A 72,089-nucleotide genomic window follows, 5' to 3' on the forward strand; every position below is an offset into this window, starting at 1 on the left:
TTAAAGGGTTTGAAAATGCTGCCTCCTAGTGGCCCAAAGCAAATAATGTCCAGAGTAGGGTTTTTGAGAAAAATGCAAGGTAACCTCAAGGAGTGCAGTGACTATGGACATCTGTTTTTGACAATAAACACTGCAGCCATTCTGTATTATTTGATGCCACCTAGTGGTCAATTTGGCATATATCAAATTATATCGGTGTTAGTGTGAGGATAATATGTACATAAAAGGGAATTTTAAAACACATGTGCTAGATGTATTTCTCTTTTCCTGAAAACTTGTTTCAAATCCACCATAGTATTTTTTATTTTTCTTTTGCCATTTCCAGAATTTGGAAATAGGACATTCTAAAGCAATTTTAAGAAAAAAGAAAACAAGAAAAAAATCTTATTATATAGTATGCACAGGTATGTGCTCCACACTACAGGAGGGCTGAGTTCACTCCAGTCTAAGGGTCAAATGTATGAACAAAGAGACCCAACTTTCCATATAAAAGTTGTGATTTAAAAAATAACAAAAACTTGAAGTTTAGTGATTGCAAAGGTGGACAAATAGTATGCACTTGTACTATTATGTCATGGTTAATGTGGGAATCAAAATCTCTCTGTGTCCATGTTGTTTTACTTCCAGGTACTTTTACTCCAAAGATGGGTAAGTTTCCTTTATTGGAGACTCTAAACTGATCTGCCATGGTTTTTGAGACTGGCACCCCATTCAAAATTGGCTCCTTCTTTCTGCTCAGTGTGACAATGTGGAATAACTAGAGTCTGAAAATAATGAATGAGTAAAATATTTCCCAACACAAGTCAGCATGTTGCATTTATGGCTTGCAAATTTTTATGGAGCAGACCTCTCTAATATTAACATTATTTTGTCTCACTCATAATGCCTGTCCCTGTTTTGCTAATGACTAACGAGAAGAGCACATTCACATGCTGTTCTTGACACAAAACATCAATCCAACAATAAGATATTGCTGCTTTGTCTGTCTCAGTTAACATGAGGTCATTGTGACACCCTCTGATATTGTCATCATCTGACAAAGTACAGTCATATAGATGTAAGCATTATTAAAAATCATCTCTTTAATAGGTAACCAGTGCGAGGAGAGGAGGAGACTTTCTCCAAAATGTCATTATGCAGACAGAGATCATCTGTAGTAACACTAATGAGAAAAATCAGGTAGAACAGTGGCAGCAACAGTGCCAGTCCTCCTACAAGGGTGCAAACCAATTCATAGTCAATGGGTAGAAACTGTATAATTTAAAAAATAAAAAGGGGATCACAAAAATAAGCTTTAGAAACAGGCACCATTACATGTCAGCATACTCCCAGAATTCCCCAATAGTACAGCTCTGGCATATGATGTCATTGCTTTCCTCAACAAGGCTCTTTTCTAATTAGTTTTTCCACCATTCACTCATTATTTGAAGTTGTTTAATAAGACGTGGAAAGGCAGAGACAAGCCATGGAAAGGTCTCTAAATGGGAGGCACACAATAGAGAGGCCAAATTTGACTAACCAGTCAACCTAATCTGCATGTCTCTGCCATATAGGAGGAAAACCTAGGGAGAATGTTGTATTATCATGATATTTCCCTCTACTTACCCTTTACCTATTTACTTCTGGGATAAGTGTACTAATCAGGTTCATTATCAGGTTGGTCTACTGTCACACCTTAAATATAACTCACACATACATAGATATACACACACACACAGAGCCCAACCACAAAAGTACTGTTTAAAAGACGTATACACATGCATGTTATTCCCTAGCACTTTAACCCACAAAAGTATTATATGAATAATACGTACACAGTCCGCTTTCTCTAGTACTCCAACAGACCTACTTATTATTGGCATGAACCACATACAATGTTTCGAATATATCTCAGCCCTAAATATTACTTTCATCTCTAGAATTATATTCAAACATACAAAGGCTAAACATCCTTGGCTATAGGCCATTTAACACACAACACCATCCAACCTCTGCTCCTTAGGGACAAGCTGACAGAGATGGGAGTAGATTCATACCTGGTGGCATGGATCGTGGACTATCTTAAAGACAGACCTCAGTATGTGCGTCTTGGGAACTGCAGATCTGACATTGTGGTCAGCAACACAGGAGCGCCGCAGGGGACTGTACTTTCTCCGGTCCTGTTCAGCCTATATACATCAGACTTCCAATACAACTCGGAGTCCTGCCACGTGCAAAAGTTCGCTGACGACACTGCTATCGTGGGCTGCATCAGGAGTGGGCTGGAGGAGGAGTATAGAAACCTCATCAAGGACTTTGTTAAATGGTGTGACTTAAACCACCCACAACTGAACACCAGTAAAAACCAAGGAACTGGTGGTGGATTTTAGGAGACCCAGGCCCCTCATGGACCCCGTGATCATCAGAGGTGACTGTGTGCAGAGGGTGCAGACCTATAAATACCTGGGAGTGCAGCTGGACGATAAATTGGACTGGACTGCCAATACTGATTCTCTGTGCAAGAAAGGACAGAGCCGCCTGTACTTCCTTAGAAGACTGCATCCTTCAACATCTGCAGTAAGATGCTGCAGATGTTCTATCAGATGGTTGTGGCGAGTGCCCTCTTCTACGCAGTGGTGTGCTGGGGAGGCAGCATTAAGAAGAAGGATGCCTCACGCCTGGACAAACTGGTGAGGAAGGCAGGCTCTATTGTTGGCATAGAGCTGGACGGTTTGACATCCGTAGCAGAGCAACGGGCACTCAGCAGGCTCCTATCAATTATGGAGAATCCACTACATCCATTAAACAGTGTCATCTCCAGACAGAGGAGCAGTTTCAGCGACAGACTGCTGTCACTGTCCTGCTCCACTGACAGACTGAGAAGATCATTCCTCCCCCAAACTATGCGACTCTTCAATTCCACCAGAGGGGATAAACGTTGAACATTATTCAAGTTATTGTCTGTTTTTTACCTGCATTTTTTATTACTCTTTAATTTAATATTTTTTTGCTGCTGGAGTATGTGGAATTTCCCCCTGGGATTAATAAAGTATCTATCTATCTATCTATCTATCTATCTATCTATCTATCTATCTATCTATCTATCTATCTATCTATCTATCTATCTATCTATCTATCTATCTATCTATCTATCTATCTATCTATCTATCTATCTATCTATCTATCTATCTATCAACCAAGAATGCCTTACTTTACGTACTGTCCCTACTATTGGGTAGAGCTCACATCCTCAGCACTTAATAAACTTTCAGTGTATGACAAACTTCTGACTACTCCAGGTGCTCTTAAAAATATCTACTTTATTACCTCAATCACTCTAGACATGAAAACAAAGTATAGAAAGTTAAAAGCAGCATGGCGTTTATTACATGAATACAGTAATTATACCAAATAGAACATCCATCCATCCATTTTCCAACCCGCTGTATCCGAACACAGGGTCACGGGGGTCTGCTGGAGCCAATCCCAGCCAACACAGGGCACAAGGCAGGAAACAATCCTGGGCAGGGTGCCAACCCACCGCAGCAAATAGAACAAAGAATAATGGAAAATAAGGTTGATAATAATGTCTGGATATAGTCTTTAGGAAAAGCTTTTGAAAAAGTAAAGATGTCAAGGATGAATGTCGCAGGCGGCTTGTGATCTAACACTCAAAGTGGTTCATGAGATGCTTTGCTGAAGATCAGATGAAAACGGCCGCACGTTGCTTGTGCCCTCTTCTGACGCCGCTGTTTCCTCTTCTTCTTTCTTGTCCACATTTTATGAGGCATGTTTATTACAAAATTCTACATGGGGGTTTCGCAACACATGATTGTTCGATACCCTGATTGTCTGGCTGTCAATATGATAGATGACTTAGCTCAAACACTTTAATCTATTTGAATGCATCCATTTTCCCAAGCAATAAAATTTTTAGGTGAGGGATGAGACAAAGAGCGGTTAAACAAACCTCCTATGATGAAAAACAATTTTGGACGGCGTTTTCCCTTGCCCGGACACGGGTCACCGGGGCCCCACTCTGGAGCCAGGCCTGGAGGTGGGGCTCGATGGAGAGCGCCTGGTGGCCGGGCCTGCACCCATGGGGCTCGGCCGGGCACAGCCCGAAGAGGCAACGTGGGTCCCCCTTCCCATGGGCTCACCACCTATGGGAGGGGCCAAGGAGGTCGGGTGCAGTGTGAGTTGGGTGGTGGCCGAAGGCGGGGACCTTGGCGGTCCGATCCTCGGCTACAGAAGCTGGCTCTTGGGACGTGGAATGTCACCTCTCTGAAGGGGAAGGAGCCTGAGCTAGTGCGCAAAGTTGAGAGGTTCTGGCTAGATATAGTCGGACTCACCTCGACGCACAGCTTGGACTCTGGAACCAATCTCCTTGAGAGGGGCTGGACTCTGTACCACTCTGGAGTTGCCCCCGGTGAGAGGCGCCGAGCGGGTGTGGGTATACTTATTGCCCCCCGACTTGGAGCCTGTACATTGGGGTTTACCCCGGTGGACGAGAGGGTAGCCTCCCTTCGCCTTCGGGTGGGGGGAAGGGTCCTAACTGTTGTTTGTACTTATGCACCAAACAGCAGTTTGGAGTACCCACCCTTTTTGGAGTCCCTGGAGGGGGTGCTGGGAGACTTCAATGCTCACGTGGGCAATGACAGTGAGACCTGGAAGGGCGTGATTGGGAGGAATGGCCCCCCCGATCTGAACCCGAGCGGTGTTTTGTTATTGGACTTCTGTGCTCGTCACGAATTGTCCATAACGAACACCATGTTCAAGCATAGGGGTGTACATATGTACACTTGGCACCAGGACATCCTAGGCCTCAGTTCGATGATCGACTTTGTGGTCGTGTCGTTGGACTTGCGGCCACATGTCTTGGACACTCGGGTGAAGAGAGGGGCGGAGCTGTCAACTGATCACCACCTGGTGGTGAGTTGGCTTCGATGGTGGGGGAGGATGCCACTCAGGCGTGGTAGGCCCAAACGTGTTGTGAGGGTCTGCTGGGAACATCTGGCAGAGCCCCCTGTCAGAAGTAGCTTCAACTCCCACCTCCGGCAGAACTTCGACCACATCCCGAGGGAGGTGGGGGACATTGAGTCCGAATGGGCCATGTTCCGTTCCTCTATTGTTGAGGCAGCTGACCGGAGCTGTGGCCGTAAGGTGGTCGGTGCCTGTCGTGGCGGCAATCCCCGAACCCGTTGGTGGACACCGGCGGTGAAGGATGCCGTCAAGCTGAAGAAGGAGTCCTACAGGATCCTTTTGTCCTGTGGGACCCTGGAGGCAGCTGATAGGTACCGGCAGGCCAAGCGGAATGCGGCTTTGGTGGTTGCTGAGGCAAAAACTCGGGCGTGGGAGGAGTTTGGGGAGGCCATGGAGAATGGCTTTCGGACGGCTTCGAGGAGATTCTGGTCCACCATCCGCCGTCTCAGGAAGGGGAAGCAGTGCAGTGTCAACACTGTATATGGTGGGGATGGTGCGCTGCTGACCTCGACTCGGGACGTTGTGGGTCGGTGGGGGGAGTACTTCGAAGATCTCCTCAATCCCATTAACATGCCTTCCAATGAGGAAGCAGAGCCTGGGGACTCAGAGGTGGGCTCCCCCATCTCTGGGACTGAGGTCACCGAGGTGGTCAGAAAACTCCTTGGTGACAGGGCCCCGGGGGTGGATGAGATACACCCGGAGTTCCTCAAGGCTCTGGATGTTGTAGGGCTGTCTTGGTTGACACGCCTCTGCAACATCGCATGGACATCAGGGACAGTGCCTCTGGATTGGCAGACCGGGGTGGTGGTCCCCCTCTTTAAGAAGGGGGATCGGAGGGTGTGTTCCAAATACAGAGGGATCACACTCCTCAGCCTTCCTGGAAAAGTCTATTCAGGGGTCCTGGAGAGGAGGGTCCGTCGGATTGTCAAACCTCGAATTCAGGAGGAACAGTGTGGTTTTCGTCCTGGTCGCGGAACAGTGGACCAGCTCTATACCCTTAGCAGGGTCCTGGAGGGTGCATGGGAGTTTGCCCAACCAGTCTACATGTATTTTGTGGACTTGGAAAAGGCATTCGACCGTGTCCCTCGGGGAATCCTGTGGGGGGTACTCCGAGAGTATTGGGTACCGGCCCCCTTGATAAGGGCTGTTCGGTCCCTGTACGATCGTCGCCAGAGCCTGGTCCGCATTGCCGGCAGTAAGTCGAACCCGTTTCCAGTGAGAGTTGGACTCCGCCAGGGCTGCCCTTTGTCACCGATTCTGTTCATAACTTTTATGGACAGAATTTCTAGGCGCAGCCAGGGCATTGAGGGGGTCCGATTTGGTGGGCTCAGGATTGGGTCACTGCTTTTTGCAGATGATGTTGTCCTGTTTGCTTCATCAGGTCGTGATCTTCAGCTCTCTCTGGATCAGTTCGCAGCCGAGTGTGAAGCGGCTGGGATGAGAATTAGCACCTCCAAATCCGAGACCATGGTCTCAGCCGGAAAAGGGTGGAGTGCCCTCTCAGGGTTGGTAGCGAGATCCTGCCCCAAGTGGAGGAGTTCAAGTATCTCGGGGTCTTGTTCACGAGTGAGGGAAGAATGGAGCGTGAGATCAACAGGCGGATCGGTGCAGCATCCGCAGTAATGCAGGTGCTGCATCGGTCTGTCGTGGTGAAAAAGGAACTGAGCCGCAAGGAGAAGCTCTCAATTTACCAGTCGATCTATGTTCCTACCCTCACCTATGGTCATGAGCTATGGGTAGTGACCGAAAGAACGAGATCGCGAATACAAGCTCAGTCATCCGGGAGGGGCTCAGAGTAGAGCCGCTGCTCCTCCGCATCGAGAGGAGTCAGATGAGGTGGCTCGGGCATCTGATCAGGATGCCTCCTGGACGCCTCCCTGGTGATGTGTTCCGGGCACGTCTAACCAGGAGGAGGCCCCGGGGAAGACCCAGGACACGCTGGAGGGACTATGTCTCTCGACTGGCCTGGGAACGCCTTGGGATTCTCCCGGAGGAGCTAGAAGAAGTGGCCAGGGAGAGGGAAGTCTGGGCATCTCTGCTCAAGCTGCTGCCCCCGCGACCCGACCTCGGATAAGCGGGAGACAATGGATGGATGGATGGATGGATAAAATTTTTGATGTTTAAAGAGCTTTCCTTTCCCAAGCTGTAAACCAATTTAGTCCTGGTGCCCTTTCCTTCACAGGTGATAAAATCATCAATAAAGCTTGAGGGTTTCCTGAATTCCTGCTCAATTCAATCAGATGGTACTAATATTGGTACAATTCAAGAAAACAGATTGCCGTTGAAGTTAACTGTCCGTGCAAGTGAACTATAATTAAGTTCATCTGTTGTTTTGTCTTGAGCAAAATGTAATGAAAATACAGAGCAAAATTTACAGATTTTGTACACCACAACAAATGTGAAATTTTTAGTCTGGAAAACACCAACAACTGCTCAAATTTTCTACAGCAAGAGCAGAATATTCATTGTTCTTCTTGGCCTTCTCAGGCTTATCTATTAAAAGGAGTCTCCATTCCAATATTCTGGCATAACCTTTTCCTGTTAGTCTGAGGAGTGTGGTATCTCTTTAATTAAAGCATACACTTTTATCCCAAAAATGGAAGCCACCACCTTAGAGCCTTAGAGATCTAACTTCACAATCTGCAATCCATTTTCACACACACACACATAAAAATCTAAATTAAATATTTTAATAAAGCATACACAAAACTATTACTTTTCACACCACTAACAACCTCCACCCCCTTTCCCCCCAGTCACCTGCTCTTACACCTTTCTCACCTTTCATTTTATTCAGAGCACTGTGCACTCCACCCATTCAAATTTCACGTCAGTCTCATCTGTCTAACTCCAAATGAAACTCTCCTCCACACTGCCACAGACTGGTGTTTGCCCATTCCAATGTGAGCATTGCAAATTATTTTGCCCACAACATCTACTCACTATCGTTACAACTGTCCTCTCCCAGGTTTTATGCTGGTCTCGCCTAGGGCCCCAAACACCCCTAGAGATGGCCCAATCCACCCCAGTCTAATACCCTTAAGACACCGTCCTCACCTTCTGTGAAATATTACACATGTGTGTTATCCAGAATAGCCCTACTATATCCAGTATTGTGAGAATTTCTAGTCTCAATATGTTTTCACTACTTTGCCACCAAAGAGATTTTTAATCAACTCAGCATCTTCTACCATACGGATGGACCAGACCCCAACCAATGCTTCTGGGACTGCCATCCATTGTGGATAGGATATTGACCAAGTTTAGACATTCTTTGAAGTGTCCTCTCTCATCTCTTGAAAATATCCACACCTTCTGTTACCATATAAAAATAAAAATCCTTATGTTCAAACATGGTGTTCTTCTAGACATTTTGCCAGGTAATTCCATGACTTTCCATATGAATGATGAAGTCTCTCAGTAGTTAGAAGACATGGAATTCAGTGTCACAAAAAAAGACTGACTTCTCTAAATAGTTGTTTGGTACATACATGCAAACAACAACAAAAGTGTTCCCCTTACTAATTCAGTCTTTGTTTGATATGACCCTCACATAAGTTTTAAAGCATTCAGCTTATGAGTATCCTAACACACACCCAGTGTCTGCATCTTGAGGCACCTCTGGATTAGGAGAGAGAAAGTCAATGCTTTATCAACATTTTTAGTTTTAGAGCGAATGTTATATCCCATGTACCATGACTCAATTTTCATTGCCAAAGTTATAATATTCCCAGAAACGTAATAAATGTTATTGCACCCAACCCTCTCCCTTTACCTTATTGGTGATGAGCTGATATGTTGTGCTCATACAGGTGTTTTAGGCTTAGATGGACCATACAATGTGGGTCACTAATCTACCAGCTGCTCAACAGTGAACACCACTTCAGGCCTTGTTATCATCATCATTTTGGCTGAGTTTCTTTTAAATTCAACTGGAACAGTCATGAGGGTCATTAATGATTTTTTTTGTTTTGTTTAGTGCCTCAAGTTAAACTATTCTGCCATGGATAATCCTCCTGGGGCAGAGGCATCATAGCCATGAAAATCATTAAAGCACACAAGCCTACCGGCACACAAGGTTCACAAGCCTAGGCATGATAACAGCCCATTCTCAGTTACCTTAGGCTGAATTAATTAAAATCAGAAGCAGTAATCTTGCTGCCCATTGTGTATGTTTTGCAGTGGGGCTCTTTGTTTTAACCATTTAAAAAAACTGTTGTTATAGTATTGCTACATTCTTGAATACTGTTGCTTTGTTTTGTGTATCAGCACATTAACTTATTTCTTTGAATCTGCAGTAAGCTGAGCAGGACAGGTTTTTGTACAGCTCTCTATCACTGTGTGAGGGAGCTCCTCTCTCTGCAGACAGTAATAATGTCCTGCGTCTTCAGGTTTAACTCCATGGATGGTCAGAGTGAAGTCAGTCTTTGATCCACTACCACTGAAACGATTTGGGATCCCAGATTGAAGAGTGCTTGCCTGGTAAATAAGGAGTTTAGGACTCTCATTGAGTCTCTGGTAGAACCAGTACAACCAATTTGTATTGGAACTATATACTGATTTACTTGTTCTACAGTTAATAGTAACATCTTCTCCTGGCCTGACTGATTTTGCTGCTGGTGTCTGGGTCACAGAAATCTCCCCACTGCATTCTGTGAAATAAAAGAACATCTTACAGTTATTACTTTTCATGTCTTTAAACCATATTTCCTATAATCAATAAATAATGCTGTAAAATGCATTAGAAGACTTAATTACCTTTAGAAACTTAAGGAATATTGTGTAAAGAAATAAATATATACATATAATACATAAAAATATATACTGTATATACATACTCATACCATCAGTGAAGAAGACAATGGTGCAGAGGAGCATCAAAAGAGGTGACATTGTTACTTTAGGTCCTTGTCAGTGTGTCTCAGTCAGGAAGCTTTAAACCCTGATAAAGCAGTCAGGTGGTGATTAAGGCACAAAGAGGCGTGTCTATGCAAATGACCTGTGCTGCTTCAGAGGAGAAAAGCAATCAAGCAGCACTACTCTGTTGATTGTGGCTTCTCCTTTTCTGTCACCCATATTCAACTTAATAATTAGCTTGGTTTTGTTTCCTTTTTCCCATTAGCAGAGAGTATTCTTCAAACAACATTTATTTTTCTACCACATTTTTAAAGAAAAATGTAGGTCAATATGATTTACAAATAGTTAAAAAAGGTACAATTGAAATCATATCATTTATTAGTTTTTTGCAGATAAATTAGTAAAAGTTAATTTTGGATCTGGTAACATTTGTAACATAGGCAGCCAGAGAGGAGAGGATGCTGGAGAAAATAATTCTCTAACACCAAGTCAAATCTGAGTATTTGAAAGTAATTAATGTAAGTTTGATAAAGTAGTTCAGTATCATATCTACATATGATTACAGGTCTTAGAAGATTCAGTGCTGCAGGTATCATCATAATGGTCCTCTCCTCATCGTCCTTAAAACCTTGCTGTTAACTTTAAATACTTAAATGACTGTTAATGCTTCTTGTGCAATATAAACATAGGCGATGTCTGGGAACTTCTGATGCTGGCCTTTTGTGCCATCCTTATTATTGTTTCATATTCAAAATTCTAGAAACGTCTAGCTCTCTCTGTTTGTCCATGGTGTACTGTAAGTCTTCATTAAGACACAATTTATAATTTTATGCAGTATTGCATATATTGTATTACAAGAATTATTATTTTCTAGTATTAGGATTCAAATTTCAGCTGAGTTTAGCTTAGGTTATTTTCTATGACATTTATATTAAGTTCATCAGAATAACTGTATATTTTATAAGAAACTGTAACCTGGTTTGATTATTATCATGACAGCCTTTACTATTCATGTACTTTATATGTCAGTTACACTCTCAAACAGTTAAAGATGTGGTAAAGAAAAGACACAGTTTAGATAAGTGACATAGAACTGCTTAGTTTTTATTTAAAAATATGTAAATATTTCTTTGTCTTCTCTCTGCTTCTGAGAATGTAAATGCACAGTGGTGTGTGAATGTGTTTTGAATATTAACAGTTTGCTGTATTTTCCATCCAAGCCTTTTCCATTGTGTTATAAATTAGTTATATATCATTGTGATGTATTTTGTTTTAAATTTATAATGAGCATTACTGCTTGTAAATGCCTCAGACAGTATAAAGGCTCAGACATACAAATGAACCCCTAACGTAGCACCATTATGTTAAACTTCATTCTTTTTTTCTGAATTTGATTTGCTCCCATTTTGAAAAACATGTTGCTCTGTGATGTTCAGGGCATAGGAGCTGTGAAAATAAATTATATTGCCTGTATTTATGTAAATCATTATCAGACTAGCATGGTATCTTTACATTTGAATTTTTTTTGTTGTTGTATATATACTGATTTATTTGTACATTCATTTCTAATTCCTTTTCTTTTTATTTAATGTTCTAAGACCCAATTTGCAAAGTTTATTATGCCTGGGTCCATTCCACTCTTGTTTCTTCAAAGTAAATGATGAGGTGTGATAAGAGGTCCGTGGCAAAGTGTGATCTTAATAAATAATGGAAAGTCCCACAGCTTGCAGACTCCAGGTGGGTGTAGGTTCAAGGCAGACGAGACAGACAGAGAGACACAAGCTTTAAAGCTTTCAAGTTTTATAATGAACTGGTGAGGCTTCATCTGCAGTACTGTGTGCAGTTTACATCTTCAGGCTACAAAAAGGACATAGAAGTACTAGAAAAGGTCCAGAGAAGAGCGACTAGGCTGATTCCAGGGCCACAGGGGATGAATTATGAGGAAAGATTAAAAGAGCTGAGCCTTTACAGTTTAAGCAAAAGAAGATTAAGAGGTGACATGATTGAAGTGTTTAAAATTATGAAGGGAATTAGTACAGTGGATCGAGACTGTTACTCTAAAATGAGTTCATCAAGAGCATGGGCTCACAGTTTGAAACTTATTAAGGGTGAATTTCACACAAAAAATGCAGTTTCTTTCACACAGAGAACCATAGAAATTTGGAATAAGATACCACGTAGTGTGGTGAACAGTAGGACTTTCAAAATCAAATGAATAGGACTGGCTGACTTTGTTGAGCTCAATGGCATTTTCTTGTCTAAATTGTTCTAATGTTCTAATAACACAGAAGAGGCAATCTTTTTACTGCTATTTAGCGTTGTACTTTATTTTGGCACAGATAAACTGTTTAATGATACAAGTTTTTAAGGATGGTGTTCAAAGTTGTGTGGAGTTGTTACTGTTGCTGCTCTGGGTTCAAGTCGAGGATTCTTCTTGCGTTGAAGTGCACTTTTTCTCTTTCTGATGTTTTCCTTTGTTCGTGGTGTGCCATACTTTACTCAGTTCGGCTATTTTCTGTGACCACTGCAATGTCATAGAGAAAAACATCACTCTTTCTGGGTTTAGATGAGTATAGATGTTAAAGTTCCCTTCTTGAAGTAATGGCTGCTGCTTTAACACAATGGAATTCAGCTTTCAGGTCCACAAAAAGAAGAGATTGTCAGTTTACATCCCCCCAAAAAGATAGCAGCTCAGCTTTTCAAAGAGTGTAAGCAGCCATTTCAGAGAGTGTCCATTAGAGATGAGTGCAGCTAGTCTTGGAAGGAAGGTGTAAACTTTGGTGACTGGATTAATGTCCCTTCCAGTTACAGATGTAGTGTCTGCTTATAGGCATGTTATTTTGAAACTTCACTGTTAACCCATCCTTGAGTTGTAGCTCTTTTATAAACTTGGGTGCCTTACTGCTACCTCCATGTCTCAAAGTTTCTGACATCAGATATGTCAGTTCCACTCTGATTTACATCTTTATTATCAGATGAAGTACGGGCTGATACTAATATGGCAAGAGCTGCAGTTTAGTTGTTTAATGTGAAATGTAGTTTGAAGAAGGTGAAGCTTGTTGTATGCAACCCTGTTAAATCTGCTAAACCAAGCAGAATGGACAGTTCCCACTTTATCCTGTGCCACATATCTTTTCTGACCCGTTGAATGGGTTTCAAGGACCTCTTCAAAGCCATCTAAAACTTTTTCTCCATGGCCTTACCACACTTGGCTCACACAGGTTTTCAATTTGGTCAGTGCTGCAGCTATTGTCAAGCTCTTTCTTTAGCTTGAGTGTTTCCTCATCATTGGTGTCCACCACCAAATAAAATTTTCATCACGGTGCTTGAAGCTGCTCCCTCAACTACAGGGCCCATTCAGACTCCACATCCCTGACCTTTTGTAAGATACACATGCTAGAGCTGACAAAGAAAAACTCCCAAGTGTTGTCTGTCACCTGAGGTTAGATTTAATTAATTTTAGGACCTGGTATGGACTACGGGATTATTAGTTATATTCTAATAAGTAAAATCATTAACAGAAAAAAAAAATCACGTTTGTTAACTTTTTTTGCGTAACTGGATTATAAACCTGGGAGTTGTGTTTCTCATTTTTGTTCTTCTGAGCAGCCAGTTGGACCACAATGTAAAAGTCAAGGGTCTTATTTTAGTCGTAGGTCTGCAGTACTTCTGTTAGCTCAATAGTATCTGTGAGATTCAACAAGCTGTTTTTAGGAAGTGTCAACTATATTGTCAGTTCTGTCAGAGAACCTGAAAGGAGGTTATTACATTTAAGTAAGATCTTTACTTTAATCAAGGAATGCCTCAAAGGTTGAAGTTCTGGTTTTTAAACATATTTATATATACCTTAGGTGTTGGAGTAAATTTTATTTCTGACTGTGAAATTTCATTACACCTTTTTATTTTTGTTAATTTGGATAACTGAAAAACTTCTAGGTGTTGATCTGTTTTATATCTCGGCCACTCCACCTCTTAACCACTATTAGGGTTAAAGAAGCAATATTTATTTTTATGCCAGTGTCTAGATCACAACAACACTCACAACACTCACAAAGTAGTAGTAGTAGAAAGTTTAATGGTTTCAAAAGTTTTTATGATTTGCATAGATCTTCTGGTACTAATTAATATTTGTTTAATGGTTACATATACATGAAGAACAGACAGGCAAAAACAAAGCCTATTTTTCTCTGTCACATCACTGCACACTCAGCCCAGCTTCTTTCTGCCTCGTCATGTATGCTTAACTCTCTTTTGGGAGTGCGTCCAGTTCTCAGCTCAAAGGAGTCAGTGATGCTGGAAAGGATAAGAGAGGAAGTGACATCAGTAAAAGGACACATTCATGTTAATGGTTTTTTGCAGGTGTAGGATGAAGATACATGTTCAAAATAGTTGACAGTCAAACTGTAAAATAAAGAAAAGTGAAAACACTGACAAAAATGTCAACATCCAAAAAATTTATACTGAAGTTAAATGTTAGTCAACAAACAATAATTAAAAAAAAAAAAAAACTGACAAGTTAAAAAAATGTGAGTAGTCTGAAGTTACTGTTTCCTCAGGGCTCTATTCAAAGTGACAAACAAATTAAGGACCTTGAACAATTGGGAAAAGCCTAATGAACTAATGTGTATAATATTTGTTAAAGGTATCTATTTCCAAATTAACAACAAATATAAAACCAGAATCAAAATTGCATAATCATAACATATACTTAGGTGGAATAATTTGGTTGCTGAATTCAGTCATGATATTCAATATGGCCTAGGAGGTCTGAAAATTAGTACTATGATTTTGTTTGATTCTGTGTTAAAATCTAATGTGACCACTTTAAAAGTTGTAAAATGAGTTATGTTTTAAAACCCACAAATAGTTTATCATGTTAAATCACTTTCTTTTCAATCAAAATTTTAAGATTTATAAAGGAAGACAAATTCATCCAGCACAGTCTCAACTAAAAGGAACAGCATCGATATCTCTAAGCCAAGTTTCTATAAGTATACTTGTAAAAAATCATCTGACTGTGCACTTTGTATTATTTTGTTAACCACAACATCTCATTTTAAAGCAAGTGAATGTTTAGTAAACATCCTTTAAACTGTATTTACATATACATCATGAAGTGGTTTTATATTCATCCATTATCCATCCCGCTATATCCTAACTACAGGGTCACGGGGGTCCGCTGGAGCCAATCCCAGCCAACACAGGGTGCAAGGCAGAAAACAAACCCTGGGTAGGGCGCCAGCCCACCACAGGTGGTTCTACATGTATTTTATTATGAATCAGGTTATTAATACCAGCATTCCTAGGGATAATCTCATTTTAATTCTAGGTTTAATCATGTGATTAATTGTTTGGAAGTGAGTTGATTTAGAATCTGTTACACAAATTAATTTATGAGGTGCTGGGTTTTTGGAAAACAGCTTCTGAAGAACCAAGGGTAGAATGAACTCACTGGAAACTGTGGCATTGTCTATGACGCCAATCGAGTTTAGAGGCAATTTACTTTCTATTTCCATTAATGTCTCAATGGTACATTATCATGTAAACTAGATAAAAACATTATGAGTACACAGTTTCAAATTGGCACACTGTTTAAAAACATGACTTTTTAGGTGAATTAAATTGGCCCTAGTGTGTGCTTGGTGTGTGGGTGTGTTTGTGTGTGTCCTGCGGTGGGTTGGCACCCTGCCCGGGATTGGTTCCCTGCCTTGTGCCCTGTGTTGGCTGGGATTGGCTCCAGCAGACCCCCGTGACCCTGTGTTTGGATTCAGCAGGGTGGAAAATGGATGGATGGATAGACAATATTTACATTTTTTTTAGCCTTAGTCTTTCAATTTGAAGCCAATCCCAACACATAAACATTCACACTTAACTTATATGGTGTAACCAGCACATGGTAAAAAGCGATTCACTTTTCCTTGTTGATTTTAACAGAAGACACATGGCACTCTAACTCTTTCTGAGGCTCCAAACAACTTGCATGGTCCCAGTCTCTAGCAGAACATGCAAGAGTGAAGTGAACAGGGGAATGTGTGAAGCTGAGGTTACGCTCATGATGAGGCGAATAAAACAAACATTTCATGACACATATACTGATTTTATAATGACTTTACGTAGCACACAGTGAAAGGCTACATTTTTATTTTATTATTGGATTTATTTATTCATGCATATCCTTTTTCTAGGTTGAGTTCAAAAGAAAATGAATGACTCTATTCCCCTAAGTGTTAAATAAACTCATCATGAGACAAATAATATTTTGATTTTGAGCTTATGCCGTACTGTGAAACACTACAATTGTTTTATGTTATTTTATATACAGTATTTATGTTTTGCACAAACTTTTCTCCTATACAGAGTTTAAATTTGGAAAAGTTGACATCTTTCTTCCTCTTTCTTCTTACAGACTCATTCTGTGCATGTTTCTTGCTCTGAAAACACCCATCTGTCTCTCTACTTTGTTTTCTTGATTAGCCTGAGTGGGTTTATTGCCTGATCTTAGTTTTGAAAAGACTATCCATAATACACATTCATCAGGTAGACAGCAAATCCTCATCCATTGTCCGCTTTTCTTTAAAAATATTAGTGTCAATAAAATATTTTTAGCAGTTTTCCTACCTTTCTTAGTGGATAATCTGACATAATTGGTAGGTTTATGTACTCAAGAACACACTTTAGTAATCAAAAACCTTTGCCACAATGGTCTAGTATGTGTTTTTACAAAATTAATGAAAATATTAAGAGCCACTGTTTACACTTTTTGTACTTTTGAAGCAATTTAGAAGCTGAAGTTGATCCTAACCCACTTATTGTTTACATATTGTTGTAGCTGAGTTTGTACTGAAAATAAAAATATGTAACACTGTGGTGTAATGATTTGAAAAGGTAACGAAATCTGCATATATACCAATGCATGGCTGAATCACCCAACTTCCTAATTTTAGCAAAGTCTCCAGAAGGTTAAAAAAGAAGACAGCCTGCTAATGAAGATCTCAAGCAGTGGTGTGTGAAAGAGGAAACTGTGGATTTGCATGCAGTTTCATGAAACTGACACAAAATATAGCTTGGGAGGTGACTTTGCAGTCAAACAGATACAAATACAAAACTCGATAAAAAGAGTTTTAGGGAGTGTTAAAATTTTTTGGGGATTGGAAACAAGGATTATTGCTTCTTTAAGCCATGTTCACACTTTCATGTTTACTTTTTTTCTGTTCTGCAGCTGTGTGACACGTACTGTATTCTGTTATACATGAGTAAAATCACCACAGGAGTGCAGAATTTTTAAAAATAGGATGTGTTGCATATTTTTGGTAAAATGACACACCAAAACCAACCACCCCACAAAATATTATGTTTTCTGAACAGTCACTTCCACAGAATACAGCTGCTGGACCTCGAGGCTCAGACACAGTTTCATCCCAAGAGCTATAAAGGCACTCAATCAGCGCATCAAAAGTCCTCCGGTAAACTTGTACTACAACCATAACATTACATAATCTGAGACACTTTATGAATGATTTGCAGTATATGTATAGGTACATTGTATTTATGTTTTAATATTGTAGTACTAGGGTGTTGTACCATGTTAGCCATTATGAATGTAGTGAGAAGTCAAGCAAAATGACACCTTTTGTTGGCTAACTAAAAAGATTACAATATGCAAGCTTTCGAGGCAACTCAGGCCTCTTCTTCAGGTAATCTTGAGTTACCTCGAAAACTTGAATATTGTAATCCTTTTAGTTAGTCAGTAAAAGGTGTCATTTTGCTTGACTTCTCACTGTTTTCATATTGAATATTCTTATTGTTTTATCATATTATTTTTATCATTTTATAGGGAATTTTGTTACGGAGGGGTAGCACATTGAATTTCATTGCACTGTGTACAATGACAAAAAAAGAAATTCAATTCAATTCTGTATTGCTGCCAGCTCAACAAAATATCTTCATGTGGCAGGAAATGAGTCCAGTGATTTTTGTTTTTCTTATTAAGAGATCTTTATTTAAACACTGAGTGATAGGCAAATACATGTAAAATTAATGTAGACATGAAATAAACCCTTTCTTGTTGTGTGAATAGCACAAATTTCTCTTTAAGCAAAGTGGAATATATTTATTTATTTTTGTGAGGGGAAACAATGAGTTCCAGTGCAAATTCAGTTTTAGATGAATTGTTTTGCTCATCACTAATAACAAAGCAGCAGCCTAAGTGGAAATCTGATAAATGATTTATGCTTTAGTTAGGGGCCATGCACAATTGAGTTCCAACATGTTCTTTTTGCATTGGTGCACATAGACATTACATTCCTCTTTTAATACCTTCAATTTGGTAAACCAGTATCATAACATCTAAAATGAAACTATATGCTAACAATATATTTTGTGTGCCAAAATATTATTTATCTTTACATTCATCCATTTTCCAACCCGCTGAATCCAAACACAGGGTCACGGGGGTCTGCTGGAGCCAATCCCAGCCAACACAGGGCAGGAACCAATCCTGGGCAGGGTGCCAACCCACCGCAGGACACACACAAACATCAAGCACACACTAGGGACAATGTAGAATCGCCAATCCACCTAACCTGCATGTCTTTGGAATGTGGGAGGAAACCGGAGCGCCTGGAGGAAACCCAGGCAGACACGGGGAGAACATGCAAACTCCACGCAGGGAGGACCCGGAAATCGAAACTAGATCCCCAGATCTCCCAACTGCGAGGCAGCAGCGCTACCCACTGTGCCACCGTGCCACCCTCTTTACATTCAATCAAGCTCTATTAAGATATCTATGGATTTAGGGAGTCATTGCTGTATAACTGGCATTATTAAAATGATAGTTTAATCTGTCCTTCACATGGTTAATGTTCAGATGCTCCATGTTCAGTGGTCCCTGCTGCCACAAATGCCCCTGCTAAAGTCGTCCTCCAGCATTGCAGCAGCTCACCAGAGAGGAGTAAGCCCAGGGATGAAGGGGTGCATGCAGCTGTCAGCAAGTGAGTTATTATCATGGGGTTAAAGAGGACTTGATCACCCAATCTCACAACAGAAATATTTCATTGAGAAACAAAGAACAAATATTTATTAATTTTGATTAACTTTGGGGCCCTGTAGCCCCTGTGCAAATAGCCTAGCTTAGCCTGTATATAAGTTCGGCCATTACGAAAACTGAAAATATTTTTTGCAGCTTATTATTTTATTTCACTTAGTGTTTTCAGCTACTTTAGTAGGTTTGTATAGTTTTTATCCAAGTTAATAATTGTATTTCATTTTATGTTTTTTTTTTTTGTTGTTGTTAATATTGTTTGTCTTCATTTAGTTTTCATTTACTAAAATAAGCCTCCTCCCAAGAAAGCCTTTCTTCTCCTTCTGGTCCTAACTACAGTAAATCAATAGAGAAGCAAAACCAGTCTAGATTTGTATTTCAAGATCACATTCTCGAATGTCACACATCCACTCTATAACTTTGCAACATCTGATAAACCCTGGAAGCAATGAGAGATTCTAGGAAAGTAAACAGTGGAAAAATACAAAAAACGCACTGTAAAAGGAGCTCACCCATCTGCTACATTTGACACCCACTAAGAAAGAAAACCTTGTGTTCATCTTATGAAGTTAAATAAAGAAACATTCTCTTAGCCCAAAGGTTACTAGAGCTTCTGATTGTGAGGATTAATGATGCCACTTAAAAGCATATTCATTCTCAGTACTAATTTTTTGATTCCTACTGAAATTCTCCATCTACTCATCTCTAGTGGGAAAATTCTGTTGATTAAGGAAATCTAGCTTTGTGAAGGCCTATCTCATGTGTGGTTCAAACATGAAACACCACACAACTGTCCTTTTTGTTGGGCAAGAAATAAAAAAGTAACTTCTAGTATTTTCCTCTAACAAGTATGAGGACCTAAAGCTGCAGATGAGGTGCCAAACAACATCATTAGGTCCTGTGCAAACCAGTCAGAGGGGAACTCTTCATGTCAGTGTGGGACAGCAGAAACAACTCAAAGGGCACTTCCTGGGGGATTCTCTTAACTTCTCTCATCAACATTCTACGAAAAAGATGTACTAACAGGAATGGTGGTCATGGTAGCTGCCAATGCTTTGTTAGCATATTACGTGTATGGCACAATACAAATGTTTTGAGCCTTTCCTTTAGTTTAAAATGATACATTTTACTTAGAAGCCTTTATTTATTCATATGTAGCCCTTACTTTATTTTTCAAATTATTGTACTTATATTCATAATATTTTTTAAATGATTTTACAAATATTTATAAATTATGTATATTACTCAGTTTAATTAATGCATTAAATAAAAATAGGCAAATAAGAATTATCTCACGTGCAAAAATAATAGAGACCATATATATTATTAACAATGACTAACCTTTGGCTAATTTTTTACCAGGTAAAATAGAAAACAATTATTTCCTGCAGTTTTCTATCACTTTATCATATCACTTTTGAATATCTTCAGCTATTCATCCTTACAACTGTCTTACCTTCTTCAGATTTGTTGTCAGTCTCTGCTTCATTCCTTCCCAATACATTCTTGCTTCAATGAGATTTGGACTTTACCTTTGGCACTGTAAAGCACATAAATATTTAAGGTCATTGACATACTGTGGGGTCCATATTTGTGCATAGAAAAGGGATCTTGCCTTCCTAGCCAGAACATTTTAGTTCATAATTGCCTTAAACATGAATAGTTATCCTGGCATTTTTCCAAAAATCAACAAAGTCATGCAATTGATCTTAAACAAATTTAAAAAGAGCATCAATGGTTATATCTTTTTTTTCTTCTCTTGGGTAGATTCTAAAGAAAGTCTTTGATATTTGTTTTATGTTCTGTTATTGAAGAATGTGAATGAACATCATCTGCTAAGAGATATGGAGATCCCTGAGTGCAGTTAATGGATATTTAAGGACAATGGTTCTCAAAATATTTTGGATTGAGGATCTCTTTGTCAATGTCAAAGATATGGAGGCCCACCTAATGTCAACAGCCACTTATTACCATAAATTCTGCATTGAATTTATTTTTACAGGTAATTGTGTGAAAAATACTGTAACAATCTACAGTACAAAGAAGAGTTGCCACACAGATTCAAACAGTGACTTAGTTCGTCTGAACAGGAATGTGTACTGGGAAGCAACTTCTTAATCTGAGTACCCAAACTATTCCTCTTGTGTCCTAAGAAAGTCTTGAAAAAAAAAAAAACCAGCAATGAACAGAACTCTTAATCTTGCACTTCTTCTCAGTCTTGTTCTGTGTTGCAAGCTAATTCTGGCACAGCTACTCTATGAGTTACCATGCTGGTTTACCTACAGGTCTCCGCTTCTCATCTGGTTTCTTTTCTCAGGTCTGAGTGGTACATATTGTCCCTATTTGAATCTCTTGCCTACAAGGTGCTTGACCCAGGTCACCGGTAAAGAAAATCTGCATTACAACATTCAAACCTTAATGGGTTTACATTTTAAAGCACTGGATTTCAGCCAATTAACCATAATACAGCTTTGAAGATGGTGTTAAGGCACATAAACTTAAAAACTTAATACACAGAAGCATTGTGCATTAGTGTCCACATAGAATTAAGGGATTGTTGTTGCCAGATGTTGGTTCTTGAAGTGGACATAAGGGCCAAAACTGGAACTGCACCACCTTACATATCAGCATTGGTTAAGCAGCGTGTCACTTCTCGCTCTCTCAGAACATCAAGCACTGCTCGTCTCGAACCACCCTTACTTAAAAGAAGAGGACGACATTCATCAAGACTCTTTGCAGTGCTGGCTCCTCAGTGGTGGAACGAACTTCCTCTTGCTGTACGAACAGCGGAGACCCTCACTGTCTTCAAACGTCGTCTGAAGACACACTTCTTTAAACAGCACTTGGGGGACTAAAGTCCCCATACTTTTTTTCTACCCTTTTCTCAAAAAAAAAAAAAAAAATTTGTACTAACAACTTACTATTTTCTTCTAGCAGGGTTTTGTGTACAACTTGGTCAGCGGTAACTTGTTTAATGACAGTAGATTTAATCCTGGCCTTAAAGACTGAAGAACAGTCGTAGACTACAAAGCACTGTTGTAAGTCGCTCTGGATAAGAGCGTCTGCTAAATGTTGTAAATGTAAATGTAAATGTAAATGAAAAAGAGTTCCATGTATTGAAAAAGTTCAGTGTGACATGAAAGACACTACAAGTGTGAAGAAATGTTCAAAGAGATGGACCAATCACTACAACCATACATGATTGCAGCAGAAAGTAGCTCTTATCAACTGCAAAATAGTCAGACTTGGCACTTGATGATTGGTGTCATAGAGCCATTTCACATGGGCTTATCATCAAGAAATTTCTTCTAAGAAAGATGACTTGGTCATACCACAGACCAATTGGCAACAACTACAACAGCAATTTACTTCTTGAATAGCCCAAAATCACACAAAGAGTGCCTCAATGGGCTTTAACAGACCCTGTTTTAAAAAAAGTGTTTTTCTGACAGCCCCCCCAGTGACTCCTTAAGAAAAGAAGGGGAAAAAATGGATGTTACATGCAGTGCCACTGCCAAAAACATGACAAAAGATATTGATATAAATAAAATAACAGTAAAATTAAAACCATTCTAAAATGGCACCCTAGTGATGTCATCAACAAAACGGTAAACATTTATAGTAATAAGAATTATTCATTCAAAACACACTAACACCAGGAAAAAAAACATAAAGGCAATAAAGTGAGACTTACAGCCAAACAGTTTTAAAGCTAAATTACCATGACTACATAGGGATTATGAATATTAATATATATTGGAAATATCTAATACATACTGTAGTTCTGCTAGTTTAACATAAAACATTATAATTATGAGCTTATTAGAAAGTTCAGTGACTAGATATACCTCTGAATGTCTAGTTTGCATATTTAATGAACAGTTCTGTCTTATTTTCTCTTCACTCTTTATACCTCAGACTATAAATATAACACTAGGTCACATCACTTCTCAGGTGATTGAGACTAATGGGATGTACCAATAAGGGGGATGAGACAGAGTATCAATATTCATAGAGTGGATAAAGGGGTGGTGCATTGCTACAAGTTCTTGGGGGTCCACAACAATGACAGGCTATACTGGTCTTGTAAGAGAGCAGAACTATATATGAAAGGGCAGAGAAGACTATTTATTGCTTGGAGACTGTGTTCCTTCAGTGTGGGTAGTGATAACCCTTCTAACATGTTCTACAACTCTGTTACAGGCAGGCTTCTTAGATTTAGATTAGATTAGATATACTTTATTTTTTCCCTTCTGACATGGAACGTCTGGCGTGGATAATAAAGAACTGCTACTTTCAGCAACAGGTATGTAGGTGGCATTAAGATGGTCAGATCTGTCCAGATGTTCCACAGGTATACATTTAAAGGCTTTAATATATGAATAGAGCAGGTTCAGCTTGCTGTGTCTGCAGAAGGACTAAGCTAATGCTATACAATTGAAGATGCCAGAATTCAGAATGACTCATCTTTAGTTTATAATGAAGTGACCAATTTCTGTTGCTGAGTTTAAAAATTCCTAACTGGTAACATGAACAAATTCAGGCTGCATTTCAAAGTCTGGCTCATATATTTCAGCATTATTTATAATGTGCTTACTTTTTGTATATCTTATCGACATAAATTTCAAGGCCCCCTCCTGATTTTTCCACTAAATCTGATCTTATAAGATGTAACTCGTGTAACATTAGATCGCTTCTTAAAAAGGTTTAAGCCAATTTTCTACAATACCCAAAATGCAACAATACCAGATCTTGCCATAATTCACCATTAGATGTGATATTTATTTCAATTTAAAAAGAGATCAAGGAGTTCTTTCATTTTAAAAAGTAACTGAGTCTGGCAGTTTTGAATCGTTTTTATCTTACATTTTCCATCATTCTGGATCATCACCCTTCCCATCCTCAGATGAGTTGTTCATCCGTTATGTTGTATAGTAACTTTTACATAAATTCTAGGCTATGGTGTTCTGGGCCAGTAACATCACTTCAGAAGAGATCCCCCAAATCACATGGGATGGGATGCACTTTGGATCCGCTGGAGGTAGTAGTGGAGGAGAGAATGAAGAGAAAACTGAATGCCATTATAAACAATTCTGCACACCTTCTCTTTAACACTCTAACACTCTGAAAATGCATTATGTTTGTTGTTATTATATTGCATTGTTATTATTGTATGGCAAATGTACAAACAAAAGGTCACCTTACCACCATATATCTTTTATATTAAAGCGAGAGTGCTGTTTTGTTCCTGATGAAGACAAATACAGTAGATACAGAAAATGGATCTGATGCTCATCCAAAGAAATCTAACCCTGCATTTTTGTACTGTGTTGTAACTGAAAACTATTTTTCAGATAAATAAAGAAGAAACTTATTTGCTGCACTGGAATGCCAAATCTTACCTGCGGCTTCGTCGTTCATTAACGTTATTTTCTAATAGGGAGTCTGTATCCCTAGGAGAATAGATGACAAAGAAGTAGAATTTGAGTCTTTAATATGCATTTATTTGTAAACAGTATTCTTTGCAATAGAAAGGAATCATAACAATATGTATGTAGTCCACCTCTCTAGATAGGCTTTTTAAGTCCAGTAAATACACAGTTATGTCCTGAAATTCCCTGTTAACACCAGTTCACTTAACTGTCCTCTTCTTTCCTTTTTAACTTTGTCTCTCCCACGCTAGATGAACAGTGGAAAGTGGAAATTGAGCACTTAAACTTCTCTGATTCATTTTTACCCCAATTTTATCATTTTTCTTTAGCATGAGGATGTCAGTAATGATTATTATAAGCACTATGATAAGCTGTCAAATTTTGTCTGTAATCAAATGTAGCATGAAATTTAATTGGTCTCAAAATACCCATGAGTGCAAGCAGCTTATAAATGTCTTGTACTTAAAATTTATCCCATATACTGTAAATACTCACGTATAAGTTGGGTCTTCAAACCCAAAAAATTGATCATAAAATCGGACCCTGACTTATACGCCTGTTCAAAAATGTGACACTTCATTTTTTTTTTTACATCTTCTTGCCTCCTCCAATCTCGCATCAGTTTCTCAGACGCAAAAAATTCAGTTGCAGCAACGCAGTTACCAATTTCTTTTGCTTCTTCAACGACATTTAATTTAAAACCAGCTTCATATTTTCTTCTGTTCGAATCCTTCATCGTAGATAAGGGATGCTCTTATGGTAAAGGTGTATGAGAGTGTGAAATACAAAAAACACAAATCAGTGCAAATGTTGCTTCAGAATAGTTTGGGTAGTAGCATGTGGTCACATAAGCAAAATTCATAGGAAAAAAAAAGGCAGTGTGCTTCGTGGGTGCTCCCTCAGGTGGGTGTTAGCATATCATAATCTCTTGAACCAATAGCATGAGTTTTCCACATTCGACTTATACAACCAACATTATAAAATACCAGAAATTATATGGTAAAATCAAGTCCCGACTTATCCATGGGAGAACTTATCCGTGAGTATATACAGTAACTGACTTGCAGAACGGAACCATTCTTCAGTGTTACAGTTATTGTCTGCCTAAGTAACTTTTAGAAAAAAAAAGCAAAGAAAAGGAAATGATCATTTAGGAAAACAATCCATATTTAAAAGTAAACTATTTATTACTGTTACCAAATTTGTAGCATACCTGTGATGTACTACTGTTTCATATCAAAAACTATTTATCATCCACCCCTTATATTTTAGAAATAACTAATATACTGAGTATCATTCTATGTCTTCTTACAGATTATTCATCTCCTCATAGCTGATGTCATCAAAATAATTATCTGCAAACCGCAACATCTGAATTATGGCGCTGAGCAGCAGAATATTTACGTTGTCATCCAGTTCCAGCTCTCTAGAATAATTTTGTATTGGAACAATGCAAGACACTGGAATTCCAAACCTAGCTCCCACCTCTTGAATCTGGAGATAAAAAATAGTTTTAATTGAATTAACTAATACATGAAAAAACATAAGATCAGGCAATTTGACATTTTGTTTACCTTATTTTTTTAAATATTGGACAAGACCTGAAAAATTCCCTGAGTGTAGCCCTCATCAACATTACTATGTAATACATCTTATTTACCTACAACTCTCTGAGTGAAAAAACTACAGTATTTAACCAACCATACTGCCTTACCTGGTCCCATTTTGCATGTTCTTATTGAACAACACACAGTTTAGAGTAACAACTGGAATCTACAGTATCACTAATTTCTCAATTAATTTTAATTACTTAATGTGTTTGCTTAAAATGGAAAGTTTCAGCTTTTCTGACTTTTCCTCACACTCATACCGTACAGTCCTGTAATCAGTCTAAAGACTTCTATCTGAACTTTCTGTTGTGGGCATGTGAAGATCACCTTCCAGGCTTAGACAAGGTATGCAGTACCTCATCAAGGTATTTGTTCTCTGTAGCTTTGAGAAGGCACTCAGTGAAGACACCTAAGCCACACCCACAACACATCAAGCCACGCCTCTTCTGGTTAGGGCGATATACATTTAAGGACTCTCAGAAGATGGTGCCTCAGTCTGAAGAACACAGTCTCACAGGACAGAGCTCTTTGACCAAGCCCAGCTCAAGAAAGCTGATCTATTTCAGTAGCCACAGAGGGTAAGAAGGCAGTTGTTGTGCCTTATTTCTGTTGCACCACTCCATCATCATTTTTGTTCAATGACTTTGCATCCTACGAACAATTACACTCCAAATGTAACTTTCCAGCAACACATTTCTTTCACTACCTCCAAGTCAGAAACTTTGTTAAACAAAACCTACCCAATTTCCATCACCACTCACCTATTTCTATTCTGAAAAATATATTGATCAGTTTTGAGGACTCAGACAGCATTTCTGTAATATATAAAACCATTTTACAGACCCTCCCTTTCAAAGATCCAAGAGTACAGTGGGAAAAGGATCTCTTACTCAACATATCAGAAAAGGAGTGGAAGGCAGTGATGCAGAGAATTCACTCGAGCTCCACAAAGCATGCAATCATTTAACTTAAAATCATCTATCAAGCACATCTGTCTCATTTAAAATTGCCCAAAATGTTTCCAGGGCAAGATCCAACTTGCGAATGTTGCACTCAAGCTCCAGTCTCATTGGGTCACATGTTTTGGGGGTGCACCAAATTAACATAATTTTGGACCAAAATTTTTAAATGCCTTTCAGACAGCCTTGGTGTCACAATCCCTCCTAACCCATTAACAGCTGTGTTTGGTGGACTCCCAGATGGTCTTAAAGTGGAGTAGGACAAAGAAACTCTGATGGCCTTTATTACACTATTGGCATGCAGACATATCTCACTCAACTGGAAGAATCCCAGCTCAACTCTTTTAAGTCAGTGGGTAACTGATTTATATACTATTTGAAATTGGAAAAAATCTTATTCCCACTTAGGGGATCTGTGCAAAACTTTTTAAAACCAGTCAGGATCTAATTGATAACATTTTAGAATAAGCATTTAAATTGAGGAAGTTGATTCTCTTCCCTTATTTATTGTAATTATTTTTATTTATTTATTTATGTATTTATCTACTTATTTTTCCTAGCTCTCTTTCTCATGAGTTAGAGTTAATGTGATGTGAACTTAGTTTTGTAAAATCTGATTTACTTGTATGGAATGTTATTTGCTTTTAATAAATTCGATAAAATGCTTAAAAATACATTTTGGTACTTGCCATGCAGTGCTCTATGGCACCTCCACCTCCCTCAGCTAAATTACCTTTCTTTCAGTAAATCTGCTGCGATACACATTTCTTATATCCTCAGCCACCAAAGGACAGGCCTCATCCACTTTGGTCAGCAGTACCAGCTGTGGCACACCTTGAACAACAAAAATACTTTCGTGAGTTAGATAGATAGATAGATAGATAGATAGATAGATAGATAGATAGATAGATAGATAGATAGATAGATAGATAGATAGATAGATAGATAGATAGATAGATAGATAGATAGATAGATAGATAGATAGATAGATAGATAGATAGATAGATAGATAGATAGATAGATAGATTACAGTTCACCAAAGGAAAGAATACTGTGAAAAGTTCAGAACTTACCTAGCAAGTTTAACTTTTCACGGATAGCAAGCAGTTTATCTTCCAGTTTCGATGGCATGATCTTGATCTTGCAGGCATCAATCACAAAGGCAACACAGTGGATTTTATCCTTTATGGTTTTAGATTTTACGCATCCAGGTGTCTTGGAATGTATTGGAGCAGATGGATTGAACTTAAAAAAAAAAAAAATTGCGTTCTGTAGTAAGTCCCCAGAATGTGATATGATGGAAGGGCGCCAATAAGAGAGTCTAGCTGCAGGCAAGACAGTCTTAAGCCTCAGATCAATTCAGCGACCTGAGACATGCTGAGGGCTGTAAGATGACGCCCCTGTCAGCGGCATCTCTTTGACTCCGACCACTTTCCAGGAGCCTCACCCCATGTTTCGCCTATATTGCATGCCCATCATATCAATTTCAGTTCCTTTTAGTTCCTGCTATCAAACCTGTGGAATCGGTAGTTGAGAGGCCTGTGTATTCAGTATTTATTAAACTTCTAAACTATCAAGGTCTCTTAATTCTGCATTCAAAGCAAAACCACAGAATGGATGTGTCTTTTGTTACTGGTTTTAAATATTTTTTGTATAAGTCAACGTAACTTTTAAATGAATCTTTTTAAAAGAATCAATTTTCTAGGTAAAGCAACACATCGCATTAGAAATGTCTACTGAATCCAGTTAGCAAATTATTTAACTATACAGTTTAGTTATATAAGAGGTAAAAATAAATGTTGTGTTTGTCACATGAATACAAACAGATTGCGGGCCTCATAGTGTCTGAAGTGCTCGGATCTGTCGGAGACCTAAAACTGTCCTGAATGCAGCTTCATACTTCTTGCCGCCAATGTTGCCTATTAAGACTGGGCTGGCATGACAAAGTTATTTCACTCTGTGACCACTACTTACTATTTTGCAATATATTTATTTATTCATATCTGAAATTTGCATGCATTACAGAATGCACCAGAAAATTAATTCATTAAGATGACATGATTATTAAAACTATACAGGCACATGCTTTTTCTTTATAATTTTAGTCTTGAAAGTAAACAGATATATTGTGTATTGCTCATGACCAGAAGTTAAAAAAAAACTTCACCATGTACTTTTAAAATAGCAAATTATCCATCCATCCATTATCCAACCTGCTATATCCTAACTACAGGGTTACAGGGGTCTGCTGGACACAATCCCAGCCAACACAGGGCGCAAGGCAGGAACAAACCCTGGGCAGGGCACTAGCCCACTGCAGGGCACACACACAATAGGAACAATTTAGAATCGCCAATGCGCCTAACCTGCATGTCTTTGGACTGTGGGAGGAAACCGGAGCACCCGGAGGAAACCCACGCAGACACAAGGAGAACATGCAAACTCCGCACAGGGAGGACCCGGGAAGTGAACCCAGGTCTCCTAACTGTGAGGCAGCAGCGCTACCCACGGCGCCACCCAAATAGCAAATTATGTACTATATAATTGGATTATTAAAATTAATTTAAAGTTGATTTAAAATTGCTTCAAAGCACAATTCTGTATTGGCATCAGTGTCTAAAAGCAAAGTTTCCTGCCTCCCCATAGGAAAATTTTAACTGCTCAAAGGTTAATCTATGATGGCTTATGTGACTTCACAGATATTTTCATTTATGATTCATTTAAAAATCAACTTTATAAGTAAGTAAAGAAGTAAGTAAAGTTTATTTATGAAGAGCACTTCACAGACAAGAAGTCACAAAGCATTGTACAATAAAATAAAAATAAAAAAATGATGAAGTTAGGCAAGACATAGACACATTAAGATACACAACAGAGTAAAATCTAAGAAATACATTATGTTAAAATTAAATTAATAAAAATAAAATTAATAACAATAAGTATCTACCTACACAAAAACCTGGCTAAACTAGAAAACTTTTTAACTGGTAATTAAAAGTTTTCTCATGCGATGAACAACTAACAAATTTTGAGCCTGAGATCTAGGCAAGTGTGTGAGAGGCACTAATTCTGAGAAGATTGGATAAAAAGACTGGATATCTCTCCTAAAATCCCTTTGAAAAAAAGCTCTAGACAAAAAGGAGACATGAGATACAACTGAAGTTAAAGGAGTCAAAACTGAGAATTTGGTTTGAAAAATTGTGTTATATTTTGTGAGATCTCTTTCTAATTTTGTTTTAATCTCTTTCAAGACTTTGTTGTTTTTACTTATTTTTGGATTAATCCCTTTATCCAAGGTGTCTTACAACATTTGAGACACGATCAGTTACATTTTTTTTATTTTTCCAATTGAAGCACAGGCAGATAAAGTGACTTGTTCACGATTACACACAGGTGTCAGTAGTGGGATTTAAACCCACAACATTACGATTTGAAGTCCACAAACAACTGTCCATACATTTCGTCATATTCAGTATTAATGAGCATATAATGAAATACTTAGAAATTGAAAAAATAAAAAAAAATGTCAAGATAGTGATTGAAAACTGTGTATGACTTTGCTCAGATTTCTGCTGAAACTCAAGAGAAGATATTTGTGAGACTAGTGGGGTAAAGTATTCAGGAGATAATCTGAAAAGCAAATGTCTCCATTTTATTTCGTTTTGATCTAATTGTTGTCTGGAAGAATCCAAAAAAATATTACGGAGATCTCGGTTTTGACTTTTCATTCCTATGGGTCATCTCATTATGGCCTTGAAAAAATTATTGGCAAATATTTCCATCCATCCATCCATCCATTCATGATTGAATCTATTGGTGCTGACTGTAGAGGTTTAGGTTTGAAAAGGAATCAGCAGATGAATTGTAACTCAAGAGACAAGTAGAGAGTTGCAACCAGGAAGACAAAAACAAGTAAATAAGGCTCAATATGGTTAATAAAAATTGTAGTCAAGAAAGAGTGCAAAACAGACACAAATGTAACCAGAGCTAAAATGTGAATTACGTGAGATTGTTACTTATTTTACATATTGTTAACAGAGTATCAGGCACAAAACTAAATGTGACCACAAGATTCCTTGACATCAAAACCCCCTAGAACATGCACATTTTCAGTTTTTAAGCAGGACTGATCCTTTGCACCATAACCAATGGATCAGATATTGTATGAGTTCCAAGGTGTCCAGAATCCAGAATTATTTGTGCTTCATACTGCTCTTCAAATTCCACTTGAACTTGAAGATGACCAGGTTCAGATCTGTAATAAGGACTTTTATTAAGAGGATTTGACTGTGATACATAAACTGATTTGTGAATTTTAAGATGCGCTGGAAGAGCCAACCGATACGACACTGGGCCCACTCTTTTCCTGATCACATAATGACCCCAATATTTGTGTGCTAGCTTACTGAATGGAACTCTCCAGCGGAAGTCTCTCGTTGAAAGCCACACCTTCTATCCAACATTAAATTATGGAACTGCATTACATTTTCAGTCCACATAACATATAGCAGTGGCTTCTCTCATCTTCATATTCAGTAGAGCTACCTCCCATACTGACTTAAGTCTCTGAAAATATTCAGCTACACCCAGAACTCTTGAAGCAAGGGAAGAAAACTCAAAGAGATGTGGTTGGTAACCACAGAGGCATTCAAATTGAGACAATTTGATAGCAGAGTCATAAAGCACATTGCGGGCAAATTCATTGATAGGCAGAATGTCTGTACAGTTAAAATGGTATGAATCTATAGTACAATATGGAACTTCTGAAGGTCTTTATTGACTTACTCAATTTGGTCTTTGGCCTTTATCGTGATGTCAGATTTAGCTCACAACCCATCTGCTTGCGAAACAAAATTGGGAACAAAATGGGGGACCGCGATGTAATATTATTGAGGACGGCAACCGATATAAGTGTACATCCTCTCTACTTAAATATATATCTGTAAGATCTCTGAGTTAATGGTGCTTCCTCAATGAAAAGAAATGTGCGCACTCAGGGAAATGATCCACTAAGACCAAAATGGCAGTATTACCCTGAGAATTGACTAGATCTGTTACAAAATGCATTGAAAAGGCCTCCCAGGAATGACTTGGATAAGCAATTAGCTGCAAATGCCGAGATGTAATCCTTGGGAAGACTTTTTAGCAAACTGTAAACTGATCATGACACAAACTAACCCACCAGCACATAAAACAAAGCAAAAGACACAATACAGAAATAAAACAGACACAAAAGGTTGTTGTTTTTTTATGACAAAAATAATACAAGAAAATGAGGCCAAAAAAGAAAAGAAAACACTACAGTACACATCAAGCCTCCTTCAAAATAGCTACCTACCAGGATACGATGAGAGAGAGATCAGTGTTAAAGTCTACATTGACCTCCATATCATAATCCAGCAAATCCTTCAGTATGCCTGCATACATTTGTGTGTGCTAAATGCAACTGATAACAACCCTCCTTCTATTCTGTTTTTAAATCACTTAAAACTCATATTCCATTGTAAATTAAAAGAACAAAGTTTTTCAAAATATTTTAGTTATTACAAATTATGTCAACTTGATGGTGGACCTTGTTCATCCTAAACTGTTGTATCTGTGGCTAGAGCTCAGGTCATATATTAGAACTTTCTTCTTTAAGTCAGGTTTATATATTGAAATGTCTAAATGTTCACCATAGTTCACAAACCAAAGTTACTTCAAAGTGAATAGCTGCCAAGCAGTGCATTAATTTTTGAGAAAGTTTGTGAGAGGTAGAAAAAAGACAAAGTAATTGGGTCACTTTAATGTCAATAGTCAAAGGATTCACCTATGGACTTTCCAGACCTTCCATATTTTAATAACTGCTTTCTCTGAGGAATGCCATATATGCTTGTAAAGTTTTAATAAATGGGGAGGGAGGACTGGATTTTTTCAGAAGCTGCTGGAAAATGGTATGTACTCAGACTTAAATTACTGCTACTCATCCACACATGCATGCATATCAGAGGGAACATTGAGGTACATGTTCTATTTGTTGTCACTTCTCATAATACAAAGTCACAGTCTGCTCCACCATTAAAAGTCTTCTTTTAACTACAGTCATGGAGTTTTGTATTAAACTTTCATTCACTGTTGTGACAATTTACAATAAATAAGTAACAACTGTATTCTTCACATGCTATCATTAACTTCTTATCTGCACAACTAAACACCCATTCTAATATTCTCAGTTTCATTACTGAAGATTCTTGCATATGCCTCAAAATCCTGTTGGATTTTCGGCCAAAAGTGTTCTATGTGCTCATGTCTTGGGCCTTTTGCTACCATGAAAGAGTTTGAGTTCAAAGTGGCAACAATTGCTGTTTATTAGATTCAAAACATTATTACATGTAATTCAACTTATATAATGATAAATAAAACAATACCAGTTAGGAAAAGGGTTTAGCAAGCAGCAGGAAGAAGACAGACAATGTTTCCTTGAATGTACAGGTGAATTGTTATATTATAAAGTATTGGACTTTACCTGATATCTGTCAGGAATGTTCCCCATAGCGATGTTGGCGATGTCCTCCACACATACCCCGGCACCACTGGATTCCTCCAAGCCCATTGTGTCACACAAAACAATAGGCAACTGCTTGCCTTCTCGGCCGGCCTTGATTGAATAAGTCCGAAACTGTGAAGATATTTAAGTTTTGGAGATGTTATGCAGTTTCTTGCTTCATGGAATAATATTGCTTTTTTGCTTTGTCCTGTCAATGTCTTTCTTTTTATAAAGAAAATGGACTGTGTATATTTTAGACAAAAGTTGCATCATACCACAGATTACCTCATTTCCTCATCTCTTTATCTGTGTGGCTTGTTTCATATTTTGGCAAATAATCTTCATTACTGATTACTGAATTTGGTGGACATTCTTATCTAAATTAATTTACAACAGAAAAATGCGTTCTAATTTTTCTTTTTTTTTAATAGTTGAACAGACAGATTAGGGAAAACACCATATATTTACCCTATACAGTATGTCCAAAAGGTTGAGGACACCTGCCTATCACACCTATATGACCACGTTAGTCATCCCATTCCAAAACCATTGGAATTAATCAAGAGATGGACTTCTCTTTGTGGCCATAAATGCCTCCACTCTTCTGGGAAGGGTTTCTGTGAGATGTTGGAGCATGTCTGTAGGAATTTGTGTCCTTTCAGCCAAACGAGCACATATGGGGTCAGGTCTTGATGTTGGATGAGAAGACCTGACTCGCATTTGGTATTCTAATTCATTGCAAAGGTGATCAGTAGGATTTAGAACAGGATTCTTAAGTTCCTCCACTCTAAAATTGGCAAACTTTTTTTTTATGGACTTTGCTTTGTGCCCAGGCCACAGTCATACTGGAAGAGAAAAGGGCCTTCATCAAACTGTTGCCACAAAGTTGGAAGCACACAATTGTTTAAAATGTCTTTGCATGCTGTGGCATTAACAGTAACCTTAACTGTATCCAGCAGGTCAAGCCCAAATCCTGATAAACAGCCCCAGACCACATTCCCAACTCCAGCAAACTTTACAGTAGGAACTACACAATCCAGAAGGTAGCGTTCCACCAAACCCACATTACTCCATCAGATGGCTAGATAGTGAAGTGTGATTCATTCCTCCAGAGAACACGTCTCCAATGGCGATATGATTTGCTCAACTTCAGATGATGCTTACCTTTGCACATAGTGATCTTAGGCTTGTATGCAGCAGCCCTGGAAACCCATTTCATGAAGCTCCAAACTGTCAGTTCTTGTGCTGATGTTGTTTGCAGAAGCAGTTCAGAGCTCTGTTGTGAGTGATGCCAACTTAATAAAAGGCGAATTTCAACTACTATGTACATTGGCACTCAATGGCCCCACTCTGTGAGATTGCGTGGTCTATCAATTCATAGCTGAGCTGTTGCAGCTCCTCGACAGCAACACTTACAATTGACCAAGGCAGTTCTGGCAGAGCAGAAATTCTACATGCTGTCTTGAGGTGGCACAGGTGACATCTTATGACAGTGCCACATTTAAAGTCACTGAGCTCTTCAGTACGATCCATTCTACTGCCAGTGTTTGTTAATGAAGATTGTATGGTTATGTGTTTGACTTTATACACCTGTTAACAGCTGGGTGTGCCCTGAACACCTGAACTCAATCATTTGGGGGTCATCCACATATTTTTGGCCATATAGTGTATATAGCACATTTTCATATGTAAGTGTAATTCAAACCACTTTAAAAACAGTTAAAATTATTACAGTTTTTAAAAAGATCAAACTGGAAGAATACTTAGTTTGTAAGTCTTGGTTTAAACAGTGAAAGACAATATCTGATTTGACGAGATATAGCATGGGCAGGTGGTTTAAGAGGAGAGGAAAGGGAAACAAAAACAAAATCTCAAGTGACTTCAGGATTCACTCAGTGGGCTGTAGGTGAGAACTGAAGATACAACCTACTGATTTAAAATCCAAAACCACTATGCTAGTCTATATGATTAGCTAATATACTGCATGTGTTATTTTGGATAATGATGGATTGTGGTACTATCTCGCAGGTACTAGGACTTGTTTTGATTGCTAGCCCAGATGCTGTTTGAATAATGTCTCCCTCTGTGTTTGGGTTTGTAAAATGTAGGTTATGTCCAGTTGATGACTATAATGTGACTGTATGTTTGAATGTGCCTAACTTTGAACTGGTATCCTGTTCAGTGCTGTTTTATACCATACCATTCAAGGAAAATGTAAAAATAATATTTAGTGCAAAGCAGAAGAAAAGACAATATAAATCTCAAATAATTTAGATTGTGATAGGTAGGGGATTCTCTTGAGCATCACCTGACCCAAAGAACCTGCAACCAGTCACACATATGTAGAAGATTAATGGAAGGACTGAGAAATCAAACTTGGTCAACATAAAATATGGGTCAAAATAAAATTATTTAAGCTGATGTTTTGTCTTACAGTGTCAAAAAAGTGAATTAAAAAATCAAAAGTCAAAGAACAGAATTGAAGGTTGTTAGCCAAAAAAGAGACTCATTTGCAAAGACTAGTCATAATATCCACAAACTTGGACAAAACAGGAAATGTCCAGTGCTAACATTAATACTTATGTCTCCATGATGTCACACATCGAACAGTTAATTTTGATCTTATTTACAAGTAGCAACAGCCTATAAACCAAAACAAAGAGCACAAAATGGCACCTGAGTAAAATTAACTTTAAATATAAGTATAATGATTATGTTCCTTGACCGCAAACTAGAAGAAGTGGGAGTTCAGGGTGTTGTTTGTAGATGGGTACAAATCTCAGACACAGGAAGCAGAAGGATATGGTGCAAGGAACCTTCTCAGAATTGGCTAATTTTAAGAATGATGTTCCATAGGGGTCACTGCTAGGGCCATTGCTATTTTTAATATATGTAAATGATTTGGATAGGAATATAAGTAAACAAGATGGTTAAGTTTGCAGATGATATCAATGTAGGTGGATTAGCAGACAATCTAGAATCCACTGAATCATTACATAGGGATATGGAGAGCCTACAGGCTTGGGCAGATTTGTGGCGGATGAAATTTAATGTCAGGAAATTTTATGTACAAAAAAACCTGTTGAGTTGAATACACAATGGAAAAAATGAAAATGAAAAGTACACCTTATGAGAAAGATTTGGGAGATGTAGTGGACTCAACACTCAACTAGAAGACACTGTTCAGAAGCCATTAAGATGACTAACAGAAGTTAGGTTATATAGCGTCCTGATGTGTAAAGTACAAATCCATGAAGGTTATGTTCAATCTTTATAATGCACTGGTTAGGCCCCCCGTGGAGTACTGGGAACAGTTTTTGTGTCTAGACTACAAAAAGGACATAGCAGCACTTGAAAGAGTCCAAAGAAGAGTGACTAGGCTGATTCCAGGGCTACTGGGCTTGAGTTATGAGGAAAGATTAAAAGAGCTGAGCCTTTTCAATTTAACTAAGGAAGATAAAGAGGAGACATGATTAAAGTGTTTCAAATTATGAAGGTAATTAGTACAGTGGATCGAGACTGTTATTTTAAAATGAGTTCTTCAAGAACATGGGGACAAAGTTAGAAACTTTTTAAAGGTAAATTTTGCCCAAACATTAAGAAGTTTTTTCTTCACACAGAGAACCATAGACACATGGAATAAATTACCATTTAGTGTAGTAGACAGTAGGACTTTGCAGACTTTTAAAACTAGATTTGATGTTATTTTTGAAGAGTTAAGTGGATAGGACTCGCAAGCTTAATTGGGCTGAATGGCCTGTTCTCATCTAGATTGTTCTTATGTTCTGTAAAGCTTACGTTTACACTAAAGTAAATAAACTGAAAAATATATAAAGCATAGAAAAAATTCAAATTTTAATGAAAACACAACACAGTCTTGATCAGATGCCAGTTATCTGAAGTATTTCTTGTATTGATCTTCTGAAAGACACAGGAGACAGCAAAGTATTAAATGAGCTATTTATGCATAAGGGAATATACCAAATAGGACAGCACAGTGGCACAGTGGTAGACCAGGGTTCACATCCTGTTTCCTCCCTGTGTTCAGTCTGCATGTAGTCCCCATTTTTGTGTGGGTTTCCTCTGGGTCCTCCCACTGTCCAAAGGAATATGCAGGTGTATGTATGCCCTACACATTGGACTGGCACCCTGCGGGAATAGGCTCCAGCATAACCCCAAACACACCACCAAGCAAGCAACCCTGCTCTGCACATAACAAATACCTAGGGTGCTTGCAAGCCTGGCTATTCAGCAGTAGATCCCACAAATGCTAGACTTGTCCTGTCACAAATTATATTCTTTTACCCATTTCCTTCAACGTTCAACTGTCTTCCCCTCTATAACTGAGTTTCTGAGGCTGTTTTTAGGCATTGCACAGGAGTACTTCTAATGCCATGTTGAAGTACCCAGGAAACATGCCACACTTAGCCAGACACTCATAAAGGTGCTGAGGCGAAATCCAGAGAATTAGTCCCAACAGTTAAAGAGTTTCTTGTCAACAGTCTTGCCTGTTTGATGTAAGATTGCAGCCCTCTAATATAGGAATTTATTAATCTGAGACTGAGCCTTCGAATGCTCTGTCATTAATTTGGTATGACGTACTTGATGACATACTTTTGGTACTGTTATGTAGATTGATATTTAGTATTGATCAATTGTTTGTAAACTCCTGAAAATATACCATTTTAATTTCTTTCCCCCAAAGTATAAGGAATGCCAGTTTTATGACTTTATGTGACAGAAATGTCTAGTTTTTAATGAGCCAAAAGTTTGTTTGAAGTTGTATTTGCTCATTCTTTTTCAATTTGAGAAAATGCAAAACTCAACAAAGAACAGGGGAGTGTTTTGTACCTGAGTGCTTTCAGTTGTAAATGAGCTAGGAAGGGAATGAAATTGGACTGTGGCTGAAATTGGATTGGATGAACCAAGGAAGTTGCCTAAACCCATTGCTTCATTGGGTTACTCAACCCCTCAGGCTCTCTCTCTCTGTCTCTCGTCATTCCTCCATAAAGAGAAGACCACCTCTCTTTCTTGGCCTTTCTCCATGAGATGAAGACAACTAATTTCCCAGCCACCATATTGAGACAGACAGGCTATCTGGGCCTGTACAGATGATGAGCTGATCAGTAGCTGTAACTACAAGTTATTGTGCCATCTGAGACTACACATCTAGGATTGTCAAGGTTGTATTGGTTTTTAACTAACACTCATGGTGCTCTGTTTATTTATAATTTTTCTATATTATCAATACTACCTAATTAATTAAAATGATAGCTTTCTCACTTGTTTGTTCTATTGCTGGAGGGCATCAGTATAAAAGGTAGCATAACGTACGAAGTCTAAAGGCTGGGATTTGAGCCATTTTTTGTTAAGGTCTACACAATAAAGAGTATTTAAAGGGAAAATAGGGTCACCTATGACTGTACGTGACAAATCAGGTACCCTCCACAAGAATCATTAATTTTTCAAGTTAAACAACTAAAATGCCATTCTTACCTGTTTGGTCACACTGGTCACTGCACAGCCAGCAATGGCTTGGCTAGTTACATGGCCACGAAAAACAGAATTTACTGAATTGAAGAAACTGGACTTCCCAGCTCCAATGGGACCAACAAGAAGAACTCTGACTTGGGAAACTGAGGATACAGTCGGCTTGTATGTCATGATGAGGTTCATCAACTCTTTTTTTCTCCTGTTTAGGAACAGATTAACAATTTGACAAAGTGAATTTCATACATTCTCAGTTAACATCATACAGAATGTTCACTATCAGTTGTAGTCAGAACTTCCCAATGAGGAAGGAAAAACTGCACTTGAAGTGGTTGAGCACCTCTGTATGTTTTTGTGGTGAAACAGAAGAAGACAGCAGCCATTGTAGAGTCCACCTGAGAAGGGAATTCATGAACAATATTTTCAAGAGTGAAATGTTTTAGTGCCTTCAGAGGAAGTTAGAAAAGGTGGTTATCACGTTTGCCAAAGATGCTTTTTCCTCAGTTTACAAACACAGTATTCTCAAGAGGCTAGATGATCTATTAGACAGATGAACAGTTCTATCCAGGAAACGTGTAAACATGCTCCTTTAAGGATAAAGTAAGCATTTTTTATTTCACTTACTTCTAAACATACCTTATACATACATTTAATTTATATCAAATTGGCAGCATACTTTGACTACTACTACAGATTTACAAGAAGATAAGAAGATTAACAAACAGAGAACATTCAATCCATTACGCTCATCTGGTTAGCTAATAGCTACGTTCTTTTAATATCTGGTCCGGATCTTTTTGAAAAGTCATTAAGGTTTTCTTTTTGGCTACACAACTCTGTACGTGTTCCAGATTTTCACAACTCTTTCCAACTTCAATCTTGTAAGCAGTTCCCTTTAATCTGTCCTTTTGTAAATGATTTACTGCCAAGGTGCTGTTATCTAACAAGAATTAGTGTTTAGTGATGTTTCTGGTGACTATTGTGTTACATTGGCTGGTCTTTCTTGGTGCATGTTCTTCATCAGTACAAGACTGTACCCAGATCTTCTCCATTACTAGCTTCTATAGTTCTGAATGATATTGATAATATTTAATTCACAAACTTTCTAAATGCAAGGGCCAAATGACAGATGGGAGAAATTAGGTTGGTTGACCACCTGATACTTCTGATGTTCCAGTATGAATCCATTTTTTTTAAATTAATCAGGGATAGAAAGGCACAAAGTTATTCTGTAAGTACAAAGCTCAACGCAAACTGTTGTTCTCTGCTTGCTCACTTTTCTTATTAAATTAGCAATGGTGACATAAAGTGAAAGTCACACACTGCGCCAAGTTGCTGTTGCATAGCTACTACTTCAACAAGAAAGATGGGTGAAAGCCAAGATTAGCTCAAACTAGGTATTACTGTAGTTCCTTTTAACTTATGTTTAACTAAAAAAATAGGTTAAGCAGTCAAAATCTAAATTGTACAAAGCAATACAATTCAGTGGAAGACCTGTCAGACTTTTGCAAGCTTGATTTGACAAGGCTGGCCTCCAGAAGACCTACATATGAGGGAGGTTCCAGCTAATCCACCCCCTCAGATTCTGAGTCCTGAACCTAAAGAGGATGTAGTGGAACATTCGCAGATTTTGCCCAAGTGTCTTTTAAGGAGATACTATGCACCTCCAAAGTGCCACTGGACAAGGTTTTAGAATGGGGTGGTAAACATAGGTGGGTCATCATCAGACACAAGCACAAAGTTCACACTGTCCTGGAGTATCAACCATGCAGTATGAGGAATCCAACTGTTTATCATCTGGTCATATGTAAAATCAGCCAAATCATTACAATGGAACCTAGAGAAAATACAGGCTTGGGCAGATGAAATTTAACATACATGATTATGAAGTATTACATTTAGGACATAAAAATCTTAAATTTGGGAAGCATGGTGATGCAGTGATACCGCTAATGCCTTGCAGTTAGGAGACCCAGGTTCGCTTCCCAGGTCCTTCCTGCGTGGAGCTTGCATGCTCTCCCCATGTCTACGTGGGTTTCCTCCGGGTGCTCCAGTTTCCTCCCACAGTCCAAAGACATGCAGGTTAGGTGCATTGGCGATTCTAAATTGTCCCTAGTGTGTGCTTGGTGTGTGTGTCTGCCTTGCGGTGGGCTGGCGCCCTGCCCAAGTTTTGTTCTTGCCTTGCGCCTTGTATTGGCTGGGATTGGCTCCAGCAGACCCCCATGACCCTGTATTAGGATATAGAGGGTTGGATAAAGGATGGAAATCTTAAATTTGAACATAGAACGGAAGATGTGAAGCTTGAAAGCACTCCTTATGAGAAGAACCTACAGGTATAAGTCATAGTGGACTTATCACTGTCAACATCAAACCAGTGTACTAAAGCAATCAAAATATATATATATCATGATGTGTGGAGTACAATTCAAGAGAGGGTAGACTTAAACTATTAACACACCAATTAAGGACAATGACTTCATACCACATCTCTTGAATGCTAAATTTTTTTAGTCATTAAGCTTTATTACAAGTACATTCTGGCTCTTTCCAGCTCCATTATTTCTTGATTTATTCTGCATTGGTTGATGTGTTATAAGTTAATGCAGGACTAATGTTATTGTACTTTCTTCAACATTATTATTATTAATGTGTTAGGGTCAGCACCGACCAGTTTTACTTTTTAAATGCATAAAACTACTACCTAATTTTGTTTATTGCATCAAGGCTTTTTGACTTTGTCAGGAATCTGTATTTAATTAAAATAAAACAAAAAAAAAAAACAATTGTACTAAATTATAAAATGCTCTGGTGAAAATTATTACCTTTGTGTTGGTAGGGTCAGTTTTGACCCAGTTATAATTTAAGGTTATAAAACAATAGTTAGGGTCAAAACCAAAATCCTAAACACACTTTGAGGGGCTTCTCTCTTTGCCTGTGTGTCTCCTTACCTGAACAAACAAAACAAACAAACAAAGACAGACCTGTTCAGACATGTAAGGCTTGCATAAGACAAATTTAGTTTAGCGTTGGTGACTTGCAGAGTACACATCTCCTGTTTGCAGCAGTCACAAATGAGAAGAAGATTTACAGTAAGCCAAGCTCTGGATCATATCTTTTCTGAAAATGAGGCAGAGGACACAGAACAGCATAGTGATACAGATGAGCAGGTTTCCGAGGAGGAAGACATTGTAGAGTATCTACCAGAAGGCACAGACACATCTGATGAGTCTGATGAGGAGGGCACCGATGCTGAAGCTGCACTCACTCCTGCTGAAACGTTCAAATCCAAAAGTGGTAACATCTGTTGGAGCTCAGTACCTCCTGACTTACATGGCAGGGCAGCTGCTGCAAATGTCATCAAAATGACCCCTGGAATCACAAGGTTTGCTGTGATGAGAGTAAGTGACATCAAGACATGTTTTGATCTGTTTATGCCATTGTCACTAAAGAAAGCCATGATTGCTATGACAAACCTTGAAGGAAAAAAGGTTCATGGCGACATGTGGAATGACATTGATGAGGAATACCTGGATGCTTATATTGGTGTTCTTCTTCTTGCTGGTGTTTACAAATCCAGCAATGAGGCCACTGATAGTCTCTGGGATGCGTCGACAGGCAGAAATATTTTCCGGGCAACAATGTCACTTCAGTCATTTCGAATGATATCAAGAGTCCTTAGATTTAACAACAGAGAAACTAACTAGAGAAAAATCTGACAAGCTTGCTCCCATCAGGGATGTCTGGGAAAGGTGGGTGCAGCTCCTTCCACTGATGTTCAACCCAGGGCCAGAGGTAACAGTAGATGAACGTTTTGTCCCTTTCCATGGAAAATGCCCTTTCCAGCAGTACATGCCTAGTAAGCCAGGGAAATACGGCATAAAAATTTGGGCAGCCTGTGATGCAAAAACCAGCTATGCATGGAATCTACAGATTTACACAGGCAAACATGCAAGTGGCATTCCTGAGAAACATCAAGGAAAACGTGTAGTCCTCGATATGACTACTGGACTGCGGGGTCACAATATCACATGTGACAATTTCTTTACCAGCTATGACCTTGGACAAGAACTTCTCAGGTGGAAACTTACCATGGTGGGCACAGTAAAAAAAAATAAACCTGAGCTGCCTGCCGAAATTTTTCAGGTGAAGGACAGGGCTCCACTTTCTTCAAAATTTGCTTTTACAGACACCACCACGGTTGTCATATTGTCCAAAAAAAAACACCGGAGTGTGATACTTATGTCCACTTTTCACAAAGACGCAGCTGTGTCATCAGCAAGTGACAAAAAAGCCCATAATTATCTTGGACTATAATAAAAACAAAGGTGGAGTGGACAACCTGGACAAGCTGACTGCCACCTACACTTGCCAGAGAATGACCAGGAGATGGCCAATGGTTGTGTTTTATAACATTCTAGATGTGTCTGCATACAATGCATTTGTGTTGTGGACCCACATTCACCTAGGGTGGAACTCAACCAGAAAAAACAAGCGGAGAATGTTTCTTGAGGAGTTAGGAAGTTCCCTTGTCAAGGCACACATTGAGCAAAGGGAACGGGTGCCCCGGGACCCAGCCGCTGCAGCCTTGGTCAGACAGCTGCAGAGCTCACACCATCAGCAACACAAAGAGCATCAGTGCCAGCATCCTCTTTGGCCAGCACTGCCTCAACATCAACCTACACAGCCACAGCCACAACCCCACTGAGGCCACCTGATTCTAAAAGAAAGAGGTGTCAGGTCTGCCCTAGCAATAAAGACAGAAAGACAAACGTACTCTGCTTCTACTGCAAAAAATATATTTGCAAAGAACACACTAAAAGTGTCACTTTTTGCCACACATGCATCTAAATGCACATGCGTGTTCTTCCACACAAAGACGTTTTTTTGGAACTAGTGCCTCATTTCTATTGGTTTGATTTGCTTGATTGTTCGTTGTTTGTTTGACCTTGCAAATCCACATTTTGAGATTTACTTGTTTAGCTTTCCATTTATATTAAAGTTATTTTTGAAAATACGTTTTTGCCTTTTTCTTTGAAATAAATATATATGGATCACATTTGACCCGTAACACCATAGATGTTACTATAGTAATTAATATTATAATAAAATATATACCTGCGTGGAGTTTGCATGTTCTCCCTGTGTCTGCGTGGGTTTCCTCCGGGCGCTCCGGTTTCCTCCCACAGTCCAAAGACATGCAGGTTAGGTGGATTGGCGATTCTAAATTGGCCCTAGTGTGTGCTTGGTGTGTGGGTGTGTTTGTGTGTGTCCTGCGGTGGGTTGGCACCCTGCCCAAGATTGGTTCCCTGCCTTGTGCCCTGTGTTGGCTGGGATTGGCTCCAGCAGACCCCCGTGACCCTGTGTTCGGATTCAGCGGGTTGGAAAATGGATGGATGGATAAAATATATATATAACAAATTTATTTAAGAGATGTGTTCTAATACCCCTCAGTAATAGTCAGGTAACATAACAACCTTTTATTTATTTAAATAATTCTCTTGAGGTTCATTTAATCATTTTTTAAAATTGAAAACGAGAGGTATGCTGTTAAAGTAAAAGCTCATGAGGTCACAGCAAAAATATTAAAAACATTCTTTTAAAGGACAAGGAAGCGTAACAAAGTAACCAAGAGGTAAGGAAAAAAATTGGATGATAAATAATTGTTTTGAGGGTAATATGGCTGATTAAAGACACGGGTCAAAACCGACCCGTTAACATAAGAGATAATAACAGAAAGCTAACATAAGAGGAAGGTTAAATAAATATGAACTATGTACTTACTTGTTTAACTAAACATTTCATTAGATAATATGTGAAGCACATTTATAAGTTTAATCAATTGAATGACTTGAGCACCCAAATATGTACACCAAGAATGGCACTTACTCAGCCTTCCACTGAATGCTCCTCCATGGCTTCTCCAATAAATCTTCAGCTACTGTATAGGCAAAAGAAAAGCAGTTCAAATAAACTTGTCCAATTTAGGTATGTCAGTTTGAGTAAGAAAAATCACACAAACGTGATTTAATCACATTGGGCTGAATTTAGACAAGACGTCTGCCTGCAGTCTGTGACCTAAATAATGTTTTCTCCATCTTTATTTAATTGCTTTATTTCTGCTTATTTAGTTTATTGTACCTCTTTGCCCTTATTATCTTTTCTATGATATAGTTTAGGTGTAAACTGATTGCTATTCCCATTTAAATTCTGAATAAAATTCTCTGACTGACCACATCAAATAATTAGTCCTGGAGGATGTGGGAGGATACTCTACCAGCCAATGAAGGCCTATGGAATTGTGATTGTATATGTATGAAGTTAATTAGCATGGTCCATATATGGTTGTTTCGAAGTGACAACTGGGCAGGATCTGAGGCACATTCATTAATTCACATTTACAAGATGATTGTCATGTATAAAGGGAATGGTAATGTGGAAATGTGCGTATGCCAGGTTTTATAAACCTGATTTTTTTGATTGCCGTACACATTTTCCTATTTTTTGCTGTATGTGTATTTTCAGGCTCAGAATAACACAAAGTTTTATAAGTGAGGCCCCATGTGAGCTTCATCCTTTTATAGCCCCTTTTAGCAAACTCGGGAGTACTTCCAACACGTCTTCGTTGTACCCAAGAAACAATTCCAGGTCAGGCAGAACTCTTGGTGGCACCTGTGGACCACAACAGGGCTGCTCTCAAGGATTTCAACTCCAATGTCACCCTGCATATGTCCAAACAAGAACTATGCTAGAAGAATGCTGCCACCTAGTGTACTGGGGGAACACACAGACCTGATGTAACATAAGTTTAATATGTCACTGTCCTCTGTACAATATAATTTTATAAACATACTTTTCTTTCTACTCATGTGCACAGTGGACACAGATTTAGCACAGAGGCTCATCATTTAGAATTGCAAGGCAAGCATTTTAAGACAAGTCAAGTTAGGGGCAACTGCGAAATGGGCAGTCAGACTAATGACCATTTTATACTATTTCTGTGTGTCAAACTCAGCATGAAACTGTATCCTCTTTGCCTTGTTTGGAATGGCATGATTCACCTAAGTGGGGGCCTGCACATGAAGAAAGAGTTTAAACCCTTGGCACATTGCCCGGCACACCTTTGAAGCCGACGGACGGAAGGGAGATAACGTCACCCGATCCGAAAAATCCTTCCAACACAGCGATGAAAATGGCAGGCTTTATACATTGGGCCCCCACTCCTGAACTGGGTTGTTGTTATGGCTTCCTTCGTCTGTTATGCAGCGTAAACCGTCATTAAAGAAAGCTGTTATTTCTCTTATGTGATTTCTTACTGCCGTATCACTAAGGGAGGGGTATCGCCTTTTAATACCTTATCTATATAGGTTCAGGTTATGTAACATGCCGCAATTGCAAAAGAACTCAATCCAGCTAGGGTGCTAATGCCCCCTGCTGGATAAACCTGGGAGGCAGACTTCCTCTGTCATTCCATCAGGTGGTAATCCATATCATGAAAGGATAAATTAACTAATCCATTTGGGATACCCATCCATACACATTGTCCATTCATTACTGGGGCCTTTTGGCCTGGTAAGAGACTAGTATCCATCCCAGCAAGGTTGCTCTCCAATTTCCTCCTTTACAATATACAGGAACAGGAGCACAAGGAGATTAAATGACTTCATAGTCACACAGTTGAATAGAAGTGGGCACTGAACTGGCAAGCTTATGCTTCAAATTCCAATGTCTAAGTAACTAGGCCACACTTACCTACATTATTATTTTTTTAAAGAAAAATGACCACTACTTGATTGCTTATTCAGGGTTTTAATATTTTTTAAGTTACTTCAATTATTGACTGCATTGTGCTGCTAATCAATTATTATTGGCAATTTGTAAATTTACTTATAATTATTACTATACGTTTGGCTTGCTATTTACTGTTCTGGATGGGATATTGCCTCTAACATGTCCTGGAGGGGAAGCCAGACAGGTACAAAAATAATAAGATTATTCTGTACACAATTTCATAATGGAAAGGAATAAGGAGACTACAGATAAAGGAAAGTGAGTCCTCCAGGGCAGTAGTGGAGAGTAAGGAGTCCTAACATTTGCATGGATTGTCATGTGTTATGCCAATGAAGGTTTGGGTGAACCTTTTGTGGCAGAGTGGGGTTCAGGACTGAAGGGACACTTGGGGCTAACAGGCCAATGTCAAAGAGGAAGAAAAGAGGAAGACCTCAAGAGTCCTACAGAGTATTTGTGACTATGAATATGGTTTAGTGTGGTGACCTAAAGGTAGTTGCTAAAAGAAGCTTAAAATTCAAAACTGTGAGCAGCAAGGGCTCTCTGGCGACAGGAAGAAATGCCAGTGTGGACTGAGTGAAATGAAATGGAGGAAGGAAAGTGTATTATTTGGTTCTTAGCTTTGGAAAGTGGAGCAGCCTCCCGACAGGTTAGTCAGGGACACATCATTGTTGTATCAGACACTCTTATGCTTCCTTTATTTTGTTATGAACGTGCAGTTGTGTTACCAATTTAGTGTTTTTTACCCTTGAGTGCTTATCTTAATAATATAACCCTCTTTTAACTGGGCTTCCACTGTGTTACTCCAGGCTTTGGTTGCCTTACACACTCCCCCTTCATATCACAATTTAATTTTGATATGATGCTGCAACCATCAGAGTAGAATATACATCCCTGTGACTTGACTTTTAATTGGATCATGTCATGTATCACACCTTTTTGTCTTGTTCTTTTTTATCTAGTGTGCTTCATAAAGTGCTGTGTGAGTTTACCATGAGAAAACTACTATATAAAACACAGTTTAATTAATTAACTATCCTTCAGTTCTTGTGTATGAAAAACAATCTGCTTATACTTACATTCCACTCGATACACTTCGCATTCTCTGAGTTTAAAATCATTTCCGCAAAACTCCAAAGGTTCAAACATGTAGGAGTTTCCTGGATTACTGTAGATTGCTGCGCTGTTGTTATAGAGGAACTGCAAAGCTGTTCCAAAGTCAGGACCCCGGTTATTAACATCATAGATGGCATTTTCAGCTTTTGTAACAGGAATTCTCACAGGTTCACTTTTTTTGTCTTCATTTTTAAGGTAGAAAAGGAAGGCTGAATTATCAGCTTTGTAACCACCAGACTGGCTGTAGCTCATACAGGTGTAGCCCCCAAATATGTATCCAGAGTAGTTGTAGCCTATCGTGAGGGTGGGACCTTGATTGTCACATTTGGAATGGAAATTTGCAGCACTGTATCCATGGACACTGGCTTTGTACAGTAGAGTGAAACTTACTGAATCAAAGAGAGAAAGAAGCAGCTGGTGTTCTTTCCTAGAGAGATTTGATTTAACTTGTGCCATTCTTCAGTTAATAGGTCTGGGAAAAAAAAAACAAAAAGGGCAGGCCTTGTTATTATTATCTATATGTGGAAAGAAGTAGCTCCTTAACAACTTGTAATAAACAAAACAAAAAATAAAAGAACCCTACCTATTCACCAAATTAATTTTCCTTTAAAGCAGTAATATTTCATACGTACAAACCAGGGGTTGGCGCTGTGTGCTAATGCCTTCTCTCTTCCTCCCTTTGTAGAAAAGAAGATTGACAGCTGTTCCGCCACTGAAGTCACTTCCATTATCTGCCCTCGTGGACCTGCCCCTTCCTGCCTGGAACCCGTATGACTGGAAGATTTTGAGGCAGTTCAATTCTGGGCTCTCGTCTGAAAACATACTATCCTCAACGTGTTTTCTTCACTGTCATTTTCTTTCAATTTTACAGTGTCACCAACGTGGTGCCCCAAACTTTTGACATTGTTTTGTCTCCTCTTTACAGGCATTATAAACAAGCATCACATAGTAGGAAATTACTTTATTTATTTATTTTTTTTACAACAGAGTGTTTTCCAGCCAGCCTTTTTTAATGTTAACGCTCTGTGCTAAATAAACCTCTGACTATAGACAATGAATTAGAACTAAACAGTCTAGATTACCATATCATTATTAATAAAGCCCTTTCATATAAGGTCCAAATTCCAGTTGTAGCTCCCACCAAACTCCAGTCCTTATCTTTTGACACTGTATATTTGTTATTTTAAACTTGCAGTACTGGCCAGCTGTTTACCTCCAACACAAGGCAACAAGGCCTGCAGCACACCCTTTTATCTAAAACGTGTTTAACCTACCTAGTCACCAGCTGAAAAGACCTGGGGCCTCATGTACAAACAGTACGTACGCACAAAGATCGCAATATATAAAAAGTAAACTTGGCATAAAGTCATGCACATTTTTACGCTAGCTCAATCCTTGGCGAACGTAAGTTCTCCGCTCGGTTTTGCAAACTAGTGGCACCCAGCATCAAAGCAGTGCTTTTGTTCCAGTGTGGTTTCCCTTTCTTTTTTAGACCAACATCCCTGACACGGCTTTATCATATCCATTGAAATTAACCACATATTGTTTATTAGTTTAAGGCATCTGAATGTAATTAACCTGTAACAATATAATGGTCCACGGAATGGCCAAACTATTAAAAATACCATAGCTGCTTTAGCGTTGTTACTCTCACTGCACCTTCTTTTTCTTCTACTTCTTTGAGCTGCTCCCGTTAGGGGTTGCCACAGCAGATCATCTTTTTCCATATTACTCTCATTACACCACTCAGAAAATTTAAATCACTGTATCTGAGTGTGGAATTGCAGCTCTACAGCAGCTGATCGGAAAGAGGATTATCGGTATACAGCATCTAGCACATGCTGCCTCAGCTATGCGCACAGTCTACTTGAACTGCTCTCATATGGCAAATGCTTCAGAGCCTTTCCTGTACAGAGCTCGCGGTTCAGAAACAGTTTCATCCCAAGAACTATAAATGCACTGAATCAGTTCATCAAGTAGAGTATCTTGTAGAACTGTTTGAACTTATAAGTACAAATACCTCACTGTAAACTTCCAATACAGTTATAATATTGCACAACCTGCACCACTTTAGCGCATATTTACATATAATGAAGATATCATTTTAAGATGAAATGCAACAAAATATGTTTATTATATTTTACAAATAAAATGTTAATATCATTTAAATAATCTATATTGTTAATAATTAAACATGTGAGGACACGGTGTCACTGCACTAGCAAGGAGCTGGCGCATCGTGCAATGATTGTTTCTGCCTTCGCGCTGTATTCTTGCTGGGGCTGGTGCAACACTGGAAGGATAGATATAGAATAATTAAATATGTACTACAATGATACTGCGTGGGTTTCCTCCGGGTGCTCCGGTTTCCTACCATAGTCCAAAGACATGCAGGTTAGGTGCATTGGTGATCCTAAATTGTCCCTAATGTATGCTTGGTGTGCATGTGTGTGTGCCCTGTGGTGGGCTGGCGCCCTGCCCGGGAATTTGTTCCTGCCTTGCGCCCTGTGTTGGTTGGGATTGGCTCCAACAGACCCCCGTGACCCTGTGTAAGGATATAGCGGGTTGGACGGTGACTGACTGACTGACTACAAAGATATTTCAATGTTTCTTAAAAGTTTTGAAGATGTTTTCTAAAAGTTTTCTAAGCTTACAGATGGCTTAACGTCTATTACTGAGCTGATTGTGTGGCGATTGGGTACTTGGAGAAAGAAAAGGAAGGGCAGGAATTTTGGGTTAGTACATTTGAAAGAGACAGTACCACTGCAATAAATTATTTCATTGAAGGTCGCGCATGGCACAGCAAGCATCTTGCGGGAGGCAGAGACACTCTCTGGACGGGGCGCCAGCTTGTCACTATCACTGTGCCACTGTGTTCCCATGTTTAATAACATGCTTTAATTCCTATCATCATGAAAATGATATCAAGTATATATAATGGATTCTGTGTCCTGTCGGAGAAAGAGAAAGCAGGTTTAAGAAGCATGTAATGATTCACACACATAGAGTACATAGTAGAACACATACTAAAGAAAGCATTTAACGTGCTGCTTTAGTTATGATGGGATTTGAGAAACTAGTAAATTAAACGATTTAAAGATGACGTTTATGATGTTCTACTTTAATGACAAAATAAACTGCGTGATTACAGTGGAAATATCGAGATTAAAGTTCACATTTCGAGCTTTTGTCCCACTGTGTCCCTATTTTTTTCTCTTTTCTCTGTACCCTAATATGCTTTCATATGACACTCAGACGGTGGGCTATGACTTGCCTTTTTATTGCGACTTTGATATCTGACAACTTCTTTTTTATTTCGGGCACTGTGCAACTTTGTGAACTTGAGCTTTCGAGTTTCTCCGACACTCTATGTCACTTGATCAACTTCCTTTTGTTGTTTGTACCACTGTTTAAACCAACAAATAGTAAGTTTTTCCTTGCCTTCACTTTGGCATTTACTGAAATTCTTCTATTTTCCCCTGTGCTTTTGCCTTTGGCTTTTCACAGAATGCTGAGCTTAAGGGCTATTTATATTGATTTGTGTATTCAAAAAGGCATAATTCTGGGTGGAGTTGGGGAGTGGCAGCAGGCATGTGCAAGTGTGTTACTTTTCACGATGACTGGGATTTATGTAGTGGAAGAACGTGGAAGTTGGCAAACACACAGATTAATGTATCTGGATTTTTTTGTGTGTACGCACATTTCCGCTTTTGTCCATACGCCATGTTATAGTGTGAATTCCACGCATGGAGTTATGCAAGAGGTCCTTGGTAAGCATGAAGGACATTGTTCATTCTGATTTAATACTCATTTTTTTGTTTCTTTTGTATCACTATGAATTATCAAGGGAACACCATAAAGCATGTGTCCCTTTTTCCACCCTTGCATGCATGCAGAAAAGGGAGAGGAGGCAAGTGCTTGCACAAGAACATTTTGGAGGAGACAAACACTAATCAGACTTTCATTGGTTGCTCTGAAGTTTTATAGTGATTATATGTACTTTTTTGTGTACTTACGTACACTTGTGCTCACACCACAGGTGAACTGTAGAAGACTTTACACACTTCACACCCCTGAATTAAAATCCAAGTAAAGTTGCTTGGTCCAAAACTGAGGACGGTAAACAACTTTTACATCATTCAAACAAAAGCAGTCAAAGGTACCAGGGTCCTAATCAAAAGGCCTATTGTGAAAGCACCAATCAAAACGAACTTTCATTGAAAATTTCACATATAGCATGGAGCTAGCTCAGGGTTGTGTCAGCATGCAAAGAAAAAAATAAGAAACAGTATTTCGGCACTAAAAAGAAAAGAAGGTAAAAGACACACACAATGTTTCATCAGGTGAAGGCTTTACTGCCACAATGTTGTGTCTTTTAACTTCTTTCCTTTTTGGCATGAAAATTAACTTTCATTTTTCTCCCTTAATATATATTTGTAGGTAGTAATCTACAAGGGGAGAAAATGAATCAAACTTCTTAAAACAGATTTTTATTCCTAAGTTTTTGACAACCTACCAGGTAGCATTGTCATTTGAGAGTCATGATTCAAAATACCATTAACAGGCATGAACCCAGCATATGCAGGGTTAAAACGAAGGACACTCTAAATAATAAAAAAGATTTTATGACCAACACCCTTAAAACCCTACCTTATTGATCTGTGCCCCCCTTCCACCCCCACCCCCTAATTTGTTATATATTGCCTTTTATTCCTGTATGTCTGATTATTTTCCTCTGATGCTAACACCTGACAGGTTGTTGAAACCTTAGGAATTAAAAACTATTTAAGATACAAGATTAATTTTTTTTCTCTTTATACGTATATATACTACTTTATCCATATTACTAACCGAGAAGTGAAACTTTACAGTGAGGAAGGCCCTGCCTGACTCCCCACTCCTGACGTCACACTTCCTCCTCCCCTGGGCCTGCTGCCTCTGTCTTGGATTAACACAAATAAATTACTCCTGCAAGCGAACTATGATATTCAGCGTGATGAGAGAAGATGCAAAATCAACCGGAATGTTCAAGCAAATTATATAAAAAAAACTCAATCTAAATCCTTTAAGTAGTTCTATAGTCTGTGGTGGGTTGGCACCCTGCCCGGGATTGGTTCCTGCCTTGTGCCCTGTGTTGGCTGGGATTGGCTCCAGCAGACCCCCATGACCCTGTGTTCGGATTCAGCGGGTTGGAAAATGGATGGATGGATAGTTCTATAGTGAAAAGCGGACAGACATAGAGACAGACGTTGAATTTTATATATACAGAGATTTGTTACACCCCTGCCAAAAAGGGGAACAATTAATAAATCAGACTCAACACACTGTTTCTTCAGCAGTGTCTGTATGATGAGTTTATTTACAACAGCTCAATAAAATAACACTTTCAGTGTTGTATTACCCCTTTAATCTCTCTTTAGCACTTTGCACACTTTACATGCATAACTTCCACCAATTTACAAACATCAGTGCTTATCTTTTATTCTTCATCTCTAATCTCTTAAACGTTCATTTTTTTTCTATATATTTGATGCTGCTATTTACGTCATATTCTTATCATTCTATATTTTCCAAGTTTCTTACCTATTTTTCATAACCATTATTATGTATTGATTTGCATAACAAAGACATAATAAGCATGTAAGAAATGCTGTAGGTACAAATCAAATATAGAAACACACTCCCATTAAGACTTATAAATATATACGTACTATATAAACATAGGGATAAAGGAATACTAAGGGTGTTCTAGTATCCTTAACAAAAGACAGTCACCTTTCTTTCACTTAATAAATTGCTCAGTGTTGCTTATAAATGTCACAATATTACAACAGTAAATTTTTAAAACAAATCCACTAATTTAATAACAGGCTGAGCAGGCTCCTCTCCGTACAAACTGAAGCAACTTTACAAGCACCCAAGTTCATTCAACATTATTTCTTTCTTTTTTTAGCAAAATTAAAACATTTAATGCTGTGTTAAACATTTAGTAAATTTAAGGATAAACATTTATGCTATCTACTGGCCATATATAAATGGTATATTATTTACTGCATACCTGCCAAAATGGAGGATGATTAATAAGTCAGACTCAGCACACTTTTCCTCAGAAGTGTCTGTAAGATGAGTGAAGAAAACAGGAAGAGCTCCCCCATAATACATCTGGCAGACAGCCCCACTCAACTGCCTAATCACCTATCAGCCTAGCACTGCCAAATTGACTTCTGAATTACTCACACACACACAAAAAAAGTATTTGATTGTCAACATTCAGAACTTTACCTATCTTTATACTGCTGTTCTCTTTTTGAAAAGAAAATTCAAACTTTGGACAAGAACTCATACTGCACTGCACTGTATCAATTTAACATGATATAATACTTAAGATTAATTTTAAACCTGAAATACTTTTGCCATAAATATGTACACAAATTATCTCACTCTGTCACATATATACAGTATATCTCAGTCAGTCATTATCAAGCCCACATTGTCCTGAACAGGGTTGTGGTGGTCTGCTGGAGCTGAATCCCAGTTGGCATAGGCCACAAGGCAGGAATAAAACCTGGGCAAGGCACCAGTCCATCGCAGGGCAAACACACATAACACACCCACACACACACACACACTAGGGCCAATTTCGGACTGACAATTTGCCTAAACTGCATGTCTTTAGACTGTGGGAGGAAGACAGAGTACAATGAGGAAACCCACACAGACATAAGAAGACAATGCAAACTCCACACAGGGAGGATCTGAGACACAACCCCTGGTCTCCTGGGTGGCAGTACTACCACTGCGCCACCATGCTGCCCTTATCCATCCATTTTCCAACCCGCTGAATCCAAACACAGGGTCACGGGGGTCTGCTGGAGCCAATCCCAGCCAACACAGGGCACAAGGCAGGAACCAATCCCGGGCAGGGTGCCAACCCACCGCAGGACACACACAAACACACCCAAACACCAAGCACACACTAGGGCCAAGTTAGAACCGCCAATCCACCTAAACTGCATGTCTTTGGACTGTGGGAGTAAACTGGACCACCCGAAGGAAACCCACGCAAATACAAGGAGAGAACATGCAAACTCCATGCAGGGAGGACCCGGGAAGTGAACCCAGGTCTCCTAACTGTGAGGCAGCAGCGCCACCGTGCCGCCCTATATATATATATATATATATATATATATATATATATATATATATAAATATAAAACATATTTCCTGGATTTCCCCCTGTGCTCTACTTTTAAATATAACGAATCAAACAATTCAGACATGATTATACTGCACATTGTAGACTTTCATTTAAGGGTACATACATTCATTTGGTCACACTATGTAAAAATTACAACAAATTTTCTAAATGGCCCCACCATTTCAGGGCACCATAATATATGGGGTATAGCAATGGCAGGTCTTTTAAAGCAGTCATATCTAGTACTTTGTTGCATGTCCCTTTAATGCAATGACTGCTTGGAGTCTGCGATTCATGGATATCACCGGATGCTGAGTATCTTCTCTGGTGATGCTCTCCCAAGTGCATAATGCAGCCTTCTCCAGCTCCTGCTTGTCCTCTTAAGTTTTCTCTTCAGGAATTTACCTGAACTTGAGCAGATCAGATATTTCTGTATACGTCAGAATTCATTGTGCCACTGCCATCAGCAGATCCATCATCAATGAAGAGAAGTGTGCCAAAGCCTGTGGCAGCCATATATGCTCAAGCCATAACACCCCCATCACCATGTATAACAGATGAGGTGGTCTGCTTTGGATCTTGGGCAGTTACTTTTCATCTCCACACTTTTCTCTTGCCATCACTCTGATTTAGGTTCATCTTTGTCATGTCGGTCCACAACACTTTTATTCATATGTTTAATTTATGTTTCATTATTTATTTAAAGGCACTTTTGTCCAAAACACTGTTTAAATGAGAGTGTGTATTACAGTAAAAGTGCTTTATTTCTTAGTTCCTAACTCCGTGCCTTGCTCATATATACCATCAAGCAGTTAGATTCAGTGACTACAAAGAACAAAGCTGGCTTTATGTATTGGCTTCCCTTCTCTGTACCATGTTGGATGCAACCTCATATTATAAGGAAAGAAACAAAATAACAGAAATGAAGCACAATAGCCTTTGCAGGACTTTAGGCTGTTTGTTACTGTAATCTTTCTAGAGTACTTTACATCTACTCTGACTTAATCCCCATAGCAAGCTTCTAGCATTTTCCTTCAAGAACACAAAAAATGATGATACCACATGGCAGTCAATAAAACTACATTTAAGGCCTCTCACCTCCAGTCTTGTATATTGAGTCCCGCAGTATTGTTTTCCCCCTCGTGCCTCTTCAATTTGATTTTAGCTCCTTGCTTGATTGTGTGGCATCAACTATATCTGATCTTTTATTACGTTATTTTATAACTATATATCAGCTGCCCACATCTTCACACATAAAGTAAGCAGTCTGCTGTGCTTCCTGTGTTCCTATGTACCAACCACATGGGGACTTTCTACTGATGTGTGCGTCTTTTATACTTTCATTTTACTCTCTTTTTTATAGTCAGATAGGATTTAAAGTAAGTCTAATTATAATAATTTGGAGAGGCAGAATTTGAGTAAAGCTCATGTATTTGACAGATTGATATTTTACCTTTTTCGTGTTCATTTTGGTTAGTGTTTAAGGTACTGTGCAGGAACCAACAACTTATTGTTGAATATTTTCTATAAATATATGTAGATTTTGTTATGACTAAAAGTTTCATTATAAATATTCCACATGCCCTAATTAGAACATATCTCCACTTTTTTCAATGTAAGAAAGTTTAAATATGAATAAGGTACATTCATTTTAATGTGAAACAGAAAGGGAATTCCCCAATCAGTCTTTCTCCTTTTTTTGCACATTTTACAATAAATGTAGGTGGAGAAGATGGGTTGACTCCCCTTTAGTGAGATTATTATTATTATTTTAAAGTAACTTTAGGCTACATATTGTTTGGTGAATCTGGCAATCCTTTAAAGCACATAAAACTAATATGATGTGATAGTTTCATACATTACAAGCTTACATACTCAAATCAGTTAAATTTGATTTGGGGTTGCGGGGTATAAAGCATATCATGGCCTTTTCAAGCACAGGGCAGCAATGTACCCTGGAAGGGATGCCAGGATCGTAAAGAGCAGTGTGATTAGTCAATGTCCCATGTTTTTAGGTGTGTTTGGGTATAATGAGAAAAGCAGCTACTGTTGTTGTCATGTTTCTCTGTCCACATGAAACACATTGACCAATTTTGTTGAAATACATTATTCTTCAGTTAAATTTGTCACTATAATCCAATTTTCCTGCAGTAAAAAGAATATACTGTACCCATTTTTGAAATTTCAAAAACTTGCAATGAAAAGTATTGGCAATTGTTTATCAAAGTCATCTGTCTTGAAACAAAAATATATTCTGTGCTGCATCAGTTGTAGAATAGTTCACTGAATTTTTTTTGAATGCAAAGTGATTTCACAATAGGGTTTTTGGAATTACACATGTTTGGGTCTCTTTTTTAAATTGTTTGTTCATTTTTCTTATCACTATTTTTTACTTTTAAGGGATTTTGTTTCAATGTGGGGCGGCACGGTGGCGCAGTGGTAGCTCTGCTTCCTCGCAGTTAGGAGACCCGGGTTTGCTTCCCAGGTCCTCTCTGCATGGAGTTTGCATGTTCTCCCCGTGTCTGCGAAGGTTTCCTCGGGGCGCTCCGGCTTCTTTCCAAAGTTCCTGGACATGCAGGTTAGGTGGATTGGCGATTCTAAATTGGCCCTGGTGTGTGGGTGTGTTTGTGTGCGTCCTGCGGTGGGTTGGCACCCTGCCCGGGATTGGTTCCTGCCTTGTGCCCTGTGTTGGCTGGGATTGGCTCCAGCAGACCCCCGTGACCCTGTAGTTAGGAATATAGCGGGTTGGAAAATGGATGGATGGATGGATGTTTCAATGTGTATATACAGGACATCTTAAATATGTAAGGCTAAGCAAAGTCCATTGTGAGTAATGTAAGTTGATTTGGGCAAAAATGATTAGTAAGTCAGCACATCCATGAATACAATTCCTAGAGGGTTTAGAAGCAGGGGGAGCCAGGGCATCACAGGATAAACTCTCACACACCCAAGTAAAGGGTCTGAGTTTCCATTTAACCTTACATGTGGTGACCACTAAATGGTGTTGCAGCACCCCAAACACAACTTCACAAACACAAGTCCTGGATGCAAATACTCATTTCATTAATCTAAATTCCTCTCACAGGCTTCTCCAAAAGTTTCACAAGCACACATTACAAAAAGTGTTGTTCCTTCTCTGTCTCCTCTTCTCCACAACCAACCAACTCCTTGATTAGACTGAGCAACTTCCTTTATACCAGACTCAAGAGTACTTCCATTGTTATCGCACTACCGGCTGGAAGCACTTCCAGGTTAAGCAGAAGTTCTTAAGAGTAGGGATGGTCTGTCCCAGCAGCTCCCCCTGGAAGCACTCATGGACAACAGCATGGCTGTTCAACGGGACTGCAATTTCCTGCCTGCTCTGGAGGCACCGTATCCTAGGAAGACTGCCACTTATTATATTAGGGGTCTCTCCCTGTCCTTTTATTAAACTACTTTCCAGGCTGGGCAAGGATCCTTGAACAATCCTGGCCAGAATGCCAGCCCATGCTTGGTATCTATGACACTGCATATGAGAGGAAACATGGGAGGAAAATTCGGAAAAAGAGATAGACAAGGATTTTGAACCCTACTCTCAGAATCTATGATGCAGCAGTGTTAATTATTGTATCACACTTAATTGAATACATGAAAATATGAATTAAGCATAATGAGTCTGTAGAGGTGGTAATCCCTGTGTTTTCCTTGATTAGTCTTGTTCTAGACATATGCCATCCCTCTCGATGACCTTGAGTATATGTGGTAGGGTGAGGTCTGTGGTGATTGTGCCATTTTAAATAAATAAATTATTTGTAACCAGTAAGGCTACTGCAATTTGGGCTTATGGAGAAGGGTAGCGCTGAAGCCAGGAGCCAAATCGTTGAGTAGGAGGAGCCATGTTGGGTGAGAGGGACTACAGTGTTGAGTAGGAGGGGTTTATGGCCTGTTAATATCCGAACCTCCCACATCTCTAATCTTAACTATAATGTATTGGGGCATGCAATGGGTGTTTGTCCCCTCCCACCTGTTATTGCCCCTCCCACTCGACATTCAGCTCCTGGCTGCAGACAATACTGTACATACTTGGGCTTATGGGTACACAGTCACAGGGAGGTCAATGGGGGCATTGAGTTGATATATGCTCTCACAGACCTTTAGTCAAAACAGATCAATTTAGAATTTCCAGTTCCTCACTTTCTGACACTATAGCCTCACCATGACACTAATACATTATAGTACAGATACATACTGGGGCAAGACTCTCAATTACGTGTTAGGTATGAACCGCAATGAGCAATATACCAGTGAGTTTACAACAGAAAATAAAAGAAAAAAAATATTTTTTTCTTTAACAAGGTTTTTGAACTTACCTTCAGGTCGTTTGTTTCGTTTTTTTTTTTTTTCGGATGTTCCACTGTTGGTTTCGGGTGCAAGCCTCACGCGTAACATACCACTTTTACCGACCGGTGTTTTAAAGGTTGCGCTGAAGCTAAACATAGTCACGGGTGCCTGGGAAGGTCCAAAGAAGGAGAAGTTGTCCAAGTTGGATTAGTAGTGTACGTGTACCGTATTATTTACGTTTATATCTTAGTAACCTCGAGGTTAAGTATAAATGTTTTTTTTTGTTTTGTTGTTTAGTGTTTTATATGTATATTTTGTTGTTGGATATTTTGATTTATACTTGAAGTGTAGGGTTTCCCCAGCAGGCCTGAAATGGTATCTCCCTATGTTTAGGCAAGCCGGCCCTGATAATGGAAAAGGCTTTATAAGCATAGTTGTGACCACAAGAGGGGGAATGATCATTTGGAGAGAATTAAGAAGGGTTAGGTAGTGCGAGGCACGCCAGACTTAATAGGTGCCTGGTGGCTGAGCTGCTGGTTGATGTAAAAGAGTGTGTTAGGCTCCTGAGGACCAGAAATCGCTCCTGAGATTTTTTTTTTCCAGTTATATTTTATTTGAAGGCTGCTGATGCCCTTACATGGACTGGAATTGATTGTATATATATATAGTAGGGTAAGAGCCTCTGTGTTTTCCAATTTTTCATCTTTCCTCCTTTTTTTTTTCCTTTTCTTCATAATTAAATTTTGTCTTGTCACAGGATTATTTATACATTTTTTGTGCATCATTTTACATCAGCAACTGTTTTTTTTTCTCTACTCTAATGGAATGGAATAATAAAATTACCTTTTTTTTTTAACATCTGCCTCTCTCATGCCTCTCTTATTACACCCTCAGTCCTGGTCGGCCCCAAACTACTAGCAGGCCATCTGCTTTAGTAGATGGCTTGTGACACACTTAATTTGTCTTATGAATGAAGCAGAAATCCAGCATCTCCAGAGGAAACCTATTTGAATGTAAGGAGAATGTGAAAACTGCACACATAAGCCAGGAATCAAAGCAGGTTACCAACTGAGTTATCCTTCTGTCTTTATTTCTGATAGCATACTGTACATTAAGTTCTTAGAACCTACTCTAAAAATGAGTGCTTTTTTACCTAGTGGCATATATCCATCCAACAGTGTGCCGCAGTCTGTATTCTGACATGGAAGTTAGCTGATATCCAATGAATGTGAAGTATGTTTTTTCTACAACTGTTTCATAAGAACATTAGAAACATAAGAAATCTGATATTCTTCTTAAAGGTTGTCAAAGTATATACTTCAAGTTCAAGTCTTGGTAGTTTGCTCCAGAGTCTCACAAATGCTCCCCAGCTTCAGTTTTAAATGTACTTCCCCTTAATTTCCACTGATGTCCTTAAGTTCAACGTTGTCCCTGATTCACCCTTAAGCTGAAAAAATGTTGCTAGATCTACTTTATCAATGCCTTTGAGGATTGTGTAGACTTAGATAAGGTCCCCACGCAATCTCGTCTGTTCAAAGGTTTAATTCTCTGAGTCTGTCGCAGTATAACATGTCCTTAAGTCCTGGGACGTGCACTTGCTGGCTCCCTTCTGCACAGCTTCAAGTCCTGCCATTTGTTTTGTGTAGCATGATGACCAGAACTGCACAAAGTACTCCAGATGTGATCTCACTAATGCATTATAAAGTTTCTGGCTGCGTGTGGTCTTCGGGACAAATAACAACCTGAAGACTCCCTTTTACTTTATTCGTGAACTTAGAGAGGCGTCAGCTAACTCTTAAGAAGTACGCAGTGCAGAGGACATGGACCCACCTGTGCTTGCTGTCCCACTGGCTTTCATAAGAAGACACTGGAGATACCATATCTTAGCCATATTGCTGGCGATAAGTCCTAATAATCTTTGTCTCAAGAAAACACCTCCAGATAGACAATGTTTTTAGTGAAAACTTCAAGCCTTGTCCTCCATTTGTTGAGATGTTTCACTTGCATGTTGTTGAGCCGCAGTGTTTGCTTCACCATTGTGTCTCTTCATCTGTGTCATTAGCATGACGTTGTTATTGAACGGCAACATTTGCAGCATACAAGTCTTTCCTAGTGAGAAGTGAGATCTTCTTTTTTCTTTCAATTGCTACTGCGTAATGAAAATGTGTTAACTTAAATCCCTAAATCCTTTTTGGCGGTTGCTTCTTTTAACAACAACATTTACAGTATTTGTATAGTACATTTTCATACAAATGGTGCAGCTCAAAGTGCTTTACAAGATGAAGAAAGAAACGTTTAAACAAAACAAAAATACGATTAGACAATACTAAGTAACAAAGAATAATGTAAGGTCCAATGTCTGGAAGGACAGAAAAAAACAAAAAAAAAACTCCAAGTTGGATTGGAGAAAAAAAAAGACAGTGTCTCCCATCTTGTATTTATAATTCATATTCCTTTTGCTCACGTGTAGCACTTTGCAGTTTTCTACATTAAACTGCTTTTACCAACACACTCACACAGTAATACAATGAGGTTAAAGGATACAAGAAACAAATATCTTTTGGGCTATTGATCTGGTCAGTAAGCAGAGGGGATTGTTAATCAGTTTCAGCTGCTATGGTGTTAATGAAAGTAACAACAGGTGGCCTACAGGGGCATCAGTGAGACAACCCCCAAAACAGGAATGGTTTAACAGGTGGAGGCCACTGACATTTTTCCCTCCTCATCTGTTTTTTCACTAGTTTTTCATCTGGCTACGGTCAGTGTCACTACTGAGAACATGTGGAGATACCTGGACCCTACACAGGTTGCACAGATAGTCCAGCTTCTCCAGGATGGCAGGCACATCAATACGTGCCATTGCTAGAAGGTTTGCTGTGTCTCCCAGCACAGTCTCATGGGCATGGAGGAGACAGGCAGTCCTCACAGGTGGCGCAGTGGTAGTGCTACTGCTTTGCAGTAAGGAGACTGTGGAAGATTGTGGGTTCGCTTCCTGGTTCCTCCCTGTGTGGATAGCGCTTTGAGTATTGAGAAAAGCGCTATATAAATGTAATGAATGAATGAATTAATTAATTAACAGGCAGTTACTCAAGGAGAGCTGGACAGAGCTGTAGAAGGTCCTTAACCCATCAGCGGGACCGGTATCTGCTCCTTTAGGCAAGGAGGAACAGGGAGAGCACCGCCAGAGACCCACAAAATGACCTCCAGCAGGTCACTGGTGTGAATGTCTCTGACCATATAATCTGAAACAGACTTCATGAGGGTGGCCTGAGGGCCCAACATCCTCTAGTGGGCCCTGTGCTCACTGCCCGGCACCATAGAGCTTGATTCGCATTTCCCATAGAATACCTGAACTGGCAGGTCCACCACTGGCACCCTGTACTTTTCACAGATCAGAGCAGTTTCACCCTGAGCACATGTGACAGACGTGAAAGGGTCTGGAGAAGGCATGAAAAATTTTATGCTGCCTGTAATGTTGTTCAGCATAACCGCTTTGGTGGTTGGTCAGTGATGGTCTGGGGAGGCATATCCATGGAGGGACACACAGACCTCTAAAGGCGAGACAACGAAGCCTTGACTGACAATCTTTGGACCTATTGTCAGACCCTATGCTGGTGCACTGGGTCCTGGGTTCCTTCTGGTGCACGACAATGCCTGGCTTCATGTGGCGAGAGTATGAAGGCAGTTCCTAGATGATGAAGGAATTGATACCACTGACTGGCCCCCACACTCGCCTGATCTAAATCCAATAGAACACCCCTGGGACATTATGTTTTGGTCCATCCGAAGCCACCAGGTTGCACCTCAGACTGTCCAGAAGCTCAGTGATGCCCTGGTCCAGATCTGGGAGGAGATTCCACAGGACATCATCCATCGTCTCATTAGGAGCATACCCCGATGTTGTCAGGCATGCATACAAGCAAGTGGGGCCATGCAAACTACTGAGTACGATTTTGAGTTGCTGCAATGAAATTTTGGCAAAATGGACGAGCCTGCCATTTCATTTTTTCACTTTGATTTTCATGGTGTCTTTGAATTCAGCCCTCTGTAGGTTGATAATTTTAATTTCCATCAAACGATGTGGCATTGTTCCTAGCACATTACCCAGTAGCAACCCCAACCTGCTTGACAAGGAAGACTTTTTTTTCTTTTAAGCTGCAGAGTGGAGCTGGCACGTCTTTTTCCAGTTTCTTTGCCGAAGGCAAACTCCTGCTGAGTAAACTCTTAATGCCTGTTCCTGCCTGTTAAATAAAGTTGATATTCCTTGGAAATCTTGTCTCCTGTGCAACTCCACGACCCAAGTTTGACAATACTTTTTAATCTGATTATTTATTTCATAATCACAATTTTATTTATTTCATTTAGGCACAAATGAAATTCCATGGGAATGGCATGGAGACTGGGGTTCCATGTGTGGAGTTTGCATGATCTTTCCGTGTTCATATGGGCTTCTTCCAGGTGCCCTCCTACAGTTCAAAGACATGCATGTTAGGTGGATTGCTGATGGAAAATTGACCCCTGAGTATTTATGTCTATGTTCATCCCGCGATGAGCTGGTGCCTGATCCAGGGATTGCTGAGATAGGCCCCAACTTCCACAAGACCTTGCTCTGGATATGAAGGTTTAGAAGACGGATGATATTCTAAATTTGACCAACCTAACCTTAAACCACAGGACCCTAACTACCAAATGTGATCGTTTCCTTAGTTATCAACCCCACTACAGAATAATTTAGGAATCAGAAACCTTTTCTCCATTTTTCCTTTTGTTTTACCTACTCTGTTTTTCTTAATGTTCTACTTGCCAACTGTCAGTAAATGTCTTTGTGTTAAATGTATTACTATTACTAAAAGCATGAGGGTGCTGAATGTACTAAGGAGACAGTGACAGTCAGGATGCTAATGTGTGACTTTTTTTGTTTTAATTTTATTGATTTTATTAAAATCAAATAACATCCCATAGACATAACTCAAGTTTTATAAGAAAAAAAAAGTTTAGAAACAAATCAACCCCCACCCCTGAGAAAGAGTGCTAATGTGTGACTTTTACAGTTCAATGTCCGAAGCCTGAGATGTGACAATTCTCTACACGAGTAAGTTCTCTTCATTTGCTTTTTATCTTGTTTGACATTTTGCCTTCTATACAGTTGACATAATATGGAGGCATCCACTATGAGATCTGCTCTCTCTATTGATTCTTTTCTGTTTCACTTCCCCATCAGTACCTGTAGGCCTTTGCTCTGTTGCTGCTTTAGACGGGTGATGCGGTTTTTGTATGGCTTTTTATCACTGTGCGAAAGGAGAACTCCAGTCCTGCTTACAATAGTAATGCCCTACATCTTCAGGCTGCACATCACTGATGGTCAGTGTGTAGTCAAGTCCAGAGCCGCTGCCACTGAATCGATTTGAGATCCCAGACTGTAGAGTGTTTGAGTGATAAATCAGGAGTTTAGGAGCTTCTCCACTTCTCTGCTGGTACCAGGACAGATAATTGTAGCTGCCAGTAATGGAGCTGCCAACTTTACAATGCATTCTGACTGTTTTTCCTAGTTGAGTTGAAAGACTTGAAGGAGACTGAGTCACTGCGAGTTGACCAATGGATTCTGGAAAAGGAGAAACAAAAATAACAATCAATCTTGCCATTCTTTATGAACAAATCAATGTACATCCGAAAAAGAGAATCACTGAAGACAGATTATTTGTTTATTGCTAGTTTTCACCTTGTAACAAAAGGAACACAAGCGTGACAAAGAGAGACCAGTAAGCCATTGCCAGTCAGTATCAAAGGCAAAGAGAGACCTAAATAACAGGTTCACACCATCTCTGCTCTTTAAATAATGAGCAGTGGAGCAGTCAGCAGTACAGAGGCCAGCATGCAAATTCTAAAGGGGAGGGAACTGGAACACATAAAGAGAAATCATCTTAAACACATAGCATGGAAATAATTGCAGATGAGCTGCAAGTGATGTCACCTAAAGACTATCTCAGGATACTTTGTTTGCATACATGCTTGTTTTTTTTAATTTAAGTTAATTCCTTAGTCAGAGCCAGAGATGGCAATCAATCCATAAGTATTTTAGTCTGTTGTCCTATACATTCTGATGCACTACCTATCAAAAAGTCACATAAACACAGAGAAATATTTAAAATTCAGAAGCCACCCAAATAAAGTGTGAAATGGCAAATCTGCATGCCCTGCTGCTTACTTCAAACAACGACACTTTACAAGGAATAAGAAATTTTGTTTTGCATATTGCAACGAATGACTGCCTTTCTTCTCAAGCAAAGTTTTTGTGACAAGTGCCTATCATCAAGTTACTTATTTCCTTCGGCTATGCCTCTGGTATTATGGCACAGAGGAGGCTATCAAATTCCACCCATCCATTTTGTCAACCAACTAGTAAAGGTTATGAAGAATTAAAGCGAAATTACAAGCAACACACATAAGATAGGCACCAACCTGATATGAAAATCCACAAATAAAACACACCAGGTACCTTATTAGACAGTGGAGAAGAGTTTCTGTATCCCAGGCATAGTATAGCATAACACAACATAACATAACATAATTTACTCAAATCTTCTCAATCCAATTCAAGGTCACAGAATGCTGGAGTCTAATTTGCCTATAAATCTACAAGAATTAAACCTCAAAACCTTCTGACTACCAAACTGCAGACATACATCTTCCATTGTCATTTCACATTTGTTCTGACTCTAAGATTCCCTTGCTTTGGAGGTGGCTATTCTGTCCTTTCAAGATATGCACTTATGGGACGAGTGCAGACTAGGAGTCATTCCACATACTAATAATGCTACTATCAATTATGGAGAATCCACCGCATCCACTGAACAGGATCATCTCCAGACAGAGGAGCAGCTTCAGCAACAGACTGCTGTCAATGTCCTGCTCCACTGACAGACTGAGGAGATCGTTCCTCCCCCATAATATTCGACTGTTCAATTCCACCCCATTCGTGTAAAAGTTAACATTATTCAAAGTTATTGTCTATTTTTACCTGCATTTTTATCACTCTTTAATTTAATATTGTTTTTTGTATCAGTATGCTGCTGCTGGAGTATGTGATTTTCCCCTTGGGATTAATAAAGTATCTATCTATCTATCTATCTATCTATCTATCTATCTATCTATCTATCTATCTATCTATCTATCTATCTATCTATCTATCTATCTATCTATCTATCTATCTATCTATCTATCTATCTATCTATCTATCTATCTATCTATCTATCTATCTATCTATCTATACACCCCTGCCTCCTGAAAGCCACAAGACACATTCCATCCCACCTCTGGAAAATTCTTTTAAAGGTCCAAGCATCTAAGTGTGCATTACCTGCAAGACCATTATGTTATACTGCTGCGCTCTAATCTGACAAAGGGAAAGAAAATTAGTCATGTGCCAACCTCAGTCCATAATTCCCATTGTTTGTTTACCCAGTAAATGTCCAATAAAATTCATACAATCAGGACACAACTAGATGATATGACCGCCATTGTCTGAGGTAGATTTATTGAGTACAGTTTAGCATTTACCACTGTCGTACCATCGAAAATAATCACAAAATACAGTAACTAGTCTTGAGACTTAGTGCCTTCCTCTGCAACTGTATTTTAGATTTTGTAATTGGCAGACCTCAGCATGTGTGGGTTGGCAGCATTACATCCTAAACACTGATCCTCAAAGCAGGCACTCCACAGGGTAGTGTGCTGGGTTCTCTCAAAAAGAATAAAAAACTGAGGCTGCAGTGGGTGCAGTTTAACCAAAAGTGAACAGTTGAAGACTGGAAAAATGTAGTCTGGTCTGATGAATCTTAATTTATGCTGAGGCACACAGATGGTTGGTCCAGAATTTGTCACCAACATCATGAATCCATGCAGCCAACCTGCCTTGTGTCAACAGTCCAGGCTTATGATGGTAGTGTAATTATATGGGAAATGTTTTCTTGATGAACTTTTGGTCTGTTAACACCAATCTCTTGAATGCCTTTGTTGCATTGTTGTTAACCAAGTACATGCCTTCATGGCCACAATTCACTCATCTTCTAATGGCTACTTCCAGCATGATAAAGTACCATGTCAAAAAACAAAAGTCATTTCAAACTAGATTCATGAACATGACAATGGGTTCATTGCTCTTCAGTGGTCTTCCTGGTCCCCACTTCTGAATCCAATAGAACACCATTGGGACGTGCCAGAACGAGAGGTTCACAGCCTGATTGTGTAGCTGACAAATCTGCAGAAATGATGCAATCACATCAACATGGACCAGAATCTCAAAACTGCCTACATGAAGATTTGTTTTGAGAGCAAAAGGAGGTCCTATCTATAATCCTAATAATTTGCTTACTGAGTGTACATGTAAATATAAAAATGTCAATTACTGATTTGTTTTGCAGCTTTGGTTACAAAGAGACTTGTACTTAAAATGACAAACAGCAGATGGATCAGGGAATACAAAGGTTTTGAAGGCAACAGAGAAAGCACGTCAAAATTCATACCATACTGTAAATAGACAAGAGCACCTATAATAAAACCCAAAATCTGAACCGTCAAAGTAATAAGACATAAACATCATTAATAAAAGTTTCCACAATGAAACTCATAGAACTGAATACCTACTTGTTTTTTTTTAAACCATAAGCATAAAAATGTCTGCGCCGCTGCAGCACCATTCATAATGGCAATGTGATGATGTCACAGACCACACCCACAAGTCCAGCAAGGATAGCAATATGTCTTTGACCACAAAAACAACAGAGGAAATGGAAAACAAAACTGTCACAAAAATACAATCCAAACTCAAAAAAGTTTGAAACAAACTTGTGCAGAGACAAAATGATCATTATGACAGTTTTTAGTTGTGATTCCTCAAACATTATTTAGGACAGATGTTCAAAATCTATTTTACATACTTGAAAAGTTTACACAGAGGCTAAGTACTTTGGAGGAATCCATCCTATATGGGATGCAAGTCCATGGGTGAGTGTGGTCATCTGGATAATTTAGAGATAACAATTATAATTGTAATTGTAGGTCTTTGAGCTGTGGAAAATCATACTAGCGACCAATTCATAATGCAGTCCAATGCTTCCCAATACCACCTGTTGTGCTGCCAAGTTATCATTAGATATTGGATAATTTACTTGATTTGGGAAAACCACCAACAATCTAAAAAGCAGTTGATAGATTTGAAAGTCAAGCTTTCTAATTTTTGTAAAGTGAGGCAGTGACATAGTATTGACCTAAAATGGACACCTCATGAACAGTCTGAACAGCTGCCTGCAGATTGGTGATTGAAGTGACTAGAACAACCAAAAATGGAAGACTGAATTTATAAAGTGTCTTTCCATAGTGAACACTCATTCACGGTGCTCTACAAGTACAAATTTATAAGACAGTTGCTTGCTTTTTTTCACGATTAAAACCTTTGAGCTACACTAGTAAGTTAAGTTACTTGCCCAGAGTTACAGAGTGAGCCTTTGGTAGGGACGTTGTGTTTTACAGTCTTTCTTTCTTTAATTGTTCACAGGCTGCAGCTAGCCTTGGTCATTGTCTCTACATGGTGAACATTGCTAGCTTTTCATTTTTTTCTTTTTAAGTCTTTTACATATAAATAGGTCTCTTCTCTCTACTCAAAGTGCTTTACATTGAGAATTGGGTGCCAGTTCAACCATATCCCCTGTGCAGCACCCACCTGATGATGCAATGGCAGCCATTATTGTGCCAGTATGCTTACCACACATTAGGTGGTTAAGGGTTGGGAGATGCAGCCAATTAGAGACAGAGGGATGATTAGGGGTCTATAATGACCAGGCCATGTGGGGAAATTTAGCCAGGACATCGGGATACAGCCTATTCTTTATGAAGGAAGCCCTGGGATTTTAATGACCATAGAGAGTCAGGACCTCGGTATTACATCTCATCTGAAGGACGGTGTCCTTACCACTGCACCGGGGCTTTGGGATCCACACAACAACCACAGGGGAAGCATCTCCTGCTGGCCTCACAAACACCTCCTAGATGGTCTCCCATCCAAGTACTGGTCTGGTCCAAACGTTCTTAGCTTCAGGTGGATCATCTGTTCTAAAGCACTGGTGGTATGGCTTTGTAGCAACGCTACTGTCAGAAACTACTGGACTCATTTTATTGGAATTTTTATTTTAGAATAATCTTTAACCAAAGAAGAAGAAGAGAATTTAAAAACCAAACTTATTTAATAAAACAAAATATAGTCAGAGAGGGGCTGAAATGACAGATTCACAACATCTCTCCTCTTTAAATCTTGAGCAGCAGAGCAGGTGGGGTGAAGCCTGCATGAAATCCTAAAGGGGAGGAACTTAGAAGACACAAACGCAGATGCACTTGAATGTGTGGTTAGCATTTTGAAAATAAATTCAACTGACCAGTTGCCAGTTTTTGAAAAGTCAAACTCAGAAACAGCCACACATGTACAATAGTAGTGGAAGAACTTAGAACCATCAACCAACCTGATGAAATATTGTGCACTTCTTCTTCTTCTTTCGGCTGCACCCATTAGGGGTTGCCACAGCGGATCACCTTCTTCCATATTTTTCTGTCCTCTGCTTCTTGCTCTGTTGCACCCATCACCTGCATGCCCTCACTCACCACATCCTTAAACCTTCGCTTAGGCCTTCCTCTTTTCCTCTTCCCTGGCAGCTCTATCCTTAGCGTCCTTCTCCCAATATACTCAGCCTCTCTCCTCTACATATGTCCAAACCAACGCAATCTCGCCTCTCTGACTTTGTCTCCCAACTGTCCAAATTGAGCTGACCCTCTAATGTACTCATTTCTAATCCTGTCCATCCTCATCACACCCAGTGCAAATCTTAGCATCTTTAACTCTGCCACCTCCAGCTGTCTCCTGCTTTCTGGTCAGTACCACCGTCTCCAACCCATATAACATAGCTGGTCTCACTGTAGGACCTTCCCTTTGACTCTTGCTGATACCTGTCTGTCACAAATTACTCCTGACACTCTTCTCCACCCATTCCACCCTGCCTGCATTCTCTTTTTCACTTCTCTTCCACAATCCCCATTACTCTGTACTGTTGATCCTAAGTATTTAAACTCATCCACTTTCGCCAACTCTACTCCCTGCATCCATTCCACTGGCCCCCTCTCATTTACACACATGTATTCTGTCTTGTTCCTACTGTCCTTCATTCTTCTCCTCTCTAGAGCATATCTCCACTTCTCCAGGGTCTCCTCAACCTGCTCCCTACTATCGCTACAGATCACAATGTCATCAGAAAACATCATAGTCCACGGGGACTCCTGTCTAATCTCGTCTGTCAACCTGTCCATCACCATTGCAAATAAGAAAGGGCTCAGAGCCAATCCCCAAGGTTAAATAAAAACATACTTTAATGCATTTAGAAAATTGGAGTGGCTAACTCCATACTAAGATGTTTTTCAGATACATAATTATTTCTGTTATTTCCATATATTTTTCCATTCGCTATACATGTAAGTTACAGTAGGCAAGTTGCGAAGGGTCTCACAGTGAGTCAGAAATGGCAATTGATCAAGGAACCTTTTTGTCTTTTGACCATTGTTCTAGCCCTTCTGACAAACTATTGGTGACAAACTCAAAATGGCAGAGGGCACAAATTCTAGTCATAGAAGCTGAAATAATAAATAATTGTGGAAATAATAAGTGGAAAGCTGCAGGATTATAGTCATAGCTTATGGTTTTATGTCAAAAAATAATGAGTTAAAAAGAATGAGTAACTCTATGAGCATTTGTTATTTTTTTTTTCTTCTTATTGCCAAGAATGAATGCTTCCATTCTTTCTCTTTATTCTGCTTTAGATTTTTTCCTGTTGCTGCTGGCACTGTAATTATTTTTTTTCTTTTCAAGGAAACCTTGTCAGAACATGCTTCAAAATATTATTGGTATGCCCTCACTAACAACACTCAAAGATCTACTCAAATTTTTTATATTTATCCATCGGTTTTATGCAGTAATTAGACTATCTGAAGTCTGTACTATAAGTACCTGGCTCAAGACAGACAGACAGACAGACAGACAGACAGACAGACAGACAGACAGACAGACAGACAGAGAGATAGATAGATAGATAGATAGATAGATAGATAGATAGATAGATAGATAGATAGATAGATAGATAGATAGATAGATAGATAGATAGATAGATAGATAGATAGATAGATAGATAGATAGATAGATAGATAGATACTTTATTAATCCCAAGGGGAAATTCACATACTCCAGCAGCAGCATACTGATACAAAAAACAATATAAAATTAAAGAGAAATAAAAATGCAGGTAAAAACAGACAATAACTTTGAATAATGTTAATGTTTACCCCATTCCCCCCCCGTTAGGATCCAACTCTGCGTGAGAGTCCAGCCTGTAGAAGGGCACTGTCACAGTGGCACTCACACTTGCTTGCACTCATACAAACACAAACTCATTCATTCAAACAAGGTTAATTTAGAATCTCCAGTCTTTTTAACAGCTTGGCATTAGTCTTTGGGTGAAAGTTAACCCTGTTGTTTATTGGGGGAAGCTTTCATATTTGCCAAAATAACATAACATAACATAATGATATTTCCAGGTCTGCTTAATCCTATTCTCAAATCTGCTTACTGTAATTTATCAGCCTATGAGAATCAAGCCTTAAAACTCTGTTACTTTAAAACACTAGACATTTACCTTACATGCTAACTCTAACCTTCCTGTGTTCTGATCCTTTGAAAAGGTCACTTCTGGGATACATCCATA

The 72,089-nt window shown here is 39.1% G+C and overlaps 1 protein-coding gene across 3 annotated transcripts; it reads right to left on the bottom strand.

The window, feature by feature from the left end:
* Window positions 1-13,896: 13,896 nt before the first annotated feature.
* On the bottom strand, window positions 13,897-56,239 carry LOC114651616 (interferon-induced protein 44-like). 3 transcript variants are annotated; one of them, XM_028801438.2, is made up of 11 exons: window positions 53,836-53,946; window positions 47,741-48,249; window positions 44,763-44,814; window positions 38,883-39,078; window positions 33,366-33,518; window positions 27,934-28,105; window positions 27,594-27,694; window positions 25,604-25,785; window positions 24,262-24,312; window positions 20,316-20,399; window positions 14,013-14,112 (listed from the first exon to the last, which is right to left on the bottom strand). In XM_028801438.2, exons 2-10 carry the CDS (start codon window positions 48,231-48,233, stop codon window positions 20,345-20,347), a joined length of 1,455 nt encoding a protein of 484 aa, XP_028657271.2. In that variant the 5' UTR covers window positions 48,234-48,249; window positions 53,836-53,946; the 3' UTR covers window positions 14,013-14,112; window positions 20,316-20,344. The 3 variants fall into 3 exon arrangements, with proteins under 3 accessions (XP_028657270.2, XP_028657269.2, XP_028657271.2); XM_028801437.2 differs by lacking the exons at window positions 20,316-20,399; window positions 53,836-53,946 and adding an exon at window positions 56,074-56,239 and having other exon boundaries at window positions 13,897-14,112; XM_028801436.2 differs by lacking the exon at window positions 20,316-20,399 and having other exon boundaries at window positions 13,897-14,112; window positions 53,836-53,947.
* Window positions 56,240-72,089: the final 15,850 nt, after the last annotated feature.

This window comes from Erpetoichthys calabaricus, chromosome 5 (genome assembly GCF_900747795.2).
Source record: "Erpetoichthys calabaricus chromosome 5, fErpCal1.3, whole genome shotgun sequence".
Lineage (NCBI taxonomy): Eukaryota > Metazoa > Chordata > Cladistia > Polypteriformes > Polypteridae > Erpetoichthys > Erpetoichthys calabaricus.

Bases quoted from the DNA above. Each gene is read 5' to 3' on its own strand.
- LOC114651616 (XM_028801437.2), bottom strand. From the start codon at position 48,233: ATGGCACAAGTTAAATCAAATCTCTCTAGGAAAGAACACCAGCTGCTT. The intron at 39,079-44,762 runs GTAAGTGCCATT...GTTCCTAAACAG, and splicing joins AGCATTCAGTGGAAGGCTGA to GAGAAAAAAAGAGTTGATGA. The intron at 14,113-24,261 runs GTAAGATTTGGC...TATCCTTTCCAG, and splicing joins AATGAACGACGAAGCCGCAG to CATCACTGACTCCTTTGAGC.